This window comes from Polypterus senegalus, chromosome 6, assembly GCF_016835505.1.
Source record: "Polypterus senegalus isolate Bchr_013 chromosome 6, ASM1683550v1, whole genome shotgun sequence".
Classification (NCBI taxonomy): Eukaryota; Metazoa; Chordata; class Cladistia; order Polypteriformes; family Polypteridae; genus Polypterus; species Polypterus senegalus.
In genome coordinates, this window is record NC_053159.1 from 60,072,781 (window position 1) to 60,144,869 (window position 72,089).

The following is a 72,089-nucleotide window of genomic DNA, read 5'->3' on the forward strand; positions in this document are numbered from 1 at the left end:
GGTGTTGTGATCCATCTGCTCTGTCACTCAGCTAATCCTCCTCTCCTCACTTTATTGGCGGTCACTCATTTTGGGAAGGGGTGGTGGGTGCGACTACAAGAATCTGATCTTGGGCCTCCAGCAGTGAGACCACAGCCTAAGGTGAGCTTACAGTAGGCTAAACAGGAATTTGAATTATGCCAATCATCTCAAATGGCCACTGCTAAGCTTTCCTTATTTCTCTCTCCCTTGGCTGACCTCAAGGCTTTAAAACTAAACTTTACGTCCAAGTGTCATATTAATCTTTCAAAATTCTTTTCACAAACACTGCCAATGCTCTGCTGGGCACCATACAGAAGACTGCTCTCTGCTAGCGAGCGGGTGGGCAGCTGCACTCAGTCAAACTCACTTTCACTTGACTCATTCCACTAGTCTGTTTGCATAAAATTAAGCTTTGCTGCCCGCTCCTTCTTTTCCATCTGGCATTATCTTAACTTACTTTAGATTAGATTATCATCATCATTGAGAGACTGGAGAGCCTGAATAACTGCAAAAATACTAAAAGGGTGTACAAAGGTGTGCATAACATAAACACCTTTATGTTATTATGCTTTATTTCTGAACGACATTACACTTGTAAATAGATAGAGCACTCAGAACACAGAAAAGCAAGATAATTCCCACACCCATCCCCACAAGCCATATGGTGGCACTAACAGATCAAGTGTCACTTGAGACATGGCCACACAGGCTGCTGCAATTCTGTTCATGTCTGTCAAGCAAGCACAACTGTGGACAAGGGTGACAGAGTCGGCCAGACCAGTGCACCTTCAGTTTAATCATCCCAGTCCACAAAGTGGCCATAAAGGTTTCGCCCTTTCTAACCTCATTTCATCATTCAAAATTAATCATTTGTTCCACAACCCCCTGTCACCTGCAGCCACTTACTTTTCAGAGAGTAAATTCGAAAATGGTGGTTGCAGAAACTTGATCTCTCAATTAACTTAAACTCAGCAGTGAAACCCACATAGAAGAATAACTTGAATAAATTTGACATCAATGGCTGCAGTCCTGCCCTCGATGGCACAGATTGCACAGAAACAACTCAAAGTTGTAAGATCTTTTGCTAGACAGATCTTTTTGCAGGCTGCACCTCCAAGATGGGGTGTAAGTACTGGCTCCTTGCTAATGCGTGCTGACTCTCACTAGTATCATGGCCAGCACGTCGCTAAGGATAACTCCACACGAATGTGGATACCTTCCAATAGGCCCTTTTCAGATTGTTTTCTAAAAATGCCAGAAACAGGTAGAAATCTCTTATTCAGCATGCAGAATTTGCTAGCCAAGAAGGGAGTTTGTTTCTAAAGCACACTCAAAGTATATGAAAATGTCAAAAGAATGAGGAAAGTACAAACCAGACTTTTTTGTGTGGACAACAAAGTAGAAGTACTTTTAAATCTGAACCAGCAAATCAGCCAAGACGAAGGAGAAGGAAGAGGAGGAGCAGAAGACATTCAATGTAAAGCACTATATTAATTCAGTGGAGGGACCCACTTCAACCATCACCAACATGCAGCACCCACCTGCAATGAGTCAATGCTCACCACACATTAGTTATGAGGAGATGAAGGGGTCAGAGAGACAGTCAGCCAATTAGAGACGACAAGACAGTTAGGGAGCTAGAATGACCATGTTGTGATCGGTAATTTAGCTAGGATATCGGGAAACGCCTTACTCATTACAAAAGATGCCCAGGGTCTTTTATGTCCACATAGAATAAGGACTTCAGTTTTATGTCTCATCCAAAGGACCCTTTCTTACAGCACAGTGTCACACAGTACTGGGATCGGCACACAGACCACCGGATAAGCGCACCCTGCTGGCCTCGCCACCACCTCTTCCAGCAGCAACCCAAGCTTTTCCTAGATGGTCTCCCATCCAAGTACTGGCTGGGCCTGAACAAGCCTAGCTTCAGGTGGATGACCCGTTCTGAAGTTTGGGTGGTATGGTTGCTGTTTGGCTCGCATACGGCTTTTCAAAACTGACCCTAAAATTTGTTTTGTAGAGGTTTGTACAAGAATGCAACATTAAACTCACTAAAGGGATTTATGGGGTTTTGACTTTTCTTTGGTAGAAAACCAGGAGTATTGCTTCCTGAAGCCTTGCTTACGTATCCATATTTACATGAGTTTTTATGCAGCTGCCTAATGCGTGTAACACGTACCACACCAGTAAAATCAGTTCTATTGATGCTTCTCATTCACATCATAGTAAAGCGGTGCAGTACATCTTCCAAAAATGTCATGCTGCATATTTGTCAGATAAAGACGCACCACCACACACCATTTTGCACTTTAACTGCGTTTTCTCCTCAACAAAAATGTCACCACACAGAAAACCGCCCTGCTGTTATCTTGCAACTGCCTCATCCTAGCTTAGGCTAGTCGAGTAAATTCGGTTTTATTTTTTTTTCCATTAGAGGTCTTTAGGGGTGGCGAGGTGGCGCAGTGGGTAGCACGGCTGCTTCTCAGTTAGGAGACCCGGGTTCACTTCCCAGGTCCTCCCTGCGTGGAGTTTGCATGTTCTCCCTGTGTCTGCGTGGGTTAAGTGCATTGGCAATTCTAAATTGTCCCTAGTGTGTGCTTGGTGTGCGCGTGCCCTGCCCAACACCCTGTGTTGGCTGGGATTGGCTCCAGCAGACCCCCTGTGACCCTGTAGTTAGGATATAGCGGGCTGTAAAATGGATGGATGGACAGATAGAGGTCTTTACTTAAATATTAAATGACAAGCATACATATGCAGAATTAGTGCTGAAATGGTTCTAGAAAGGAAATAAACACCTTTCTTCTTGTGTGAATGCCACAATGGAAGTGAAACAATTTATCTCACCTTTTTTTTTTGGGAAGCAGAACAATAAGTTTCACTGGAAATTCAATTTCACAGTTTCCCTCATCACTACTTACAAATGGGCATAAGGCTGGGAAAGCTTTGAAAGATACACACCTAGAGATATGACCAAATAAATAAAGCAAATACTTGCGTGTTTCACAGTGTAGTACTGTCCTTACAGTAAAGATGAGATCACAAAGAGAGCTATCATGACAAAGCTTATCACAAGAAGTATCAGCTTTTTTGAAAAGCTACAGCATACTGCTTCACCAGACTCAGCGTTTTCCAATGTATACACTTTAGAGAGCATTTTCAAAATGAGTCACTTCTGGCCGTCTTAAGCACTGCCTCACTGTAAATGTAAGACCAAAATGAATAAGAGAGATGTGCTTTCAAATTTGTGCTTTTGTGGACTAGGCTTAAGACAGGAAAGAATACATGGAGACTTTCTTGATGTGAATGTTCATTCTGGAGTTCAGCTAAGGCTTCACTTCCTAGTAGATAAGTCCAGGTAGGAGGTTAGGGCTAAGGAGCATGCAAACAAGAATGACCCACAGTGACTGTGGTTTTTATTTCAGCCAATTTATTAAAGGCTACACTCTGCTTATGAATAACGCAGATTTTTAACTTACTGTACAGTTTATACATGCTTTTTCAAGAATTTCATTTTTTCAGTCTGGTTAAGTGATACAGCCTACGGTGTACGTTTTTTTTTTTTTTTTGTTCTTTTCCCACACTAAATTCCGGGGACTCAGGGCATAACAGAACAAGTGGTATGGAAACAGTAATAAGGACTACAGCAGGTAGGCTAATTGTGTTAAAACGCTCATTTCTCATGGCACTGAAGACGGGTGACAATTTTCATCTTGGTCAAGCATGAAAGAACGGATTTCACTGTACTCTGTACACAAGATTACATCAACACGACCAGTGCTGTAACCGGTAGAACTGACAATAGCACTGCTAATACTACTACCACCATACAACTCCTTTTTCACCATTGTGCCATGGGCAATCACTTCAGAGTAACAAGGCAGCTTTTCCATACAAACATGGTCTGAAGTGACTGTCCACAGAAGTTAAGATGCATCTCTCACAAAAGCCTGGTGTGTTTCAGCGCAAAGGACCTCGTTATGTAGAGTGAGTGTACAAATGAAGCATTTTCCAAAGGCACCAATACTCAAAAGGAGTGCAGGGCCTATCGAGACTTTCAAAATACAGTCTGCTTGCATGATGAAGGGTCCTGGGGGGGAATTAAAGGGCACCAACGCAAATGACCAATAGAAAGAGTTTAGCAGGTGTGGCAGAAAGACTCCAAGTACCCTGGGAAGTGGGGCGATGCCACTCACTCACACAGTGAAGGTCAGTGAAGATTGGAGTTCTTCATATGGTTCACTCCAAAGAGAGAAATTGAAAACTGGGAGAGTGGTATAGCCCCCCTAACCAAACAACAATCTCAATAAGGAATGCACACAGTTAAGTAAGGGACATCACAGTAACTGAGGATTTTAATTGCACAAACAGGAAAAACTCAATAAACAAAACAGAAGGACAAAAATTCATTAATGGGTTTTACATGGTGTGTCAAAATACCAAAAAGAACTGAAACCTTGAGGGACTATTTTGTATATCCATTACTTTTTTAAAATCACAAAAATGAATAGCTTACTATTAGGGAGATAAAATTACTATTCACCCCGTGTCTGCAGTCTTCACTCCTCATGTGGTCCTTCTTTATTACTCCCATTACCCTCTCTATTCACCTGCTATTCCGATACTGAACCCCTGAATGCTGAAGGCCCTTGTTTTGCTGCAAATTTAATTCTTATGTTGGTATTCTTTTTGTTCCAATATACTCTAAAGAAGGCAAACACACACCATTATCAGATGACAAGCTGCTAAAATAACCACAATATGTCCAGCAAAAGTTCCACACAGAAGCACAATGAGTATCTGTAAACTCACAGCCTGGGTGGAATTCCCATATTGCCTTGCTATCTGTGTGGACATTGCATGCTCTCCCTGTGTCTGCCTGGGTTTTTCTCCCACATCTTAAAGTGGTGCGTGTTAGCTTATTTAGCACTTCTAAACCGGCCCCATATGTATTAATGCATGCATGAATATAACCCCCATCCAAGGCTGGTTCCTGCCTTGCACCCAGTGCTGCATACAAAGGTTTCAACCCACTGAAAACCTGAATTAGATACACGATAGTCTGATCTGCACATATGACAGTCTTTAGATAGAAAGCATCTTAAATACCTTACCTTACAAAAACTTGTGCTGTATTTATGTTGCGAATATTGTGCTGCTTCATTAGAATAAACACAATGTTCATGCCATGCTTCCAAACGGTTTCTGATTTTCAAATAAATAAATTTCATATACAGAAATTAAAAATGGTCAGGCTAAAATTCTGTTCCTATTCATCCTAAACAATGAATAAATATCAACAATAGAACAACAGGATAATAAAAGTCTGACCCATGGTTACTTGCTGCCACAGTTTTGTTTAATGGGGGTCAAATATCAGTTTAATTTGGGTAAAAGCTCGTAAGAGCCACACTCCACTCTGAGGCACATACTGACCCTTATCAATTTTAGCAGCAGGTAAAAAAGAGCAGAGCTGGACCCCAAATAGCCACTTAACTCTTCGGTCTCTTTGACATCTCCACTGCACATTATAGTGCTCTCATTCTTGGCCCTCTGCAGAATCTGTGCGTTCAATGGGAAGAGTGGTTTAAAAACACAAATGATGTCTAATCGTCTGGAGGTGTTGTGGCTGAAATTTTCAGAAAGGGTTTTTGGACTCTTCAACTGTTGCATGAATAGTTGCTTCACAATAAAACAAGTAAAAATAGTAAAAATTAGAAACTTATTAATTTTTAAAGTAGTCTGTCATCAACATCTTTATGCAGTTGTTCTGTGAAGGAGTGTTAGTCCTGCTCCAGTGTTGTCTCTTGAGAACTTATATTCAAACATGTCAACTTTAACCCAAGAAAGGTGACCTGATGCTATTCTGGGGCATCCTCACCACTAAATGGCATGCTCAACAGTGGAGTTCACAAGGTCAAACATGTCCTCGATGACTTGCCACAGGCAGCTCTCCAGGGGAAAGTCATTGTCCACCAAATTGACCAGATAGTAGTTGTCATGTATATACTGAATAATCATCCTGGAGGGAGACTCCTCCTCATACAACTTGGCCCACTGCTCAATCCAAAGGGCAAATGCTTCATCCTGAAAGAAGAGTGAAGTCAGTCAGTCAGAGGGGTAAAAATATGTGTGGACCATGTGCCATCAGACTACATCTGCAAACACAGCTGCTTCCTCACTCGTCACTGTAGCCACAATCAAAACAATTAGATACTTAAGAAGTATCAATTCAAAAAATAAAAAAAGGGAGCAAAGAGGTTTAGTTACTATGAAATTCTGGGAATTCAGTACCCTGTAAATACTTGAACAAATACTAATTAAATATGAGGGATGATAAAATGTTTTGGATTTTACCTGAAGTAGAAACCAGTAAAACAAAAATAAGGCTATTTTGAACCTATTTCCCATAAGCACTAACACACCTGTTAAATCAAACATTGCATCTTGCTTGTGCAAATAACTCATAGTTAATCTCTATGGTGTCTGCTACCTCATCCACTGTTATTCTTCAGTTCTACATTACGATTTGCATCATAGTAGCAAAATACTCCTCTATCAGTGATGTTGAAGTCCAGCCAATTCTTCTAAATAAGTCATACTCCAATAAAACTCTACAGAGACTGTTTTTTATAGACTGCTCCTGGTACACACTGGCAAGGCAAGAATGAACTTACAAAGTTGTATTGTTTGCTAGGATTAAAAATTCCAAGATAACACAATACTCGATTTTGTGGTTCTCAGCATGTACATTACCTATTCTAAAACAAAAACATATACTATAAACCTTTTAAACCTGTATTTCACATATTTTAATACAAAGAAGCTAGTAATCTAAGGCCACTTAAAAAATAAGCACAGCAGAATAACCTTTTCACAGTTCCGTCACCCATCATACAATAAATATGAATCTACACTACTTGAAAAATTTTCCCTATTTTTTATGCAATATATTGCAGCTATGGACAGCATGGTGGTAGCCCTGCTGTCTCTCATGGTTTCAGATCGCAGTCACTATTGGTGTTGAGATGTTCTTCCTCGTCTACATTGGCTTTTTGAGGGCGTTCTGTTAAGACTCCTACAACCTAAAGATGTGTATGTTAGTTTAACTGTTTTTTCCGCAATGGCTCCATTGGGTATGGGCACATACTGCACCGTAATGGGCTTGTAACATCCTCTGCTAAAATACTTTAAAAAGCAGCAAGATTACACTTACCAATTCTTGGTCTAAAGATGGCTTCACTATTAAACACCCAATGCTGGCTCACTCTTTTATTTATAAGGATGACACCACAGAATAAAGAAAATAAACACTGGAATGTATTACCTTACCAGTGCTTCACAATGATAACAGGAGAGAAATGAAAATCACCCCATATCAGTATTTCAAGCATGCCTCACAAAAACACCGCTGTATAATCAGGACTTCTAACAACGTATATATCACAATACACAACGCACCTCCTTATACTTCACAAAACCTCACAACTTGAGAAACAAACCCTAAACCTTAATGACTCTCTCTCTGTATTACATCAAAAATACAGTTCAATGTGAAACTGCATTTCTTTTTAAACACACTAACCAATTAAATTAGGCTTTGTGGTAGCTTAAATTATACTCTATGGTGGCTTTGACATGAAAAGAAGGATGGAGTTCAATCTTGCAGAGTAAGTAATAGGAACCTTTAAGTCACTAATACCCTACATATTTAATTCAGCAAGTGGTGCAGGGAAAGAAAAATAACACAATACACTTTTAACAAAGTAGGTCTGTAACATACTGATGCTACAACCAAGTTTAATTTTTACTTGGTTGTGCTCCAGTTCCCAGAAAATGTAAATGGGGTTAAAAATAAATGGATGGGTGAAAGTACAAAATATTTTACATGTGGCCTGAAGGCACTCTGCGATTTTATATTGTGTAATTTAAACAGTTACGTTTTATTATGAAAAATTCTGGCTTTGTGCTTTTCTGCGCCACCACCACCTACTCAAAGCATCATGATGCTACAACAGTGATGGACGGATTAAAAGCCAGAAGTCTGCGTGACCATCATCATCAAGTCCTTCCGTGAGAACCCTAAATCCAAAGAGGTCTGTTTCATTTATGTTAGGTAGAATGCCCAGAGGGGAGTGGGCAGTCTAATAGTCTGGAATCCCTACAGATTTTATTTTTTTCTCCAGCCGCCTGGAGTTTTTTTTGTTTTTTCCTGTCCACCCTGGCCATGGGACCTTACTCTTATTCTATGTTAATTAATGTTAACTTATTTTATTTTCTTACTGTGTCTTTTATTTTTCTATTCTTCATTATGTAAAGCACTTTGAGCTACTTTTTGTATGAAAATGTGCTATATAAATAAATGTTGTTTTTGTTTTCTGAAGTACAATTGTGTAATGCATTGGTTTCTTTGTGACCTAACTTGTTTCAACCAAACCATTTTCCAATTTTTTTTTTTAAAAAAAGTGTAGCTAAGTGGAAGTCTGATACACTAAATGGCTTTATCTAACACAATAAATTTTGACCTTGTTCACAGAACAACCTGCACGACAAAAATGTACATCACCACGCTGGAGCTTTCAGTAGTTTATCTGCAGAAACATAAATGTGTGACAAACCTTTTTTATCAGTGTTAAGTTGTGAAATCCCCTTTGAGCACACAGAATTAGTAAAGGTCATCTATACTTGGCACAGAGACACAGGTAAAGTGCTGGATATACTAAACAGAAGAAAACTGCATGCAAACAGAGAGTATCAAAGTCCTATTCTTTAAAAAACATGAATGTAAGATATTGGCTGATGTTTCTAATGTGAGCTTTACCTTCCAGTACATGAAGCTAACAGGATCCACAACAGTTGGCTGAACAATCTCTCTGCCTGGGAAGATGCCCCAGGTAACTGCATTGGGCTGCATGTCAGGAGCATTTGTTATGTTCTTACCCTAAACAAAAAGGAAAGGATGGGAATGAGGTGAGTTTGGGAAAAGAGGCAAAAATAACTCAACTACCCATACTTACCACCAATAGTAAGAAAAACCAAACTAAAGAAATAAATCTAGGCCATTTATTTACTTTCTTAATTATTTCAAAACACAACTATAATTCACACATCTTATATTTATTCTGTATTTTGGAATTTATTGTGCAATATGTGCTTTACACTTAACTATATTATTTCAAAGTCCCTTTCATTTATCATTTTACTGAAAAACCCAAGCTATCTGTCTATACTATCTAGTATCCATTTAAATACTGTAAGTCTTTCAGCCCACTACTTCAACTGAAGTCATCTTCAACCTGAGGGGATAATTTTCACCACAAAGTGCTGGTTCACAATGTGGAGTTTAAGCAGGAGGGCAGTACTGTGTCACAATGGTTAGCACTGCTGCCGACTGAGTGGAATCTCCATATCTCCACCATGACCGCATGTTTTTCCTGCGGCCATTCCAGTGTTCCACCCAACATTCCAAAGACGTGTATCGGTCTCATTGATGCCTCTAAATTAGCTCCATCAATGAACACAAATTAGTAGCATCTGCAATAAATGTTTTAAATTTTGGTTTATAACCAGATTTATACATGGTTTTATGCTTAAACAAAAAGGTATTGTTGGCATGATGTGGAGGGAACTGCCAGAATATTGTTACACATCTCATATACTATAATCACAATCTACTGTCCATGTGAAAATCATTAAAGTAGAGAAAGAGAAGACAACATTTAAATTCACCCTCTGTCAGGTTTCCACATGCCATGCCAGAAAAACTGCATCTTTTACTATTAGGCACAGAAATATAATACAGATTGGTATGAAATTGAAACTTAAGTGCTAAAAAGCACTTAGATTCTGTGGATTTCTACTGTCTTTTTGAAAAAGAAAGGTCTGAGATCATTTATATAAAAGCATTACTAATGTAAAGAACAAAAAAATCTATAGACATATTCACAATGATGTGAGGACCAGCTCCAGGGTTTTCCTAAATCCTCATGTCACTAAATAAAAGGAAATGGCAGACTCCTTCAATGTCTTCTGTATACATAACTCTTACAGATGAATTCTATTGATTCACTAACAGAATGTCTGACTTGTATCTCAGAATGGATGAATAGTAATTTTCTCAAGTTAAATAAAGAGAAAACTGAAATTTTAGTGATCAGCAATAATGGATACAATGAGGCTATTAGAAATAAACTGGATACATCAGGATTAAAAGTCAAGACGGAGGTAAAAAGCTTAGGGGTGATTGTTGACTGTAATCTGAATTTTAAATCACATATTAATCAGATCATTAGGACAGCATTTTTTCACTTAAGAAACATAAGTAAAGTTAGACCGCTTATATCACTGAAAGATGCTGAGAAATTAGTTCACGCGTTTGTTTTCAGTTGACTAGATTACTGTAATGCACTCCTCTCAGGACTACCCAAAAAAGATATAAATCGTTTGCAACTAGTGCAGAATGCAGCTGCTAGAATCCTAACTAGGAAAAGAAAATCTGAACACATTTCTCCAGTTTTAATGTCACTACACTGGTTACCTGTGTCATTCAGGATTGACTTTAAAATTCTGCTTATGGTTTATAAAGCCTTAAATAATCTCGCCCCATCTTATATATCGGAATGTCTGACACCTTATATTCCAAATCGTAACCTCAGATCCTCAAATGAGTGTCTCCTTAGAATTCCAAGAACAAAACTTAAAAGAAGTGGTGAGGCGGCCTTCTGCTGCTATGCACCTAAAATCTGGAATAGCCTGCCAATAGGAATTCGCCAGGCTGATACAGTAGAGCACTTTAAAACACTGCTGAAAACACATTACTTTAACATGGCCTTTTTATAACTTCATTTTAATCTTAATTTAACTTAATCCTGATATTCTATATGTTCAATTTCCTCAAAATAACTATTCATGGTGGCTCTAAAATCGGTACTGACCCCTATTCTCTTTTCTGTTTCTTTTTCCGGTTTCTTTGTGGTGGTGGCGCAGACCACCACCACCTACTCAAAGCTTCATGATGCTCCAACAATGATGGACGGATTAAAAGGCAGAAGTCTACGTGACCATCATCATCATCAAGCCCTTCCGTGAGAATCCTAAATCCAAAGAGGACTGTTTCATTTATGTTAGGTAGAATGCCCAGAGGGGACTGGGCGGTCTCATGGTCTGGAATCCCTACAGATTTTATTTTTTCTCCAGCCGTCTGGAGTTTTTGTTTTTTCTGTCCCCCCTGGCCATTGAACCTTACTCTTATTCGATGTTAATTAATGTTGACTTATTTTGTTTTCTTATTGTGTCTTTCATTTTTCTATTCTTTAATATGTAAAGCACTTTGAGCTACTGTTTGTATGAAAATGTGCTATATAAATAAATGTTGTTGTTGTCAATAACCAAACAGCAGAAGAAAGCAATTTAAAGCAGAAACTGGATGTACATCTTACAGAAGAAATAGCTAGAATCTAGAAATAGCAGGTACTTTATGGCTCTGAACACAGCAGAAATAGTTGTCCAGGAACACATTGAAATTCAAATTCTGGGCCAGTATCAATAATCAACTTTTTCTAGGTTACATCTATCAGTTTTGATATATGCAAATATTTATCATTCCTGATTACTTCTTGTATTTTGTTCAAACACAAATTCCAACCATATTTCATTATATGCACATGACCAGAAAAGCTATAAGAGGTAAACATTCTCCTCTTAAAACTATACCAATTAGCTTATTTCGTAAATCAATCAAATAAACAATTTATACATTAACTGTATGCGATTTTGGGCTTGTATTGGTGTGCTTCAGTCATAAAATGTTAAAGTAATGGATATTGCTTTCAGGCTGATGGAATAAATAGTAATAAAAATCTGAATTCTCAGATGGCAGAACAACTGATAAAGCAGAAGCAGTGAAGACTACGTTAGTTCAACCACTTTAACTTTAAGGTATGCGGCATACTTGTCTGGAAAATTGGCCGAACAAACTTCTATTAAAGTTTTTTTAAATCTTACTTTAGCCAGACAGAACAAGGGGTGCATACTGCTATTTTGTTATAGTTTTACATTTTTTAAGTTAAATTTTATAAGTTGTTTTAATGAATTAGACACAAAACCAAGGGGTACAGAGTCTAAAGCCTATCCAAAAAGCACTGGGTACAAGGCATAAAACAGACCTGGAGAAGGTGCTAGTCACTTGCTGGGTCCACCCACACACAAATGCACAATGACAGACAAACTGGAACATGCAATTAACCTAACCAGCATATCTTTGGAAAAGGGGGGACAAGAAGATGTAAATTCCAAACAAACAACAACTGGGAATAAGATATAAACACAGGATTCTGGATCCACAAGGTGGTGGGCTATCCCCTATGCCACCAACGTATATTGCTCTATCATAGTGGAAATAAACTTGACATTAAATTTGATAAACATTTTAGTCCATTATTGACCAATACTGATATGGATTTTCCATTTCTTATGCATTCATAGAGTTTATTATTACTGGTATTAAATGGAACAAACATCCATGACAGCAGGAAACCACAAGCACCACATTCAGTGCCAGTCTTTGTAAAGATACTAAGAATAGAGAAGCAAGACATTACCTTCACATCAACAATGTGGTAATTAACCCGTGGCTCATATTTTTTAAGCACTTTTAGAAGTGCAGTGACATTCTCATTAGAGGTAAAAAATTCCAAGTAAGCCTATGAAAAGATTGGGAGAAAAAAGGAAAAACATCAAGGGCTAAAAACAGATTTATGTTATAAACCTCTTTGAATAAACAGCTAAGCAGAGCAAACAGATAATCTGAACATCTTCAGTTTTAAATCTAATCCGAGGAGTATCTTGTAGTATTACATTGTATACTACATCACTGCAAATGCAAATCAATATAGCTTTTTGAAAGTACTTTAATGCTTTATTTTTTAAAAAGATTAATTGTGGACTCCAATTCACCTTTTGGAAGACATAGCCGCCAGCTGGTCCCCATCCCACAACAGGGTCAGTAGAGGGCTTCCCATTGATATTAGGCTGGGAATTGATGGTCAGTACTCCACGGCAGTTGACCTTCTCTAGTTGGTCTTTGAGGAGGTTTGTCTCCTGAGCTAGAGGATCATCATTCCATGGCAAGCAAGCCACCTGTAGTAACAAAGATGATCCATTAATACAGGGGAGGAGCTAAACAAAGAATTGTAAGCCTGTTGCAGTAGTATGTAAGGAACACTGAAAAAAAAAGGAACTAGAATTGATGACAGTTATGCCAGCATACATTTTCAATTCTGAAATAACCCCAATTAAACATATGCTTACACAAAGAAAACATCAGGAATCATATATTGGAATTCAAGTTGTATATGTTTGAACCATTCTGAAGGGAAATAGCAAAGGCTGGAGTGAAAAGCATCAATTTTAAAATACATAAAACTAAAAAGACATCTTTAAGATCTTGGATCACAACATCATTCTTTTCATTTGCTTGTTCTCAAACAATCTTCAGGGATACCATAGTCATATATGATGTTTACATGAGACTGATCCAAGCATACTAATGGAACCCCTAGGATCTAGCCCTTAATATTCATTCTGGCAAAACAAAGGACTAATATGTGGCCCATTTTATGGCTGCCACTCATTTATCTTTCAATTTAATAGGGTGAATATGGAATATGCAATATACCCTAGTCTTTGAGAGAGGTAAATGCTAAAAGTAGCTGGGACCTACTGCTGTGAGCATTTCCCACTTGAGAAATCTCTTGTGCTGTTGACTAAAGGTCTGGCTTTAACAGGTGATAGACCATGCATTTCATTTTTAAATACAATTTTGCTCTAAGCAGGCTTATCAATTTTGCTAACAATACTTGCACATATAAGTCAGATAAAAACAAAAAGTGTCTTTAATCAACAGGTCATCAATAAGAATAAGAAAAGAGGCCTGCAGATCTAAATAAGTGCAACTGCTGCCTTAATTTCCTTGCCTTATTTCCAGAAGCATTGGGTTTTGCAGAGATATAGTTGGTAAAAACCTCAAAAACGCTCTGCTCATTCTTCAACTCCTCACCCCACATTTGCAGCAGCGCCTCCCGAGGACACTTGCTCTTCAAGTAGAACAGATAGTAATCATTCAACTCCCCAAAGGCAGGAGAGGAAGAGTTACCCCTTAAAAAAAAAAGCAAGACAAACAAGTAGAATTACATAAATTCTGAAAGCGGATAGAATAAAAGGAGGTTCAAGTAGTATTTAGAATGCTTGAGCAATTTGCAAAGTATGGATAGGGAAATCACCATAATAGACTTCATTTGGCAGTGAAAGACCAAATTGTGTCACACACAACTATAACAATGTATAGTTGCTATAGAAATAGAAGGAAAGAAATTCAATCTTGTGCGTCTTGGGAACTGCAGGTCTATCATTGTGTTCAGCAATACAGGGGCGCCGCAGGGGACTGTACTTTCTCCGGTCCTGTTCAATCTATATACATCAGACTTCCAATATGACTCGGAGTCCTGTCACGTGCAAAAGTTCGCTGGTGACACTGCTATTGTGGGCTGCATCAGGAGTGGGCAGGAGGAGGAGTACAGGAAGCTAATCAAAGACTTTGTTAAATGGTGTGACTCAAACCACTTACATCTTAACACCAGCAAAACCAAGGAGCTGGTGGTAGATTTTAGGAGGCTCAGGCCCCTCATGGACCCTGTGATCATCAGAGGTGACTGTGTGCAGAGGATGCAGACCTATAAATATCTGGGAGTGCAGCTGGATGACAAATTGGACTGGACTGCCAATACTGATGCTCTATGTAAGAAAGGTCAGAGCAGACTATACTTTCTGAGAAGGTTGGCATCCTTCAACATCTGCAATAAGATGCTGCAGATGTTCTACCAGACGGCTGTGGCGAGTGCCCTCTTCTACGCGGTGGTGTGCTGGGGAGGCAGCATAAAGATGAAAGACGCCTCACGCCTGGACAGACTTGTTAAGAAGGCAGGCTCTATTGTAGGATTAAAGTTGGACAGTTTAATATCTGTGGCAGAGCGACGGGCACTAAGCAAACTCCTGTCAATCATGAAGAATCCACTGCATCCACTGAACAGTGTCATATCCAGACAGAGGAGTAGCTTCAGTGACAGACTTTTGTCACTGTCTTGCTCCACTGACAGACTGAAGAGATCGTTCCTCCCCCACACGGAGTAAATGCTAACATTACTGTTAATGTTATTAAGTTATTGTCTGCTTTTTTATTTTTTTCATTTTTATTACTATTTAATTTAATATTGTTTCTTTGTATAAGTATACTGATGCTGGATTATGTGAATTTCCCCTTGGGATTAATAAAGTATCTATCAATGACACTACTGGAAATTACAGGATTCACTGTCTTAATGGTGACAAAATATGGGAGGTATTATCTGCAAAAACAAAATGAAAATTATAAAATGAAAATGCAATCTTTCTTTTGGAATTTTATGTTCAATGTCTGCACACAAAAATGCTGCAAAAATTTAAATTAAAATAAAAAAAACCCATTTGTGATTTCATGTTCAAAGTATACATGCAAGAATGCTGCAAAAATTAAAAAGAAATAACCCCATCTGCAATTTCATTTTCAAAGTCTGCACCCAAGAATGCTGCAAAATTAAAAATAAAAATGAAATAACCCAATTTTCTATTTCATTGTGTCTGAACAGCAAAGAAGATGCAAAAATGTAAAGTAAACTGCATTTCCACTTTTCAAGTTCAAGTGCATTTTCATTTTCAAGTTCGCAACATGCAAATAGTGCAGGTCAATGGGTGGGGCCTTGCACCTCGATTTCCCACAATACTTTGTGCTGTCTAGCTGTAAAGCCACTTCGATCGATAGACTACTTCTCATTTTGACAGTGATAATTCAAATATTTTTGATCTTTTTATCCCTGTACTGCAAGCAGCTCTGCACAGTTGCATGGGATTTTCCAATTAGTGCTGCAAATGGCAAGCAGTTAAGGATAGTGAGCCACTCAAAGAACATGTAAAGAGCAGAGAATCCAGCCATTGTGGCTCTCAGCTTAGACTCTACAATATTACAAAAACGCAAAGCCTCCCTTTCCACTTCAGTGTAAATAAATGTAAATTATGACATAGTAAAGGCTAATTTCTGTCATGTAAGTATTGGAGCATTCTTCTGTGCAGACATTGAAAATGAAATTGCAAAAGATTGCATTTTCTTTTTTGCAGAAAATACCTTCCATAGACAAAACAGATTCATCATGCATTGCATAAGAGAGACCATCTACGTAGGACTCAAAATACATTTTTGAAGGATCCATCATGGAAATCATACTCTTTTCAACCCACAGAAGAACAATTTTCAGTTTTCAACTGGCCATAACACACTTATCAACCCAATTGACCTAATTTCCCAAAAATAAAATCAAGTCAAGTTTTGAAGGTCCCCAAAGCACTATTATTTTACCACGACTTGCTATCTTATTTCATGTGCCTATGGTTCTGTGTAAAGAAATACCTTTTAATATCTTCTATGCGTCTCGCTTCTATGTGTCTCGTTCTTTTGTTGAGGAATTTATTTTAAAGTAACAGCAGGTATATACTTCATGCTAATTGCCCACATAACTTTAAACGATTCAACCATGTCACCTCTTAACCTCAGCTTGCTTAAGTTAAAAAAGTTAAACAATTTCAATCGTTTCTCATATCTCAAACCTTGTAGTCCTAGAATCAGTCTAGCCATTCCGTTCTGCATTTTGTCTAGAACAGCGGTCTTTTTTTGTAAAATGGAGAACAAAATTACACATAGTATTCCAGATGAGACCTTACCAATGTATTATATAGCTCAAGTATAACCTGCCTCCCTTGACTTGTACTTCACACACCAAGCTAAATCTAACATTCCATTAACCTTTTGAATGCTTCTGTACCCTGTTTGGATGTGGATAGTGAAGACTACATGAAGACTCCTGGTTCATTCTCATAAGGTGTACTTTCAAGCTTCACAATGTAAACCATAATTCACACTATAGGTCCTACAGTTCACACAAGATTCTAACAGGAATAACACAGGCTGGAAACCTGAACTACATATTTAATAATCATGCTCAGTAGGGCTACACACCATCATGGATCCAGAAACCTGGTTTTGAGCCTCAAATCTGATCTTTCTTTATATGGAGAGGACATGTTCTTCCCGTGTTTACATTAGTTTTCCTCCCACACCCTAATAGCATGCAAAAATTTCCCAGTATGAACATACATGTAGTTTTTGTAATGTAGCAAAACTCTGCCCCAAAATTGTTTCTACCTTGCATGTATTGTTTCCAGGATAGGCTGTGGCTGCTAACATCTTCAGCCTGGATAAGCACGGTTATGAATGTTAAGCATCCCAAATTTGAGATTCACTCCTCCACAAAGAAATCATCATCACTATGATGTATTTTATTTGCCATTTTGGCTTTCAAATCACTTGCCTTTATGTAGCCAGAAATAAATTATTTTTTATGCACAGTCTGACTGAGCATGTGGCACTGGTTTTATACGCATACATAGGAATAAATCATATACATCAAGTGAAGATTTTTGCTTTGTGGATTTTTGTATATGTAGCCAACACCATGGGCATGCTCAGTTGTGTGATTTGGAGGACCAACAAAAATAAAGATCAAAGTTCACTTGGTGGATTAAATGAGAATTTAATTCTTTGTGTAGCCCACTCCTCCTTTAACTTGAAGGTTGTCTGTATTTGCAAATACAGTGGAACCTCGGTTTATGAGTAAGTTGGTTTACGAGTGTTTTGCAAGATGAGCAAAATTTTTTAATAAATTTTGACTTGATAAACGAGCGATGTCTTGCAATACGAGTAGTATGGATACACTCTGTCTGCTGAGCGTCATGTGATCACAACTGAGCTGATGGTTCTTCCCCCTCTCTCTCTCCTCCTGATGGCAATTGTCTCCTATTCTCCGTCGGAGTCTCTGTTCCTCAATCATATAGTCAACATCCGTATGAGCATATACTGTTTACTACAGCATTGGGACTGTTTGTGTGTGCGCACACGTGTGCGCTGTGAAGTGCGAGTCCCCATCTTGAGCCCCAAAACACGAAGCGAAGTCTCAGTACTTTAACAACACCAGCTTTATTCAGCTTGAAACGGCAACAGCGCTGTTATTTATTGTAGCGGGATCTTCATAATGTTTCTTGTATGACCCATTGACGGCAGGCGCTTACAGCATGTCTGCGATCTTTTTGGAATGCGCTTATACGGCAAACTGCTACAGCGCTGGGAGACCGCGATTGCTTTGGGACACTCTTCCACTTGTCGGGATTCTTTTTAAAAGGTAAAGTGCAGGTTAATTTGTTTTATGTATTTTTACTTAATATTTTGTATTAATCATTTTCATATGAATAGTTTTGGGTTGTGGAACAAATCATCTGAGTTTCCATTATTTCTTATGGGGAAATTCGCTTTGATATACGAGTGCTTTGGGTTGCGAGCACGTTTCCGGAACGAATTATGCTCGCAAACCGAGGTTCCACTGTATAGCTACACGTCAAACTACTTTAATGGGTAAATTTAAACAAGTGTGGGATGGGTATTAAATTCAGATTTGGGCAGGGATGCCAATGATGAAATGGTTGCAATATCTTCTTCTGTATTTATATTCCATTTGGATACTCTAGTTTCTTCCTGTATTTCTAATACTATAATTTAATGTCAAATACAACAGCATTATCTAGCACAAAATGCAAATGTAGTCAAGGTAGAAGGGTGTGTATAAATTTAATGCAACCAACATAGAGGATAGTGGATTAAATCAATTAATCCATGTACTGTATATCTTTGATCATTCTTTCTAGAGTAGGGCTAAAAAAAAAAAAAAAATGTACTGAGCGTAAATCAGGAACAGATTATAAGCACTGCTTCATCAATGTCAATATGCAAGCAATAGCCTTAAAATGGTGGTCTTGGGAAGGCAGGAAAATTTCCACACAAAGATGGGGTAAATATGAGATCTCCATATACACAGAACACCAGATCAAGAATCAAATCTGGGTCTAATGGCTGTAAGAAGTGGCAACCATTACTCCAGTACATGTTCTTATAGATTGATTTGATTGATGAAGCTAGATTACTTTTTTTCATTTTATTTGAAAAAAACAACATTCTATACGATCAAGTCTAACTTATACAACTATGAAGATTACATTACATAAAAAGAAGTCGAACTTAATGAAACAGAACTTGACCCCCAACTCAGAGAAAGAGAGGAGAGCCAACAACAATACCAAATCCCTAAAAACAATAAAAAAGGGACAATGTCCTTTTCCCCCAGTATAAATGTTTATTCAAAAATGTTATTAATTAGATCTTACTATATTTTAAAAAGTTTTGAGCAGATCCTCTTAAGTAAGAACTTGACTTTTCCAATTTCAAATAGTATAGACAATCTGTTATCCAACTTATAACAGTTGGGCTGGGATTCTTCTAGTTGAGCAAGATATCTACATGCTAGTAGTGTGGTATAGGCAATTACAATCAATTTGTCGTTCTCCAATTTAAGTTCATCTGGGAGTACACCAAACACAGCTGTTAATGGGTTAGGAGTGACTGTAATACCAAGGTTGATTGATAAGCATTCAAAAGACTTTTGTCCAAAATCATGTACATTTGGTGCACTTTCAAAACATGGGACCCAGTGGAGCAACATTCACAAGTTGAATCTTGCCCAGGATACATTTTGGAGAAATGTAAACAAGATATATGAAACTGATGGAAGATTTTAAGTTGAATGATTGAATGCTATATTGGAGTTAGAGTATATTCTATGCATGGCCACCTTGCACTCCTTTTCTGAGATAATAAGTGAAAGATCCTTTCTCCACTGTATCATAGGATCTTTGAAAGGAAGAGACTTTAATATGTTTTTAGATGTTATTGAGATGCCGTCTGAGTTTTCAAGACTGACCAGCATGTCTTCTGGAATAGAAATGGATGGGAGGTATGGAAAATTGGGTAGATTCTTTATAGCAAAATTTCTGATTGAAACGTTGTGGAAAAACTGTGCGAAAAGACTGTTACATTCGAGGTATAATTGTTTATAAGATGCAAAGAAATTACCTATATACAATTCTTGAAGTGTTTTAATCCCAGATGTTTTCCAAACATTAAAACACTGCAGGTTTGGGAGGATAGAGAAAGGTGATTATCATGTAGAGGGGCAACAGATTAAAAAAAAAAATTGGACAATTGTTATATTGATGATAATTTGTATTTACTGCAGTACAAAGCAGGGCATGTAATGAAGTACAGTAAGATTTTAAATTCTATTGCAGACCAGGCTTGTGTATATTAATCAGTTTGTGTCAGGTAATGCCATGCCACCTTCTACTTTAGGTCTTTGTAAAGTCACCCTTTGAAAGTGTGGATGTCTTGAATTCCAAATAAATGATGTTATAATTGAGTCTAATTTCTTAAAGAATGATTTGTAAATGTATATGGGGATGTCCTGAAACAGAATCTTGGGAAAGATGTTTATTTGAAAGCATTGATTCTAATGGAAAATGTGAGATGAAGGGTAGATCATCAGTTCACATAATGCTTGTTTTCTTCCATGCCGATAGCAAAGTTTTGTTGAAAAAATATTTTTATATTTATTTGTGTTTACCCCTAAGTATTTAAACTGATCTGACAAAATAAACGTGTAAATGTCCACTTTATTATTGTGCGCTAGAGAGATCACTGGAAAAACACATTATTAAAATTAATTTTGAGGCCAGATAGCTTTTGAAATTCTAATAGTGCATTAAGGACTACTGGTAAGGAAGTTTGGGAGTCTGATATATAAAGTACCACATCATTTGCATATAGTGATGTTTTCTGTTCAAGTTAACATAGACAGAGGCTTCTTGATTGGTATAATGTAATTTTATCCATGCACATATATTTGGGCCAAACCCAAATTTGTACAATAGGTTGAATAGGTAGCTCCATTCAATCATGTCAAATGCTTTTTATGCGTGGAAAGGTAATAAGATATCTGGTGTGTTAGATTATATTGGTGAGTATATTACATTCAAGAAATGAAGATTAGAAGTGAAGCATCTGCCTTTAATAAATCCGGTTTGGTCTTGTGATATTACAGAAGGAAGCACCTTTTCAATCCTTCTAGCTAGAATTTTGGAGAGTATCTTAACATCATTATTCAGAAATGGAACTGGTCTGTATGATGTACAATGTAATAAGCCCTTATTATATTTTGGAACGATGGTAATTAATGCTTGGTGAAAAGTTTCGAGTTAGAATTTTGTTGTCTCTAGCTATTATAAACATTGCTAATAATACTGGAGCTAACTGATTTGAAATTGCTTTATTCATTTCCACTGGGTATCCAAATTACTTTGAAACACATTTAATCAATTTAAAGAAAACTAAGAAGTAATGCAATACCAGGTATAGAACAGTAGAGTAGAATAGAATAATACGCTATTTAATTCTTATCTGTCATTAAAAAAAATATACACTAAGTAGTCAAACAAAAGGAGAACATCTACCATCTTCCATTGGGAAATTCATCCCATTCTTGTGTCCTATAGATGTAACTCTTTGGTCTAGATGCCCAGAAGATAGGTCTTACATCTTCCACTTTCCGTTTAGGATGAGCACTCACAGCCCAAGGTAGAGGTCTCCTGTACAGCATTAGGTGTGTGGGGAGGGGGCAATGAGGATAAAAAAAGAAAAAAAAAAAATGAATTAAACTTATGACTGAAAATCTCTTGGACACAACACTATATGGACACAATATGGTGAATTGCATTTGATTAGGAAAGGCAACTTAACAGAATTTTCTGAAGTTTATACATCCTCTCTGAAAAGAGAAATATCAATTTCACAAAAGTCTAGGAAAACAACATTTCAATCAATGTGGCTCATTAGCGATAAAGAATGCATGCAGGATGTAGTGATAGGGGAAGTGGGGGAATTGGCCATTTGAGATTAAGTAATGGTTGGAGGGGTGAAGAAGATAAGCTCATGAAAGTTTAGCTTTTTTTTGGGTTTACTTGAATATTACCGTGGTTGGGCCTGAGAAAGCGGTTATGTGGCATCCCTACTTTAGTGGCAGAAGTCAATTACAGTCTCTGAATTCCCAAAATATTAAATGAAACAGCCTATAAATAGGGGTAAAAGTGACTGAAGAATGGCAGCGATCTTTAATATCATAATCATCAGTTTTCATTTTGCAGGAGTTAATTGCCCTTATTTGTTAGATGACTATGGCCTTCAACTGATGCATACAATGTTCTCTATTCAGCTTTGTAAACAATGCATGCGGTATTGTAGCTTTTGTCTTTTACAGCCAGACATCCACAGAATTGACATTTAGGCCCAAACGTTGGTCAAATGCAGAAGTTACCAGTGAAGACAGACAATGCAGTATATGGTACCGAGACGTCACCTATTGCCGGAATGGCAAAAACAGTTGCTTTCAAGGAGACAGCTAAGCTTCAAACTCCTGACCAATTGACAATCAGATGGAACCTCAATTTGCTAGCAATACAATTTCCTGATTTGGTAAAGAACATCAATTTGGAACAGATTTAGCTTTTCTCATAAATCAACACACATTTTCTGAATTTCCCCTTGAAGATTAATAAAGTATCTATCGAATAAGAATTAAAAATGAACATAAACATGTTAATGTATGTAAGCAGATAGACTGTCTGGGCTCTTGTCCATTCCTCAGATTACAAGTTGTATAGATCCACATTTTAAGTTGAACTCATTTACATTGCTTCATGCCTCAATTCAGGTTGTCCTGGTATGAGACATTTTCCTTTTCCTTCCTTTTGTTCAGTTTGTTACTGCTTTCAGAAAGGCAGTTTTGTTTCTTGCCGGTACAATACTCTGAAAGATGTCAATGTAGTGTGAGGATTCATTCATTCCCTATAGAACAGAAGACACTGGTGGAAAGTATCTATAACCAACGTAGCTGAGCTACAAAAACAAACAATGGTACATTATTTGCTTAAAAAAAAAAAAAGTTTGACTTAATCAGCCTAAAAAAAACATTATTTTGCTATTTTTGGCCAAATAATTTCAATGGCAAAAAATATGGTATATTCCTAGCTCCTGCACATGAGCACTGTGAGGTAAAGGATATTATAGTCTCTGATAACATTCAATGTTAATATGTGTGTGTAGCTCCTTAATGTCTCAAAGCTCAAACAGTTTAAAAAAAAAATAATAATTACGATAAATTATGTTTCTATCTTTGATGCACTACCAAAAACAATTATGTCCTGTATCAATGCCATTTTAGTGCATTTGAAACATATTTTCACACTGATATCTTCAAACAGTGTAGCAGTATGGATGCTGTAAACTGCACAACATCAAGATCCAGCCCAGCCACATAAACTAACATGCCAAGTACAATACCAAATAAGGGGGAGGGGGATTGATGGAGTGGAACACACACAAAAAAAGTAATATTATTCTGTATAATCTGAATCATTAGAAATGCAAAACAAACCTTGTTCCACTAATGGCATGTCTAACTTATGTCAACGTGTATGTTTTTCAATACCATCAGCTTTGGAAAGTACATAGAACTTTCCATGAAGTGGATCAAGTCTGTAAATCAACAACCATATTATCTACCCAATGTGACTCCCACACATTTCATAGTCCTGGAGGAAACAACCATGGACAGGGTGTCAGTCCATTACAACAACAAAAAAGGTCACACACCCACACCTTTGACAAGGCCCAATAAGACATACAAGTGTAATGTACAAGATCCAAAAGATCCATCCATCCATCCATTTTCCAACCCGCTGAATCCGAACACAGGGTCACAGGGGGTCTGCTGGAGCCAATCCCAGCCAACACAGGGCACATGGCAGGAACCAATCCTGGGCAGGCTGACCCACCGCAGGATCCGAAAGATGTGTATTTTTATTGTAAAAATGTACTATTATCTCATCATCATGTAGGCAGTTCTACCACTATTCCTCGTCAACATATAAAGGTTACAAAATAAGTTTATATTATTAAAAAAAAAAAAAAAAAAGATCCAGGCTAAATTATAACTATTTCATAAACTAGTTTTACATTGTGGCCTGTTATGCACTATTTTTGCAACAGTAGAGGACCATTTGTTTAGATAATTGTTCTCAGTTTGCAAATATTTCATTGTTGCAATAATACGTATAATATACTTACAAATTGACAATACATGCAATGAGCTACAATATTACAAACAAGAATGCTTGTACCCTAATTCTGCGACACTGTGTTAGCTGCACTCATTCTGTTTATTTTAGAAAAAGAATGCTCCAATTATTCAGTTTACTGCAGTCTCTCAAACTCAAGGTTTAGTTTGCACCAGAATATGAAGAAGAAAAAAAAAAAACAAAAAAATAAACCAGTTTATTTCATTAGTTGCCTTTCATCATTCTTACAGACATCTCTCAATGACAACAGATACAGACATTAGATACATAGGATTGCACTCAAGGGAAAATGAAGATAGTTCCAAAGAGTTTTATAAACGCTTTCCACAATTTATATACAGTTCAGCCACAAAAAAGTAAGATCAAGTAATGCCAAAAATCAAGAAACATTAAGGACAAAAACTCTTCACTGAACAGTGTTTGGGTAAACACAACGTGTTTCTTTATGTCCATTAACACCAAGAACCAGAAACACACTGATACTCTAATTTGCATCAAAATTTCTGAAAGGTTCTGTTGCCTATAGAGCAATCTGAAACAGGAAATTACTCTGACAATTGCTCCCGTTGCCCGGTCTGTGTGCCTCACATTTATATTGGTCATTAATACTAGTTCTACAAAATTCTTTGATATTTGCTACATACATTCTCAGTACAGAATGATGTTACCAAGGTGGGAAGAACACTGCTATTAGTCCAAATTAAAAACGACTCCTTGTACTTTATCTGCATTATAGAGAACATATGCACAAAAACTAATGAACAAATTTAACAATTTTCTACAAGAGTAAATGTTTAAAAATGGTTTTCAGATGAACAATGCCTTAAATTCAATGTTGTTGGCAGCAGGATGCTCAGTCACCACAAACTACTGAAAGCTTTGCTCATCATTGTGGATTTCAGATCTAGAAGCAAACAAGTCAAAGTTTTACTAGAGATTTCATGATAAATGTTGGAAGAAAACACTAGGACAAAAAAAAAAAAAAAAGTGAGTCTAAGCCTATAATATTGCTGTGCCTAGTTCCAATCGCTAGTGGGGAAAAAAGAAAAACATTTTGAAAAAGCGGTTGGAATTTAAAAAAACTGCCAGAATTGTGATATTAGTCATTTCTCCCTTTCACTGGTTTCTTTGGTGATTTAGGCTTTTTGTTCTCATGTTATGTACTTATTTTGAATAATCAAAATTATTTAGAATAGGAAAATTAGCAAAGGAGTGCATATCGTTTTCTTTCAGGCTAAAGAGAATGAACTGTAATGTACAGCATTTATAATACTATTTTACTTTAGTTCCTTCCAAGCAGTTTTTCCGTAAAAATTAGGTAGGTCATAACAGGGTGTGAAGGCAAAGATTTCAAACCTTCTAGCATATTAGATAGTTATGAGATGGGGCTCAGGAAAGTTAGGTAGAGTTTACATAGAACTAACCTGTTTAAAACACATATAAATTTGCAAGCAAAACAAAACGCATTTACAAAGACAATCCAGATCACAAAGTACAACTTAAAGAACAATCCTACCAACACGCTGGTTGCAATTCAAATATACAGGCTCTGGATCAATATGTTATGTACTATTTTCTACACCCAACAATGTATTGTGAAAACGTTAGTAAATGAGATGTTAATAATAATTTATTAAAAAACATGATTCTATCTTATCAGGTTTATATGAATGGAAGGGATTGATGGGTGTACTGTGGAGCTCACCTTGGGTCTTCACGCCACATTCCCAGCTTCCTCAACACCTCTATGGTGGCCACCTCTCTGTTTAAGGTGTAAAAGTGAAGTCCGGGCACCTCACCACTGCCCAGCAAAACTTTGCACATATCCACTGCCTGATCAATGCCATAGTTACGGATTGCTGCATCATTGTCTTTGATTGGCTCAATTACTCCCTTGATCTCTTCTGGTACTTCCAGCTTGGAAAGTTTCACCAGCTGTCGTAGAGACTGGTATCCCTAGGTATGAAAGAAATTACAGAAGGTGGAGGCAATTACTCCCAGTTTATACCCATCTGACACTGATGCATCAAGAACCTGTTTTGATTAGGAATTTTTCCCTCATATGCGAATAATGATGCAACTATTTTTACATTAAAAAAGGTATATTAGGAACAACCTATTGTGTTAGGGTCTCAGCAATAGTGGATAGTTTCTAAGGAAACCATTATTACTACGTACCAGGCAGATCATGTAGGAGGCTGCATTTGTCTTTCTTAAAATTACCCTGTAACAAACCTAACACTGATTTTTTTCTTGATTACATTTTTATTTTGCTGACAAATGCAATCAATATTAAAAAAGGCAGAATAATCATTTATATATTACTTCAGTGTAAAATACATTTTTACAGCAATATACTTTCTATACAATACTGTAGATCAATTTTTAAAATTAAACTGTAATCTGTGTCTTGCTTCTTATACTAGAATTTCACATCCAGGAAAGTATAAAGGTGCAAAAATAATGTGAGCTTTTTGGTGTTTTCCCCCAGTGCAAGGAGTATGTTTATTGCAGCCCTTTTGTTTTGTTCCAATACATCAGTGACTGCAAATTAATAGGTTTACCCTTGTAGTCTCTTTCTTTCCCTCTCTCAGTTACATTTAGTCAACTTTCTGTGCAAAATGTGAAGCATGAATACTGAATCTGCAGAAAAATAATTCAAAACATTAATAACTATTGGCAGAAGAGTGGATGTGTACAGGGAAAAGATAGGAATTGCATTGCAAGATCAGGGTGCCACATTTACATTTATTTACCCATTTTTAGGAACATGCTTAAAGCCAGGTTCACAGAAAAGCCTATCCTGGCAGCTTTGGTCACATTAGAGTACTCACTCCTAAATAGAAGACCAGAAACCATGCTGACTCACACTACCATTTTAGAGAAGTCATTAATACCTTTGGAATGTTGAATAGATAAAGAAATTCCAAACGGACAACAAGAGAAACTGTAGATTCCATATGGAAATTTGGTCAGTTTAGAATATAAAACAAAGTTTCTGAAATAAGTGAGGGAGTAGTTATATTTACTGTACTGTGTGTCATTTTGACTTTTGCTAATTGATTGGTAAATGTGCATGCAGAAGTCTTTAATTTCTTTTTTGAAACTTTCAAACATTTCTAAAAGTGTCAAAAAGCAAAGTACTTCCATGTACATAAGGACTTTGTGTACATACCTGAAAGAAAAATAACACTGGAATTACATACAGTATGTATACTACTGTATTACATAAACATGGGAATTATCCATAGTCCAACAATGGAAATATGTTAAGAGAATTGTTTAACATCCGAGATTTGATACTATAGGTCATAAGCCATTCTTTGCTCTGTCATGTATAACACTAAGGAGTTATACATTATGCAACGGGTTTACAGGGACAAAAGTAGCTATGCATGAAAATCAGATGAAGATGATGAAATTAAAATACACACTACCCATTGGCACATTACAAGGCTATTGATAACAGTTAACATATTGAAATTAAACACTGCCTCCACACCCTCCTACCATGAGTGTAAACAATTAGACTAGAATTTCAAAATAATGACACAAAAAGAAACATTCTCTGCCAATTGTCCAAGCAATTATTAGAATAAATATAGTACCTGAATGGGAAATATTCCTGGTAGAATAGGGCAAGAAATCCCAATCGCACGACAATCTTTCAGGAACTTCAAAAAGGTCTCAGGCCTAAAGAACAACTGAGTTATGATGAAGTCCGCACCAGCATCCACCTTCTCTTTGAGATGTTTCAGGTCTTGCTCATAGTTTTCCGCTTCTGGATGTCCAGTTGGATAGCCTAAAAATATGACCAAAATAAGTACAATTGTTGTTTTTTTTTTAAATCAGAAACAAACAGAAGGATACAAAACTTACCAGCAACACAAATATCAAAATAATCTTCAAATTCACAGCGAATGTGCTTTACAAGGTCCGTGGCATAGCTGAAACCTCCCTCTTCTTCTTCCCACTCTTCACCAACAGGGTCTAAAATAAATAAATACATACAGTTGTGCTTGAAAGTTTGTGAACCCTTTAGAATTTTCTATATATCTGCATAAATATTACCTAAAACGGGCGGCACGGTGGAGCAGTGGTAGCGCTGCTGCCTCGCAGTTAGGAGACCCGGGTTGTGTGTGCTTGGTGTGTGGGTGTGTTTGTGTGTGTCCTGCGGTGGGTTGGCACCCTGCCCAGGATAGGTTCCTGCCTTGTGCCTTGTGTTGGCTGCAGCAGACCCCCCGTGACCCCGTGTTCGGATTCAGCGGGTTAGAAAATGGATGGATGGATATGACCTAAAACATCATCAGATTTTCACTCAAGTCCTAAAAGTAGATAAAGAGAAACCAAAAATATTTTACTTGGTTATTTATTTATTGAGGAAAATGATCGAATTTTACATAATTGTGAGTGGCAAAAGTATGTGAACCTCTAGGATTAGCAGTTAGTTTGAAGGTGAAATTCGAGTCAGGTGTTTTCAATCAATGGGATGACAATCAGGTGTGAGTGGGCACCCTGTGTTAAAGAAGAGGGATCTATCAAAGTCTGCTCTTCACAACACATGTTTGTGGAAGTGTATCATGGCACGAACAAAGGAGATTTCCGAGGACCTCAGAAAAAGAGTTGTTGATGCTCAAGCTGGAAAAGGTTACAAAACCATCTGTAAAGAGTTTGGACTCCACCAATCCACAGTCAGACAGATTGTGTACAAATGGAGGAAATTCAAGACCATTGTTACCCTCCCAAGGAGTGGTCAACCAAAAAAGATCACTCCAAGAGCAAGGCGTGTAATAGTCGGCGAGGTCACAAAGGACCCCAGGATAACTTCTAGGCAACTGAAGGCCTCTCTAACATTGACTAATATTCATGTTCATGAGTCCACCATCAGGAGAACACTAAACAACAATGGTGTGCATGGCAGGGTTGCAAGGAGAAAGCCACTGCTCTCCCCAAAAAAAACCCCATTGCTGCTCGTCTGCAGTTTGCTAAAGATCACATGAACAAACCAAAAGGCTATTGGAAGAATGTTTTGTGGACGGATGAGACCAAAATAGAACTTTTTGGTTTAAATGAAAAGCGTTAGTTTGGAGAAAGGAAAACACTGCATTCCAGCATAAGAACCTTATCCCATCTGTAAAACATGGTGGTAGTAGTATCATGGTTTAGGCCTGTTTTGCTGCATCTGGGCCAGGACGGCTTGCCTTCATTGAAGAAACGATGAATTCTGAATTATATCAGAGAATTCTAAAGGAAAATGTCATAACATCTGTCCATGAACTGAATCTCAAGAGAAGGAGGGTTATGCAGCAAGACAACGACCCTAAGCACACAAGTCGTTCTACCAAAGAATGGTTAAAGAATTAAAATAAAGTTCATGTTTTGGAATGGCCAAGTCAAAGTCCTGACCTTAATCCAATTGAAATGTTGTGGAAGGACCTGAAGCCAGCAGTTAATGTGAGGAAACCCACCAACATATTGAGTTGAAGCTGTTCTGTAAGGAGGAATGGGCTAAAATTCCTCCAAGCTGGTGTGCAGGAATGATCAAAAGTTACAGTTGTTACAGTAAGTTAGTTGCAGTTATTGCTGCAAAGGGGGGGAAAATCACACCAGATACTGAAAGCAAAGGTTCACATACTTTAGCCACTCACAAATATGTAATATTCGATCATTTTCCTTAATAAATAAATGACCAAGTAGAATATTTTTGTCTCATTTGTTTAACTGGTTTCTCTTTATCTGCTTTTAGGACTTGAGTGAAAATCTGATAATGTTTTAGGTCATATTTATGCAGAAATATAGAAAGGGTTCACAAACTTTTAAGCACAACTGTAAATAATTCATATAAAATGCCTTAAAATGGATAGACGGTTTATTGCGAGGTTCAAAGAAATGTCAACTCATAAGACTTAAATGAGCTAAGCAATTTACAGTATCCAAAAACAACTAAAAGTGGTAGCTCAACGTTAGCGGGGCACTTACCACCTCGTAATGCCATTAAGTTTTTGAGACCCAGACGTTTAGCCTTTTTTAAGTGTTCAGTGATTCTTTCTTTACTCTGATTGCAACAAGTGATATGAAGTACTGTTTCTAGGCCACAGTAGTTGAGTGCTGTGCTAGCAATCATCATTGAAGAAGTCTCTTTGTCCGATCCAGGATCTCCAGCAGGATGCCAAGTCACATCAATAAACAGTGGACCCCCTGCCCCCATGCGGTCAAATCTATACATAAAAATGTAAAATAGCAACACTTAAGACAGTACCAGAATTACAAATCTAGAGTGACTGATCCAAAATGAAATTTCAGATCAGCAAAAAATATATAATTACCGAAAATTACAACTAATGAAAGTATAGGTAAGCAGAGGAGAAAATGGAAGTAGGAAAACAAAGCACCAAAGAAAAAAAAAGACAGACAAAATTAGGGAAGACTGTAAACATACTTTTAGAAATTATAGATTAATACAGTACAATGCTAACAGAGAAGGAAAGTTGTATGGGAACGATGCAATAACATGTGCAAAATAATTCTCTCAAAGGATCACACTACCTATGTGTCACACCTGGATATTAGGTTAACCGCTCCATTTGCAGTTCGTGGAGGGAAGAACTCCAGTGAAAACCACTTGTCACCAGAGTCAATCCGGCGGCGCATTTTATCTCGTAAACGGTCGGTCCGGTCAGCATCGAGGACTGGAGTGGAAGAGCGTGAACTCTCCTTAGAGCTCTCTCCCCCACTAGAACTGCTTGTACCACTGGAGTCACCCTTGGACAGGTGACCAGCACCATCTGTCAGTTGAACATGGTTTACCATGGTGGAAAGGCAGGACTAACCTGAAGAAAAAACAAGAACACTTGCTGAAATACTGAAGTGAGCCTTTTTGAAAATGAATGTCTTAAGACTAATAATATGGAAAAATAAGTTTACAAAAATTATATAGCAAGTGTATAATGCATGATTTTGTGTGTGTAGAAAAGACTGCATTGGAGGAGGAGCTACTTATAAGAGGTATAATCAATCTTCAGGCATTTTTCAGTCTTTACACAACTGCTTTCTGTAGTTAAATGGCGGGTTAAATGTTCTTTTAAGTAAACAATGAAATCTTTAACTTTTAACATTTAATTTTTATCTTTTAGAACAGTTGGTACACAGGCAGGTTTAAGTTTTTTTAATTAGGGTCACAGAATAAGTAAGAGGGGGAAGACAATCTGTAAACTTAAGAGTCCAGTTCCAGTGTCATTATAGGACAAAGCACATCTTTGCACTTGCCTTTACCATTCCTTAAAATGCAAATTTTGTATTCATCATGCAATTAAAACAACTGTGGTAAACTCTTGTGATAAAAGGTCCCAACAGAATCAATTGTACTATTTAGTAAAAGAAACTTAAAACTTATCATAGACGATAATACTGTAATATTTAAACCACTTAACACAAGCACCTAAAATCTATAAACACGGCTTTGTTTTGCTGTAGGCTCTACACACCACCTTTTTGCCTTCACATTCAGTATAGAAACTATTCCTCCTTGCATTGCAATAGGACCTCAGATGGAGTGGGAGACATAAGCACCACTAGTGACAGATCTTTGTCATAATCCACGCAAACCATGGCTATCGCTCTGCAACACTGCAAAATCTCTACCAATAGGCTGAGAAGCAAACAACTACATCACATAGTCTCCAAGCTGCAAATGCAAAAAACACGTTATTTCACAGGACAGCACACACTTTGTGGGAACACTGCCCACAAAATTACATACAGAAAAAAAAAGTCTGCAAATAAAAACTATTTGATAATACTTAGAATGATGGCATGCTATCTTGGCATTTCAAATCAATAACTGTGCTACATTAATAAGGATATAATAATAAGGATAAGGACTATTTTAGACATGACTGTGGATACCAATATATATTAAAACATAAGCATTTTTGTCTGCACCTTCCTAACGCAAATTAAAAGGTTGATGGGCCAAGGCATTATAGAACTGATATTGTGCATGCCACTTCTGAACATATTACTTTAAGTCGATAATTTTGTCACTGTAGATTTCAATGATGGTAGTTAAATAGAATGCTTCAGTAAGAAACTTGCGTATTTTACCATTTTTATTCATTTAGCATTTTAAAATATTCTCTCTCCTTTTACATGGTACTGTGCTATTAAAGCTTTATAACTGAATACTCTTAAAATAATGTTAATTATTTCTGTTTTTAGTAACTTCTTAGTGAAAAGCACATGAGTAACTTAAAAACACCATATTTTAATCATTCTGCAGGATCAGTATTCATGCATGAACCATTTGACAAATTCACATCTCGGAGCAAGTCAAGTATGGTCTGGAAATATTCTGTGTGGACAGGTGACTGTCACCATGTTTTTATATCATGCCTCATATTTACTTTTTCAAAGAACATGCAGTACACACCATTTAACATATTTTCCAACTGGTTTTGCAGCAATTATGTCTTTTAACAGAACCAAATAAAAAACAAAACAAGTAATTATTAAAAGTGACACATCTAGACCTAGACATCTAGACATTTTTTTGCCTAAAAATGGGTTTTGGATTAGTTTTATATGAAAGCAGTCTCATAAATGGGTTTCCTATATTCAGTGAAAACTCCCATCAGGCTGACTGATAACTCTAAGGTTATATTTTAAATACACAACAAACTCAATCGGACTGAAATGTCTAAATAATACAAATGACTATTGAAAATGTGATTTGACGTAGAAGACGAAAAACTATGGGCACGCTAAACTGAAATAAAACTGAAAAGCAGCATGATTAATAGTAATAAAAAATATGCTGGGATGAATGAAAAGACTGCTAATATATACAGTACACAAAACTGAATGCTATGACAAGAATTGTAATTAAAATTAACTAAAAGCAGCATGATAAACAAAAATAAAGTCATTAACAGAATCGACTAAAATAAATAAATAAATAAAAACACGATGAATCGTACTATAGATGAATTAAAACGCAAATAATAATAAAGTTCACTCTGAAATACTATGACTCGCTTATAAAGAATGATGTTCACAACATTAACATATTGCTAAACAAAGATAAGACATAAATATAAAATGTCCACCATCGCGGTGGTGGGGCATCCCGACCGAATCAAAGCCTCAGAAGCAGACAATAAATCTGCAAGCAAGGGCACGGCTGTGAATAACTGACCCGGGATGAGTTTCCTTTCGTCTCTCTCCGTGAACACAACTGTTCGTTCCTTCCAAAAACTCTGATACACTACTACACCTCTTATGTCGAAAAAGCCGTAACTTTATTTGCTCTACCCACGGCTGCTGGCACGCGGCTCAAACACTCCTGTATCCAAAGCCACACACATACTTCTCTATAGACATCCACATGCGATTGTGGCTTAAGCCCTAAAAGGCCCTGCCTGCTTTTCCCATTGGCCCCGCCTTTTCTTGCACACGTGACCGGGAAGCCGGCGCGAACTGCACGTGTTGAGCGTTTAAAACTAACGTCACGGTTCAGGAGGCTCGGAAGGAATTTGGCTGCGTCAATTTAAACCAAGTTGTCTTTCAAATTCTCGAACATGTTAGCAAGATTAGTGGTTTTATAGTATCCTTCGCCCGAACGCGTATTACATGAAATGCATATTTTGATGGCCTTAAACAGACAGCCCAGTTTTGAAAAGGCTAGCTCCCATTATTCTCATTCATTACAGGGCATAGTTTTCATTTTTGCTGTTCATACTGCGTTATATTTTACCCCTCTTCATCTGAAGTGTTTAGTGATATATGTGTTTGCGCATATGTGCCATATTTAAATAATAAAGGTTTCTTTGATTGTTATGATGAACAGTAAATACAGTATGCGCAGTTTCACCATTTGTTTGGTTCAAGAGAAATTAGACACATGGATTTCACTGGCCTGAAGCATATTAATGACATAAAGGTGAAAGATATTTTAAGGTATACATGGTCATCATTGTCACATGCGCAGAGCACAGGGAAATTCTTACTTGCATGTGCTAATAAGCAACAATGCCATGATTAACAAATACAACTACCTGTCATGCTTACCTTAAAATACCTTGCGATGAAACTTCGGTTTTCCCTATCTGAAAAACACAAGAGGACATATTCAGAGTAGTTCCATTTATTTTCATAGTTTACTTGCAAGCCCAGAACACTGTAAACATTTACAAATATTTTACTCAAAATAAGAGAAAATAAGATGTAATTAAACAAACTTGCATAATAATGTGTAGCACCATGTAACATATACATATACTGTGTAATGCACATACTCATGTCAGGTATGGTTGGGTAACATGCACTGGTACAACTCGTTGCTGCACCCACCACACAACAAAACAGCTCGGGATCATGGTTGGCAATCCCACAGGCAGACACGTGGTCCAGTTCCTACTTCCAGAAATGACCATCTATCTGCCACAGCCAGGTGTTATGTGGATGTCCCTTTGGCCTGGCCCAGCCACTCGGGTCCTCAGCAATGTGGATCTTGCGAGCCAGATCTCCCTCGGGGAATCACACCACATGGCTGTAGTGCCATAACTGACACTCCATCACAATGCAGGTAATCTGCCTCATTTGGGACTCCATGAGCAAACACTTATTCGGCACAAAGCCAAACCAGTGGCACCCAAGGATTCTCAGAAGAGACACAGTACTGAAGGAGTCCAGTCTTTGTCTCAGGTCACTGGATACCGTCCATCTCTCGCAACCATATAGCAAGACAGGAAGCACCAGGACTCTAAAGACTTGGACCTTCATCCTTTTACAAAGATATTGGGAGCGCCAAACACCCCTTTCCAGCAACTTCATGACCTCCCCATGTTCTCCCAATCTGTCTACTGACTCCATAGTAAGATTCACCAAAGACATGAATGTTGCTGCTGAGATAAATAAACCTCTCAACAAGTTCGACACTCTCTTGGCAGACAGACACACTGCTGATGGCTGTGCCCAGGAGGTCATTAAAGGCCTGGATCTTGGTTTTTATCCTAGACACTCTCAAGCCCAGACACTCAGTCTCTCAAGAGTACCGATCAGAGCCTCCATTGACACTGTGAACATCACAGCATCATCGGCAAAGTCAAAGGCATAAAACCAGACTTCTCTGGTCGCTACTAGGTGAGCAAGTGATCGCGGATCCTATTGAGGATGACCCAAGCAAGAACCTTACCTGGCACCGAGAGCAGTGTTATCCCCATGTAGTTGCTACAATCCAAGTGATCACCCTTCCGTTTCCAGATATGGCTGACAAGTCCTGTTTTCCAGTCAGATGGGATGACACCCATCTCCAAAATGGAAGCAAAGATTGCTTGCAATGCCAGGAGGACAGACTTTCCACCAGCCTGGATAAGTTCACCCCAGATACCACAGATCCCTGCAGCCTTCCCTACCCTCAGCTGGTTCACCACCGGTACAATGTCACAAGTTTTTATTTAGGTTCTTAAATTGTTGTTCTATTTTTGATGACATTATTTTGAGATTTAATTCGAAGGTTGGAGCAAATAGACCAAAAGCCACAAGAGAAAGCGAATAGAAATGAGAAACAGTTAATTAATACAATGTAATGAATGATGTAATCCTTTTGTTTCACACTCCTTGCTTCTTATGGCACCTTTAATATTTAGGTTAACCACATGTTTTCAGATATCCTGATGATTTGCTTTTTATTCCATGACATGATACATCTTCCTTATCTTTTGATTGCCAAGCATGAGATGTTACCTGTGGTCTCGTTCATACCTGACAAATTTTGCTCTGATGGAGTCACAAATGAAAAGAGAAAATACGTAATGTTACAGAAGCCACTGTATCATATACTATAAACCTGTTACAGAAACTTCATTTTACTGACTGGTAATATAAACATGCAATCCCCAGTTCCTAGTACAGAATAGCTGCTAAGATCTTTGCTTAACCAGATGGAGAATTTATTAGAAGTTATGAAGGGATGCATCAGCTTACAACTGCAAAAGGGAAAAATAGTGAAAGGTTATTCCCATTCTAAAAACAGAGGAAATATACAGAATCTATATATATAAGTTATTGTATGTGTGTGTGTATGTGTGTTCCACCATCACTTCTGAAAGGGCTGTAGCGATTTTCATGAAACTTGGGTCACATGTTTCTCCTTGGTCGCCTAAAAATACTGTAGGGTGAAATCAACCTTAACCCAGCCCCTTACGTTTAGGGTGGGGGATATTGCTGTCTTGTATGAATGTTATTATCCAGTTGACACTCGGAACGACCACCAGAGGGCAAACTGGAGGTGACTGCCAGCATTCTTTATGTTTGAGCACCACTGCACCCCTGTTGCTTTTGAAATTAAATAGAGTTGGCCGGTTCCGAGCATCAACTGGATGATAACATACATACAAGACCGCCAAGACAAGCACATTAGTGAGTCTTCATTGTTTGTTAATTTATTTTTATTTTTAAAGTTCTGTTTTTTTAATTATATTTTTCTCAAACAATTAAAAAAAAAACAGTTTATTTTCCCCCCGGGTAACGCAGAGTGTTTCATTTCAGCTAGTATATATATATATATATATATATATATATATATATATATATATATATATATATATATATATATATATATATATATATATATATATACACATACAGTTAGGTCCATAAATATTTGGACAGAGACAACGTTTTTCTAATTTTGGTTCTGTACATTACCACAATGAATTTTAAATGAAACAACTCAGATGCAGTTGAAGTGCAGACTTTCAGCTTTAATTCAGTGGGTTGAACAAAAACATTGCATAAAAATGTAACACTAACACTAACATGTTTTTTTAACACAATCCCTTCATTTCAGGGGCTCAAAAGTAATTGAACAAATTAAATAACTGGAAATAAAATGTTAATTTCTAATACTTGGTTGAAAACCCATTGCAGGCAATGACAGCCTGAAGTCTTGAACTCATGGACATCACCAGATGCTGGGTTTCCTCCTTTTTAATGCTCTGCCAGGCCTTTACTGCAGGGGCTTTCAGTTGCTGTTTGTTTGTGGGCCTTTCTGTCCGAAGTTTAGTCTTCAACAAGTGAAATGCATGCTCAATTGGTTTAAGATCAGGTGACTGACTTGGCCATTCAAGAATTTTCCACTTCTTTGCTTAAATAAACTCCTGGGTTGCTTTGGCTGTATGTTTTGGGTCATTGTCTATCTGTATCATGAAACGCCGGCCAATCAATTTGACTGGATTTAGCTGGATTTGAGCAGACAGTATGTCTCTGAACACTTCAGAATTCATTCGGCTGCTTCTGTCCTGTGTCACATCATCAATAAACACTAGTGTCCCAGTGCCACTGGCAGCCATGCACGCCCAAGTCATCACACTGCCTCCACCGTGTTTTACAGATGATGTGGTATGCTTTGGATAATGAGCTGTTCCACGCCTTCTCCATACTTTTTTCTTGCCATCATTCTGGTAGAGGTTGATCTTGGTTTCATCTGTCTAAAGAATGTTTTTCCAGAACTGTGCTGGCTTTTTAGATGTCCTTTAGCAAAGTCCAATCTAGCTTTTCTATTCTTGAGGCTTATGAGTGGCTTGAACCTTGCAGTGCACCCTCTGTATTTACTTTCATGCAGTCTTCTCTTTATGGTAGACTTGGATATCGATACACCTACCCCTTGGAGAGTGTTGTTCACTTGGTTGTTGGCTGTTGTGAAGGGGTTTCTCTTCACCATGGAAATGATTCTGCAATCATCCACCACTGTTGTTTTCCATGGACGTCCAGGGGCCTCATGTATAACGCCGTGCGTAGAACTCGCACTATAACATGGCGTAAGCACAAAATCCGAAATGTGTTTACGCACAGAAAAATCCAGATGCAGGAATCTGCGCGTACTCCAACTTCCACGTTCTTCCGCTACATAAATCCTGATCAGCGTGAAAACTACGCCGTGCACGCATTATGTAACGCCCCAAATCCTCCCAGAATTACGCCTATTTGAATATGCAAATCAATATAAATCGCCCTTAAGCGCAGCCTTCTGTGAAATGACAATGGGAAAAGCACGGGGGAAAATATAAGAATTTCAGCGAATACCAAGTGGAGGCAAATGAAAAACATACTATTTGTTCAAATAAACCGTGGTATAATCAACAAAAGGAAGTTGATCGAGTGACATAGCGTGTTGGAGAAACTTGAAAGCTCACATTCACAAATCGCACAGTGCCGGAAATAAAAAAGAAGTCACATATCAAAGTCGCCGTGAAAAGCCGAGTTGTAAGCCCACTGTCTGAGCGTCATATGAAAGCTTATTAGGGTACAGAGAAAAAAGGCACACAGTCAGGAAAAAGCACGAAATGTCAACTTCAATCTCAAAATTTCCACTTTAATCACATAGTTTATTTTGTCATTAAAGTAGAACATCATAAACTTCATCTTAAAATCGTTTAATTAACCAGTTTCTCAAATCACATCGTAATTAAAGTAGCACGTTAAATGCTTTGTTTTGTATTTGATCTTCTATGTGCTCTATGTGTGTGAATCACTACTTGCTTCTTAAACCGGCTCTCTTCCTCCAACTGGACACAGAATCAATTACATTCGTAATATTACAGTTCTCTGAATAACTAAAATACTGAGATGTATACGTGATATCATTTTCATGATGATTGGAGTTAAAGCACGTTATTAAACATGTGTTTCACTTCGATGAAATAATTTATTGCAGCAGTACAATCAGGGGCGGCTCTAGGCCTGTGGTGGCACTGGGCAGAGGAAGAATCGGTGGCTCCTTCACCCGCCCGTCAGTAAGGTAGCTTATGCACAGTGGATGGCTACGTCTGTTGCGGACACTGCATAGCCGCCTCGTACTCATGACACAAGCATTTAACTTTTGCCGAAATTTGTCGCTGTGTTTTTAGCTGTGTTGTTATTTTCTCTTTCTGTTTTATATTAAATATATATTGGCGTAGCCGTCACTGCAGTCAGTGCTTTTCTTTCCCCAAGTAACCAATCGCCATACAATCAGCTCTGTAATAGACGTTAAGCCATCTGTAAGCTTAGCGCCGATTCTTCAAAACATTTAAAGAACATTGAAATATCTTCGTAGTAAATGTTTAATTATTCTATCCTTCACGACACTCCCAGTGAAGAATATAGATTATTTAAATCAAGTTAAAGTTTTATCTGTATAATTTAATAAACATATTTTGCTGAATTTCACCTTATAAATGATATTGTTTCTGTTTCTGAACCGCGAGGTCCGTACAGGAAAGGCTTTAAAACATTTTGCAGTGGCTGAGACAGCGTGTCCTTGAAGCTGTATACCGATAATTCCCTTTCCGATCAGCTGCTGCTGTGATTCACACTCAGATACAGTGATATAAATACTCTGAGTGGTGCAGTGAGAGAAATATTGAAAAAGATGATCCGCTGTGGCAACTCCTAACAAGAGGAGCTGAAAGAAGAAGAAGAAGAAGAAGAAGTGAGAGTAACAACGCTAAAGCAGTTATGGTATTTGGAATACTATGGCTATTCCCTGGACCATTATATTGTTACAAGTTAAGTACAATCAGATGCATTACACTAATAAACAATATGCGGTTAGTTTCGGTGTATTTATAAAGCCGCGTCAGGAAAATAAGATGTAACCACACAGGAACAGTAGCACTGCTTTGACGCTGGGTGCCACCAGTCTGCAAAACCGAGCGGAAAACTTGCGTACGACAAGGTATGAGGTACCGTGGAAAAGTGCGTGGATTTACGCCAAGTGTAGGTTTTATACATCGCGATTTGAACATGGAAAAGTTCTTACACAAAGTTTCTGTGCGTACGCACCGTTTATACATGAGGCCCCAGGTCTTTTTGCATTGCTGAGTTCACCAGTGCTTGCTTTCTTTCTCAGGATGTACCAAACTGTAAATTTTGCCACTCGGAATATTGTAGCAATTTCTCGGATGGGTTTTTTCTTTGTTCGCAGCTTAAGGATGGCTTCTTTCACCTGCATGGAGAGATCCTTTGACCGTGTGTTGTCTGTTCACAGCAAAATCTTCCACATGCAAGCACCACACCTCAAATCAACTCCAGGCCTTTTATCTGCTTAATTGATAATGACATAACAACGGACTTGAACACACCTCCCCATAAAATAGCCTTTGAGTCAATTGTCCAATTACTTTTGAGCCCCTGAAATGAAGGGATTGTGTTAAAAAAAATGCTTTAGTTGCCTCACATTTTTATGCAATCTTTTTGTTTAACCCACTGAATTAAAGCTGAAAGTCTGCACTTCAACTGCATCTGAGTTGTTTCATTTAAAATTCCTTGTGGTAAAGTACAGAACCAAAATTAGAAAAAAGTTGTCTCTGTCCAAATATTTATGGACCTAACTGTATATATATGTCCTGAACTGTCAACTGTGGGACCTTATATAGACAGGTATGTGCCTTTCCAAATCATGTCCAATCAACTGAATTTACTACAGGTGGAGTCCAATTAAGCTGCAGAAACATCTCAAGGATGATCAGGGGAAACAGTGTTCTGTGTAGAATTCTGAGGAAAAAAATGAATTTAATCCAATTTGGAATAAGGCTGTAACATAACAAAATGTGGAAAAAGTGATGCGCTGTGAAATCTTTCCGGATACACTGTATATATATATATATATATATATATATATATATATATATATATATATATATATATATATATATCTATACTAATAAAAGGCAAAGCCCTCACTCACTCACTCACTCACTCACTCACTGACTCACTCACTCACTGACTCATCACTAATTCTCCAACTTCCCGTGTGGGTGGAAGGCTGAAATTTGGCAGGTTCATTCCTTACAGCTTCCTTACAAAAGTTGGGCAGGTTTTATATCGAAATTCTACGCGTAATGGTCATAACTGGAAGCAGTTTTTCTCCATTTACTGTAATGGAGATGAGCTTGAACGCCGTGGGGAGTTTCGTGTGACATCATCACGCCTCCCGTAATCACGCAGTACATAGAAAACCAGGAAGACCTCAAAAAGCGCTGAAGAAAACATGCATTATATAATTGAGAAGGCAGCGAAACAATAAGAAGCGGCAAGTGACATATACAACCATATTCATGAGTTCTGCTACTTGGAAACAAAGCACGATGTAAACCTACACTTTAAATTAAGTTCATAGACAGGCTGCGCTGGCGTTTGTAATTTAGTGCCTGCCCATATAAGGCCGTCCGTCAGCGGCAATCCAATAGCAAACTGCCACGGGTAAATATTCACGGGTGAAGGACTGTGCTTATGGAGAGGAAGATGAGATGGTCAGGGTGGTGTTTGACACAAACTCAGCGAAACTGCGAGAGAAAGTTTTAAGTGCCAGGACTAAGGTAACATTAAATACAGCCATGGACATAGCACGAGATGGCACCAGCACAGCTGGGAACCTTCGATGCATGTACACCGAGTGGCTCACGTGAACTGGCGCAGTGCACAGATAAAAGGCAACAGTTCCAAAGAGCTGAACAAAACCGAATTACACAATTGAAAAGGCAGCAAAAAATATGAAGCGTCTCATACATACAAGCATATTCATAAATCCAACTACTGCGGAAACAAAGCACACGTTGGAAAAAGTCAATGTCCGCTAAAGGAAGACAGTGTAAAAAACCCGTGCATGCAGTGTGTCAGGTCTCAGATAAAGAAGAAGACGAGCTGTTTATTGATGCAGTAAGAAACGAATCGATGAATGAAACCTGTCATCTTTACAGCGATTGACAAACACGGAATGTAACTTGAACACAACACATCCTACAAATACGAACCTGATTGAAAGAAATAATGATAATCAAATCCTTGATGACAGCAACACTCAGTAACACTCACAAAACAAATACTGTATATTGACAGTCATGTTACGTTATTTTTAAAATGTTCCCTTTTCTTTTCTAGCTTTTTAACACACTACTTCTCGCTGCGATACGGGTATATATATATGTATATATATATATAACCCGATCTACATACTCGAATAATGGATACTTTATTAGCCATCAATGATTGTTTTGGTAAAGCCATACTCAGTGTATTCATTAGATGAGCGGTAAAAAGTAAGGCAGGGAGGATGACTTATTGAGGCATGCAGGCTGTAGTCTTGCGTCAACTCTATCTGAATTGCGCGATCACATTTGAAAAAATATATCTTTTCAAGTTCTATTTAGTCCATATGTGTCAAACTCAAGGGCGCGGGCCACATCCGCCCGGTGTAATTATATCCGCCCGAGATCATTTTATATACTGTATTATTGTTATTAAAGCCGGGTATATGAAGCGCTGGTAACACAATAAACTACAGATCCCATAATGCAGCGCTTCAGCCGCCTTGCCGAACAAGTTATTGCGAAGCTAGCTCACACGATGCTGAAGAGAAAAGTTGATTCTGAAAATAGAGCCTTTAAAAACCGATGGGAGGCTGAGTATATGTTTACTGAACCCGTGTGTCTCATTTGTGGAGCTAATGTGGCTGTAATTACAGAATTTAATCTAAGACGGCACTATAAAACAAAACATCAGGGTAACCTGAAAGACCTGAATGCAATGCAGAAGATACAGAAAGCAGAAAATTAAATAAGAATCTGACACTTCAGCGGACGTTTTACCGTGCACAATCACAAAGTGATTTCAATTGAGGCTGCTTTTATGGGAGACACAACCACTTGCCCCACTTTCCCTGTTACCAAGTAATGTTAAACCAAGTCGTCACTACGGTGTTCCCAAATCGCACTTTGCTGATAAACTGAGCGCACTGAGTTTGCACGGCGCTTTGGTGACTTTGAAGAACAAAAAGTCCGTCTACATGCGGCTCGAACCTTGTGCATGTTTGGTAGCACATATCTGTGTGAGAAGCTCTTCTCAGTGATAAAGACTAACAAAACAGCACACAGGAGTCGCCTCACTGATGAGCACCTGCAATCCATCCTGAGAATCTCCACAACACAGAACCTCACACCAAACAGAAACGAACCTGTGGCCAAAAAAAGATGCCAGGCGTCCAGCTCTAAAATGACATATGAGCAAAGACAACTGAATGATTTGATTTGTTATTGCTGAAAGGAACACATTTTATTTATATTTCTAGGTTTTGTTATGCAGCATGTTCATATTTGAATTTGTATAATTTTGACAGGATATATTTTTATGGAGAGCAAAATCTTTTGGGATATTTAAAATCTAAGTTTATTTTTTATAAAATATAAAATTACATAAGAGTAAAGAAATTTGAATGTTTGTTCTTTTAACGTTTACTTTATTTCTAACTTGTATAATTTAGACAGGATATATTTTTATGGAGAGCAAAATATTATAAGTTGTTTAAGGTTTGAGTTGATTTATTCAGGAATAATATTCCTGTCTGTTTTTACCATTCCTACCAAAGATATTTCTGTCGACTAAATAAAAATTCCTTCTATTTAAAATTTAAATAGAACTTGAACAAATCGATAGTTCATAATATCCACGCAGACTTGCACGTAAGAGCGGGTGTCATCCGTTTTAACAAACAGCGTATTGCACTGATCTGAAATAGCTGTGTGTGTATATATGTAGATATGTATGTATATGTATATATATGTTTATATATGTGTGTGTGTATGTATATATATATATATGTATTTGTGTGTATATATATGTGTGTATGTATGTGTGTATGTATATGTATGTGTATATGTATAGATATGTATATATATATGTTTGTGTGTGTGTGTATATATATATATATATTTATATTTATATATATATATATATATATATATATATGACAACAACACTCATCACTCACAACAGTGACAAAACAATAACACTGACAATCATGTTACGTTATTTTCAAAATGTTTCCTTTTCTTTTTCATTGCTTCTTTAACACACTACTTCTCCGCTGCAAAGCTCGGGTTTTTTTGCTATATATATATATATATATATATATATATATATATATATATATGACAACAACACTCATCACTCACAACAGTGACAAAACAATTACATTGACAATCAGGTTACGTTATTTTCAAATTGTTTCCTTTTCTTTTCATTGCTTCTTTAACACACTACTTCTCCGTTGCGAAGCGCGGGTATTTTGCTAGTATATGTATATATATATATATATATATACTAATAAAAGGCAACGCCCTCACTGACTGACTGACTGACTCATCACTAATTCTCCAACTTTCCGTGTAGGTAGAAGGCTGAAATTTGGCAGGTTTATTCCTTACAGCTTATTTACAAAAGTTAAGCACGTTTTATTTCTAAATGCTACACGTAACGGTCATAACGGTTGATAATGGTCGACAACGTCCGCCATGTTGAATTTTCTTATTTATGGCCCCATCTTCACGAAATTTGGTAGGTGGCTTCCCTGCGCTAACCGAAACCAATGTACGTATTTTATTTCGATGGTATGACGCCACTGTCGGCCGCCATATTGAACTTTCCAATGTCACTAATTTTCCAACTTCCCGTGTAGGTAGAAGGCTGAAATTTGGAAGGCTCATTTCTTACGGCTTACTTACAAAAGTTAAGCAGGTTTCATTTCGAAATTCTACACATAACGGTCATAATGGTCAACAACGTCCGCCATGTTGAACTTTCTTATTCATGGGCCCATCTTCACGAAATTTGGTAGGTGGCTTCCCTGCGCTAACCAAAACCAATGTACATACTTATTTCGGTGGTATGACTCGGTTCACGACCAAAAAGTTTGCCAAACTTTTGCCTCGGTTCACGACCACACACTGGGTATACGAACAAGCCAGTTTCCCTTTTGGTTTGGCGCGCCAATGATTTCCGCACGTGTTGCATTGTTCTCGGTCAGACATGCCTGCACATGCGTGCCTGCTTTTGCTGTGAACTCTTTATGCTCTATTCCATTTCCCTACTGGTTCATACGCGCTGATTACTGTATTTAAGCACGTGTTGAGCCACTCCCTGTTCATTGTTCTCAGTCAGACGTGCATGCTTTACCTGTGATCTCTTTGTGTTCTACAGTATTTTGTGTGCTTTTGCAGTTAACCATGGCTTCTAAGCAAGTGAAGAGTGGTGAGAAGAAAGTTTTGAAGAAAATTGAAATCGAAATAAAGAAATTATTGAAAAGTTTGAACATGGTGTTCATGTTACTGATCTTGCCGCCGAGTACAAGAAGTCAAAATCTACGATTTCGACTATTCTAAAGCAAATAGAATCTATTAAAGCAGCTGATGTTGTAAAAGGAGTTACAGCGTTAACCAGGCAGAGACCTCAAGTGCTGGAAGAGGTGAAAAAACTGTTGCTAGTGTGGCTGAACGAGAAGCAACTTGCAGGGGATAGCGTAAGTGAGGTGATGTTATGTGAGATAGCCAGGAAGATTCATGGCAATTTGCTGCAAAACTATCCACCCTGACAAAGTGGTTACGAACAGAGTGATAAACATGATGAACGACAATGTTGTCTCGCATTTCCGAAAAATTTTAATGCGTAGGAAAAGGCAAGTCACATTAGACCGCTATTTCACTAAGTCTGATCCACCAGCTAAACAGCTAAAAACACCAGAAACCCAAGAAATCACAACAGAGAAAACACCTGAAGGAAAACATCCCTCCATCGCGGAGCCAGACTCTCCCTCAAAACTGTAACCTCTTCTCCACCCAGTTCCTCCTCACTTCATGCCAGAACCCGACTCATGCAAGGTTAGTTTTCTTGGTGGTTTATGGTTTTTGTATTACGGATTTTTCAAAGTTAATTTTTCAGTTCGTAGCGTGAATTGTTGCAATGTTACTTTTCTCTTTTTTCAAATGTTCGTTTTTTTCCCTGTGCTTAAAACTCATTAAAAAAAAAAGTGTTTACTGTACAGTACAGCAATCAGGTTGTAATGCTATTAGCTTGAACTCCTGCAATGTTACTTTATTTCTTTTGTTGTGGTTGGTTTTTAAATAAATTTCAGATTCGTTCAAATGTTCCTTTTTTTTCCCCTGTGCTTAAAACTCATTAAAATAAAGTGTTTATAGCGATCGGGTCATAAGGCTATATCGCGAACTCTTGCAATGTTAGTTTTTTTTTGATGTTCAAGGTTTTCTCGGTGTTATTCAATGTTTTTACATTTAGTTTACTATTAGATGTGCATTCTATCGTATAATTAACTATATTTGTGCTTAAAAATCTTAAAAAAATCTATTTACATACAGTTTGTACAGTCTGGAACGGATTCATTGTATTTACATACAATCCTATGGGGGAAATTGCTTCGGTTCACGACCAACTTGGTTTACGGGCCCGCGTCACTCTGTGTCCCCTTATTCTGTACGGTACCGGTAAAACTCACCTGTACCGCCAAATCAATCATAATGGGAGACTCCTGACCAAATCGCCGTAGGAATTCATCCACCCTCCTTAAAGGCGCTTCGGCCGCTGCTCCCAGATCCCCAGTGATCTTCTTTATTGTCTCCACCACCTGTAAAAATTTGTGCACGGGCTGAAGCAACTTTTCCAGCTCGTGCACGTCCAAAAAGTTACTTAATTCACCCGGAGGCATGCTCGAGCCATCATTAGCCTTACCCTCGGGTGGGAGCCAATAAACACGGCCGCTCCTGGCACGTGCTCAGACAGGTCCCGCAAGGGAGCCTGGGATTTGGAGTTCTTTTCGGAGGACCGCGGTGCCGCTTTTGGCTGACTGTGATCCGTCTGTATCAATTTATCGACGGACCGATCAATCATTTCCCGGACCTCCTTACCTTTTTGTAGGGAGAGCGGTACTGATCGCCTCCCCTTTCCCCTTCGAAAAACTCAAGTCCGTCTTTTCTTGGGCGAAGCCACAAACAGCTGGATACGGAACGTCACCTTCCTGGAATCCCTTGTGGTAGGTCACGTGTCCCTCGCCGGTACCCGTAATGCGGAAATGCTTCGGGTTACTCGTTTGCCTGAATGAGAGCGCGCGCCATCGCCTTCGGGTCGGTCTTCTGCCTCCCGCAGAGCCTTCGGATGGACATCTGGGAGGTATGTACATGGGACATCATGTGTTAATTTAAAAAGATTATTCAGTACATTCCCCGTACATACCTCGTCGGTGACGTCCTCCTCCGGAAATCTCTCCCGAAATGCGTAGCCGCTCCATAGCTCCTCTTGAGCGCAGGCCATGCCGAGCGCTAGACCTCCGCTGTTGCTGGCGCCTGCTTTGTCTTCTTCTTCCCATGACGGACTTGATAAAGATGAGGTTTCTGGCGATTTTTCTGTGTGTGTCGTGACGCTGTCTTCCCGGGATATTCTGTCCACAATAAATTTTTTAAATTCAGGTCCTCTGCCAAACTGACGGCCAGAGAATCCTGCCGACTACGCCAATTGTAACAGAATATGACGCTTCTCGCACCCTTGTACCCTCAGACTATACGTCAGACACCAGGTAAAAGTCCAAAGATGATATTTATTATAATAATAAGTGCACAAAGCACGCTCCTCTCCACAATTCACAATAACAATAAACCACAATAATAAACAATCCTCCACTCCCAGACGCTTAGCCACCCTGCCTCCCAACTCAGCTCATCGTCTGGGAGCTCCCACAGTCCTTTTATATTCCCTGACCCGAGGTGTTCCTTCCCAACAGTCCACAAGTCCTTATTCCTTCCGGTCAGGGTAAATAATGTTTTTTCTCACCCCGGAAGCCCGTCGCTCTTCCTATGACGAACTTCCGGGTCATAGGGCATGAAGAACTCTTCGTCCTCCCTGCAGCTCCCTCGTGGCCCCATGGCATCCAGCAGGGCGGTGCATAAAAACTACATGGTCCATAATGCCCTGCTGGTCTTCTGGGGACCTCCATGCTGCAAGGAGGGCTCCACCTGGCGGCTTGGGGTATTGGCCGGGGTACATGGCCGGCCATATCTTACAATATATATATCTATATATGTATCTATATATATATATATATATATATATATATATATATATATATATATATACATGTATATATATAAAAATGAAGAACAGAAGCATAACATTAAGGCTTTGTAACTTCATTAGAGTTATGAGCATATTAAAATTACTAAGTACCAGAGAATACTGAAATATGCAATATGATAAATAAAAAATTTCATATGTTACCTCAAAACTGAATGAAGCCTAACTATACCTGGCTCAGTCATATGTTCATTGTGTAGATTAAAAAATGTCTAATAAGAAAATCCTGTTTTTCCTGCTTTAATGGACTCAGTTTCTTGTGACTGCTTGGTTCCACTATTCTTTGCTGCCAGTTCTGTTTGTCACATGTTTATGTTTCCTAATTTTGTTTCTTTTCTGTGTTACTCTAAGTAGTGTCAGTTTGTTGGTAACCACTACACGACTGGCAGTGATGCCTGTGTTCCTGTCTTTAAAGTGTTTAAACATTGCCTGACACTGCTAGCACCCATGAAGGTGTCACCGTGTGTGTTCTGAAACCATGTAACAATGTCAGCTAAAGTCATTTTCTCCTTCACTTGAAATTTAGCTACTACATATTGTTGAAACAACATGTATTGTAAGATGTTGTTTGGCAGTGAACTGTAAATGTTTAACTCTATATGTGCAAGCATATGTGTTTAATGCAACATGGAATGTATATTTATTTTATATATACAGTACACACAGACACTCAATATACACAGCCTATATGTATATATATATCTACTGTACATATGTACAGTATGTGCAACAAAGGTGACAATGATGTAGAATGTACAGACACAAATAAGAATCTGACATTGGATACTATGGAGTCGTGCATCCATTACTTTTAATCAAATGATTTTTTTCCTCAACACATTTTGTAAAATCATACCTTAAGTTCTGCTGTTTACAATAAAGTATCATTGATTGAAAATCAGCATTTTTACATTATAAGTATTAAGTTATAAGTACTTCATTGTGAGAGATGTAATTAAAATATTCAATGGTAAGTCTTTTCCTTGAATTTTGCTTTTGGGTAGGTCTTGTTGAAGAAGCAATTATCATAAAAACCTGTGTAGGTTAGAGCTGTACACTAATTTAAACATATGTATTTAACAGTGAAATGATATTGTACATATCATATCTGAAAAAGTAATATTTACAATAGTTGAAAAGGATCAAGTTGGAGAATTCCATGCATAGCACATACTACAAAGTAGTAAGCACTTTGAATAGATAACATGCAGTTTGAGAAACCCTAAATACAGTAATTAACCTTATTACTACTTTAATTTAAAAATGTACATACAAATAAGCTGTTAAATTAAATATGAGTACATTAAATGGCCAAACATACTGGTCTCTGACATAAAAAATGGTTGAGCAGATAAGCCTGTTTCTCTTGTAAAGAAGCCACAGATTTTTGAAGAATACTCAGCTATAGTGAGTACAATTTATGGACTATCACAACCTGTTACTTTGATAAAATTATTTATACACTTCTCCATTGCTGAAAATACATGTTACTCCGCTATTATAATTATTGATTTAGCTCATTCTCATTCCACTTGTGACAAAATCAACATACTACATATATTAATTATCTGTGTGTTGGTATACATTTTAACAGCTGTGCAATTTATTATTTATGGACAAGTGAGACTCAAACCAGTATGTGCCACTAAAAAAGTCCATCCAGTCAGAAAGCAAAAATAGGCTGATAAATATACACTCACCTAAAGGATTATTAGGAATACCTGTTCAATTTCTCATTAATGCAATTATCTAATCAACCAATCACATGGCAGTTGCTTAAATGCATTTAGGGGTGTGGTCCTGGTCAAGACAATCTCCTGAACTCCAAACTGAATGTCAGAATGGGAAAGAAAGGTGATTTAAGCAATTTTGAGCGTGGCATTGTTGTTGGTGCCGGTCTGAGTATTTCACAATCTGCTCAGTTACTGTGATTTTCATGCACAACCATTTCTAGGGTTTACAAAGAATGGTGTGAAAAGGGAAAAACATCCAGTTTGCGGCAGTCCTGTGGGCGAAAATGCCTTCTTGATGCTAGAGGTCAGAGGAGAATGGGCCGGCTGATTCAAGCTGATAGAAGAGCAACTTTGACTGAAATAACCACTCGTTACAACCGAGGTATGCAGCAAAGCATTTGTGAAGCCACAACACGCACAACCTTGAGGCGGATGGGCTACAACAGCAGAAGACCCCACCGGGTACCACTCATCTCCACTACAAATAGGAAAAAGAGGCTACAATTTGCACAAGCTCACCAAAATTGGACAGTTAAAGACTGGAAAAATGTTGCCTGGTCTGATGAGTCTCGATTTCTGTTGAGACATTCAAATGGTAGAGTCAGAATTTGGCGTAAACAGAATGAGAACATGGATCCATCATGCCTTGTTACCACTGTGCAGGCTGGTGGTGGTGGTGTAATGGTGTGGGGGATGTTTTCTTGGCACACTTTAGGCCCCTTAGTGCCAATTGGGCATCGTTTAAATGCCACGGGCTACCTGAGCATTGTTTCTGACCATGTCCATCCCTTCATGACCACCATGTACCCATCCTCTGATGGCTACTTCCAGCAGGATAATGCACCATTTCACAAAGCTCGAATCATTTCAAATTGGTTTCTTGAACACGACAATGAGTTCACTGTACTAAAATGGCCCCCACAGTCACCAGATCTCAACCCAATAGAGCATCTTTGGGATGTGGTGGAACGGGAGCTTCGTGCCCTGGATGTGCATCCTACAAATCTTCATCAACTGCAAGATGCTATCCTATCAATATGGGCCAACATTTCTAAAGAATGCTTTCAGCACCTTGTTGAATCAATGCCACGTAGAATTAAGGCAGTTCTGAAGGCAAAAGGGGGTCAAACACCATATTAGTATGGTGTTCCTAATAATCCTTTAGGTGAGTGAACATATTAGTAGTAGTTATTGTTTATTTTTATCCTGAACAACAACAACATTTATTTATATAGCACATTTTCATACAAATTATGCAGCTCAAAGTGCTTTACATGATGAAGAAAGAGAAAAAAAGACAAAATAAAGAAAAATTACAATAAGGGAACATTAATTAACATAGAAAAAAAAAGGAAGGTCCGATGGCTAGGTAGGACAGAAAAAAAAAACAAAAAAAAAATACTCCAGCCGGCTGGAGAAAAAAATAAAATCTGCAGGGGTTCCAGGCCACGAGACCGCCCAGCCCCCTCTAGGCATTCTACCTAACATAAACGATCTCAATCAGTCCTCATGGTATTCAGGGTTCTCATGAAATACTGTAACTTGATGATAATGGTCATGTGAACTTCTGGCCTTTAATCCATCAATGTAGGGACATCACAGTGCTTTGATCAGATGGTGGTGGTGCAGGTCGCCACCCCAGAAAACCAGAAAAAGATCAGAAGAGAAAGTAGGGGTTAGTACGGATTTTGGAACCACCATGAGTAATCATGATAATTAATTGAATATACAGAGCATCAGGATTAAACTAAGATGAAGCTATGAGAAAGCCATGTTAAAGTAATGTGTTTTCAGCAGTGTTTTAAAGTGCTCCACTGTATTAGCCTGGAAAATTCCTATTGGTAAGCTGTTCCAGATTTTAGGTGCATAACAGCAGTAAGGCCGCCTCACCATTTCTTTTAAGTTTAGCACTTGGAATTCTAAGCAGACACTCATTTGAAGAGCTAAGGTTACGATTTGGAGTGTAAGGTATAAGATATCTATACTAATAAAAAGCAAAGCCCTCACTGACTCACTCACTCACTCACTCACTCACTCACTCACTCACTCACTCACTCACTCACTCATCACTAATTCTCCAACTTCCCATGTAGGTAGAAGGCTGAAATTTGGCAGGCTCATTCCTTACAGCTTACTTACAAAAGTTGGACAGGTTTCATTTCAAAATTCTACACGTAATGGTCATAACTGGAACCTATTTTTCTCCATATACTGTAATGGATGTTAGCTCGATGACTGTGGGGGCGGAGCTGCGTGTGACATCATCACGCCTCCCACGTAATCATGTGAACTGACTGTGACCGCAGTACGTAGAAAAGAAGGAAGAGCTCCCAAAGAGCGCTGAAGAAAAACGCCGAATACTTTATTTGCGAGATACAAGTTTAATGAGAAGACACGAGGTATAAACGGAGTTAAAATTGCTGTAGCAAGAAACTTAACATTAAATAAAGCCGTGGACATCGTGAGATCCCACGAGATAGCACAGGCACAGCTCAGAAGCTTCGATGCATGTACTCCGAGCGGCTCACGTGAACTGACTATGAATGCAGTATGTAGAGAAAGCAAGAGCTCTAAAGAGCGCGGAGACTTTTGATCACATGAATGTGTCTGCAAAAAGTGGCGTTTCCTGCACTGCAAAAATACTACAAAAGTCAGGCAGCCGGCGCGCACGCGCGTAGCTGTACCGGCCTTTGAGACGCTGACTGCGCTTCTGCCTTAAGTGAAAGTAAACACTCAAAATTTTTTTCCTCCTTCCCATGAGCTATAGCCCAGACAACTGTAAACAAGGGATCCCATTTCTAGACCGCAGCAAACTAATATTAAGGCGCTTCGCACTTTCTTTTACACGTATATGATTATGAGGTTGTCAGGTCGGATTATGAAGACACGCACATGAGTGAAGGACCGACAGTGCCATCCCGGCCAGTTAATGGCAGGGCCATCTCTCCAGTCTACACGAGACCCACCGCGATGCTCATATCATCAGCGAAGACCTCTCTCTACACTATATAAAAGAAAAAGGCAAGTTTCCTTTCTTTACACCTTTTTTCCTTTTATTCCAAACCAAAGCCTTTCTCTCTTAACACTGCAGAGGACACAAAAATGATTTTCTTTTAATTGCTGGTAATGCCAGTAAGGCACATTACCACAGGCAGAAATTTGGACGTTTACATAGAAAATGTAATTTCTGTACCACAGCCGTCGTGTAGCGCCTTCAAAAGGGATCAACTACCAAGAGATGATCCATATACATTTTAGCTGCTGTTAGTACTACTTACCTGTTATGTTATACCGGCTTTAAAATGTAGCTTACCCGAAACCACTCCAGTGGTGCTCAATGTATCTTTATTTCTTAAAACATTAATGTTTTACTGTTTAATAACTTATAGACTACATTTTATTTTTTTCCCTTGCACTCAGTGAGCAAAGCTATACAGACACACATATAGACACATACATACTGTATATACACATATATATACCTGTGTGTATGTATGTATATGTGTATATATATTGTGGACTGGGACCCAGACACAGGCAGATGGACAACATGGTTCCACCACACACCGTTTATTTACAAGACTTATTTACAATTTTAACGTGCACTACAAATCCCAGTGGCTCCAGCACTGATTCCCCCAATGTCCAGGCCACACAGTTTCTCTGCCTTTCTCCTGGCCGCCTCTAGTCCTCCCTCCAGCTTCGTCCTCTTCCACCCGACTTCTGCCGATGACTGGAGGGAGGCGGCCCCTTAAGTAGGAACTCGGATGGGTTCCAGCTGCTTCCCGGCACTCCCCTTTGGACACACCCCTGTGTGGCGGAAGTGCACCCGGAAGCCGTGCGGGTGTCTCCTGTCTTCTTCCCCCCCAGCACTTCCAAGCCCTCTACCCGTGGCCCCCAATACAACCAGGGCGATCGAGGAGGCACCGCTAGCAAAGACACGTGGGTCCGAGCAACACTCCCCGAAAGGGCAGCACGTCCCCAGAGAGGGTCCTACTACGTTCCCAGGGTCCAACACGGCCCCCTGGGACACCCTTTTTCGGCACCCCCAACGTGCCCCTCCGTTCTGTGCCGCTCTCGCCTCCACGGTCCCCGCCGTGAGACGCCCCTTCCTATCGGAGGAACCGGTATTCACCCCTCGGTTCCTCCCTCTTCTTGGACGCCTTGACGGTCTGGGTCTGAGCATGGCAACAGCTCAAGTCCAGCCCCGTCTGTGTCCCTGCAGAGCGACGGGAGACTGCCGCGGGCTTGGAGCGCAGGGCGCTAGGACCCAGGGCACTCATCAGCCCCTGTCCTGCCAGGCCCTGCGTACTCACTCTCCTCGCTCCGTCGGCCGTCTGTACCACCGTGTCCGCTGTTGGGGAATTGCCTACTCGAAGCCGGTCTTCGTTTAAACAGTCACGGCCGTGTTCGTTGAATCCCCCCTCATGCTTTACAGGGACCGCATCACCTACCCTCTCCGCAGTACTCTGCTGGCCACAGGCTCCAGCGTCGCGCCGATCTTCCGTCTCATACGGTGTCTCCTCTGACGCGACCACCTTCCCCTGCAGCTTCTCCAGCTGGACAGCGAGAGCACTTAGCATCTGTAAAAGAGGCGACTCGGCGGGCCGAAGGGATCCCTCCGGCTCGCGCCGAGCCACTAGCAAAAACAGAGAGACAGACGCCGGTAGGCTTACCTGTCAATCAGCTCCACTCGTCGCCTGCCTCCTGTGGGCCACTCCCTCTGGCCCAATGGGGTTTCTCTGAGAGGAGAGCGTTACTGTAATCTAGTCGACTGAAAACAAAAGTGTGGATTAATTTCTCAGCATCTTGCAATGTTATAAGGGGTCTAACTTTTGCTATATTTCTTAAGTGGAAAAATGTTGTCCAAGTAATCTAATTAATATGTGATTTAAAATTCAGGTCAGAGTCAGTAGTTACCCCTAAATTCCTTACCTCCGTTTTGACTTTTAATCCTAATACAGTAATCCCTCCTCGATCGCGGGATTTGCGTTCCAGAACCCCCCCGCGATAGACGAAAATCCGCGAAGTAGAAACCATATGTTTGTATGGTTATTTTTATATATTTTAAGCCCTCCCACACTGTTAACATTATTAGAGCCCTCTAGACATTAAATAACACCCTTTAGTCAAACGTTTAAACTGTCCTCCATGACAAGACAGAGATGACAGTTCTTTCTCACAATTAAAAGAATGCAAATAGATCTTCTCTTCAGGAGCAGAGAATTTCAGAGGGAGAGAGAGAGAGAGCGCTCGCAAAGAAAAGCAAACAATCAAAAAATCAATACATGTGCTTTTAAGTTTGCCGCGGCATTTTTAGAGGAGCGTTAGTATCTTCTAAGCAAACAGCCTCTGTGCAAACAGCACTTCTGCTCACATCTCCTCCGTCAGGCGCAGAGAACGTCAGAGAGAGAGAGAGCAAGATTAAAGCAACAATCAAAAAATCAATACGTGTGCTTTTAAATATGCAGAGCACCGCAATAAAGCTGCATTTTTTTAGAGGAGCGTCAGTATCTTTTAAGCAAACAGCCTCTGTGCAAACAGCCCCTCCGTCAGGCGCAGAGAATGTCAGAGAGGGTGAGAGAGAGGCAGAGACAAGCAAACAATCAAGCTCCGCGCGGGATGCATATCTTATAGCATTGAGGAGTTTTAGTTAATATGTAATACATGCTCTGATTGGGTAGCTTCTAAGCCATCCGCCAATAGCGTCCCTTGTATGAAATCAACAGGGCAAACAAACTGAGGAAGCGTGTAGCATAAATTAAAAAGACCCACTGTCTGCAGAAATCCGCGAACCAGCGAAAAATCTGTGATATATATTTAGATGTGCTTACATTTAAAATCCACGATAGAGTGAAACCGCAAAATTCGAAGCGTGATATAGCGAGGGATTACTGTACATCAAGTTTATTTCTAATAACCTCATTATATCCATTATTGCCAATCACTAAAATTTCTGTTTTTTCTTTATTTGGTTTGTGAAAATTACTACTCATCCATTCAGAAACATAAGTAAGACATTGTGTCAGTGAATCAAGACGGTCGGAGTCATCAGGCACTATTGATAAGTGCAGTTGTGTGTCATCAGCATAGCTATGCCCTGAGATAATCTGACCTAACAGAAGTATGTAAATCGAAAAGAGCAGCGGACCCAGGATAGAGCCTTGTGGAACACCATATAGAATATCATGTGTCTTTGAAGTATAATTACCACAACTAACAAAGAATTTTCTACCTGCCAGGTAGGATTCAAACAAATTTAAGATACTGCCAGACTGGCCCACCCATTGACTAAGTTGATTTCTAAGAATATTGTGATCAATGGTGTCGACTGCAGCACTCAGATCTAAGAGGATGAGAACAGATAAATGGCCTCTGTCTGCATTTACCTGAAAGTCATTTACTACTTTAACGAGTGCTGTTTCTCTACTGTGATTTGTTCTGAAACCCGACTGAAATTTATCAAGAATGGCATGTTTATTGAGGTGGTCATTAAGCTGCATAATGACTGCCTTCTCTAGAATTTTACTTAAGAAAGGCAGGTTAGAAATTGGTCCAAAATTTTCAAAAGCAGAGGAGTCAAGATTATTTTTCTTGAGCAGGGGTTTAATTACAGTAGTCTTAAGATAGTCTGGGAAGACCCCCGTATCTAATGACGAGTTTACTATATCAAGAATACTATCAATTAGCATGCCCGATACTTCTTTGAAAAAACTTGTTAGTATTGGGTCGAAGATGCAGGCGGAAGGTCTCAGTTGAAAAATTATTTTATATAAATCATGTAAATCTATCCTGGTGAAAGAATTTAGTTTGTTTAAAATGGAGTACCAGGGTTTAAGTGGTTCAGTATTGGGGAGATGTACTATATTTTTTCTAATATCATTAATTTTTTGATTAAAAATACAGCAAAAACCTCACAAGTTTCACTGGAAGTATTTTGGAAGCATTCCATTGAGTGACCTGGATTTTGCAGATGATCAATCGTAGAGTATAAGACTCTGGGATTACTAGCATTGCTATTTATAATTCTAGAGAAATAACACTGCCTCTCAAGATGGACTATGTTGTAGTATTCTGTTATTTTAACCTTCAAAATTTCATAATGAAAAATCAGTTTAGTTTTTCTCCATGTACGCTCAGCTCTCCGGCATGCTCTCTTAAGATCAGACACTCTTTGGGTCTTCCACAGTATAACAGTACTAGAAGATTTTTTAACTATCTTTTCAGGTGTGACTATGTCAGCAGCAGCTCTCATCTTAATATTAAAATTTTCCACCTTACTATTTGCATTATTCTCACTATTGTAGTAAGCACTACAAATGGACTGGTTGCTTAAAATGTTTGTAAATTTTGAAGCTGCTGATGAATCAGAGAACCTTTTTTAACAATATGCTTCTCGTGAATATTTTCTATCATTATTTCTATATTAAATAGTATCAGAAAATGGTCTGATAGACCAATATCAATGATCTGCTTCATATCAACTTTTAGTTCTTTGGTAATTACTAAGTCTAACGTATGACCTGCTTTATGTGTAGGCTGACTAATGTGCTGGTTCAAATCAAAAGAGTCCAGGAGGATCATGAATTCTTTTACTTTCGGGTCACAATGATTATCAATATGGAAGTTAAAGTCACCGACTATTAGGAGCGGCGGCCATCAACTCACATGCAGAAGCATAGGTGAAGGGCTTAAGCATTTCACTCTTATAGTGCTCCTGTGTAGTATAATTATCTCCTGTACCGTCATCAGTCCACACCATGAACCTGTCCCAGTAAATCAATACATAAGACACAATGTTCCTCCGAATATCAAGATGGAGCCTGATATGGCCGTGCAATATGTAACATAGAGAATGTAAAAGGCAGGCGGCATCTCTGTGCATGGAAACCACTCGGTAAGTGACAGTTCTTTGATCGATGGTGATCACCTCGATAGACATCTCACCACCCAAATCGCTACTCATGAATCTAAGATGTTTAACAGGCATTCCCGGTAAAAACTTGTGGATTTGCCTGCGAATATTTAGCGGCAGCGTGTTTATGAACTTGTGGAATTGCCAGCGAGTATTTAGCAGCAGCATCTCTATGAACTTGTGGATTTGCCTGCGAGTATTTAACGACAGCATGTCTATTAACTTGTGGATTTTTCTGCGAACATTTGGTGGCAGCGTCATAAAGTTGTTTCCGTCTAGCTGCATCAGAAAATGTACCACAACGTCTGACACACCTACTTTTAACTGTTTTCTCACAGCTTGGATTGCTGCTGACGGACAGCCTTATATGGGCAGGCAGTCAATTACATGGGAGGCATGGGGATGGGGGACGCAATATAGGCAGGCAGCCAACTACGTGGGAGGCGTGGTGATGGAGGACACAACTCCGCCTCACATCGCCAACCAAGATGCAGGCTATGGACGTATATATGTACGTAAGTAGAATTCAGTTATTACCGTTATGTATAGAATTTCGAAATGAAACCCACTTAACTTTTGTAAGTAACCTGTAAGGAATGAGCCTGCCAAATTTCAGCCTTCTGCCTACACGGGAAGTTGGAGAATTAGTAATGAGTGAGTGAGTGAGTGAGTCAGTCAGTCAGTCAGTCAGTGAGGGCTTTGCCTTTTATTAGTATAGATACTGGAAGTATCCAGTAGATTAAATATTTACTCAGGCTGGTAAATGTGGGATGTATACAGCACTATAATAACTAAGTGAACTAGGTGTAGTTTATGAGGCAAGTAAACTTATTAATGTAAGGAACTAGTGATAATACTTAGCTCTTCTTCACTGGCTAGTAATAGTAGCAGTAGTAGTAGTAGCAGTAGTAATAGTAGTAGTAGTAGTGGTAGAGTATGACTGTCATGTATACAGAATACAATGAAATTCTTGAATATCCAATCAATATGCAACAGGTTACCATTCTTTGGTACCAATATTAGCAAAAATGAATGAAATACAGTACATGACTTAAACTTATTTAAAATACAACCATCTTACATGATGTACTCCTTACCCCTGTTTATAAACCACTTGCTACTGTATGACTGTATACTCTATCTAGAGTGAAGTGTTCCATTGCTTCTGATAGTCTGGATATTGTCCAAAAAGCCAAGCTGTTGAGAATATTGATGAGGCCACCACAGTGGTTGAATGCCATTTGAAAATGTAGCTTTACATTAGCAGAGGGTTATGATCGACAGGCACTGGAAGTGCCCTCTGCTTTTTGATTTCAGTCCTCATTGCTGAAAATGAGCCTCAGTGTACCTTTGAAAAAGATCAGAAAGAGTCCTGGTGTTTATCTCCTCCAGTCTATTTGGCTGTCTGCAATAAGAGTAAAATAAGCACACTGTCTTTATATTTGTAGGATTCTGATCCTCAATGCATTTACTATTTATTCTGCACTCAAGCTTATATTTAATAACCTTATTGAATCAATCATTTATAATGCTGGCTTTTTTAAGTGATGGTTAAAGTGATTGACTTATACAGGTTTGATTGGCACTTGTGCCCTTATTTATATCTTTTGAAGTCACTTAATTATATAATAGGATATGATATGTTTTAGCCTTGTATGTTTTTAATGCAGTGTAGTGATAGTGCAGTGATAAGCTATCATTCTCATTTGTAGATAGATACAATTACAATCATATATAGAAAAGTATGTTTTTAGAATATTTCACAGATATCCTTCATATCTAGTTTTAATGTTTATATACAGTAGTTGTAATGTTTAATCATGCTTAAGTTTTTATTTCACAAGATGAGACACGTCTAACAAAAATTGCATGTTTATGCCCTCTAGCTGCAGAGAAAAAAAATATCCAAATAAATTGCATGTTTATGCCCTCTAGCAGTAGAGAAGAAAAATATCTGAAGTACATTTCAAGTGAATTTTATTGTGCTCTCAAAGAAACATATACTTAATTTTTTTCTCCAAATTCAGGTTTCTCATGTTCTTTATGCTGTATTGGCCTTTATTGTGTGTAGGATGGCTGGGGCTCTTGCTTGGCCGGGATGCCCCTGTGATGGAAGGGCCAGGGGAGAGGACATATTCACGGTAATACCTCCCCTGGAACACGAGAGGGCAACCCCCCTGGATTACATCAGGACCATGGCTTTGGAGCTTAGAAGCTCAATCCAAATGGGCCCCATGGCCCACGCCACAACTGGAAGTGCTGCCAGAAGAGGATCCGGGGCACCTACAGCACTTCCAGGTGGCCTTACAGCACTTCTGCCCCACACCCTGAAGTGCTGCATGAAGAGGACCAGAGAGCACCAGGAGCACTTCCGGGTGCATTATAAAAGAGGCTGCCTCACTCTGTTTGAGGAGCCAGAGTCGAGAGGTGGAGGACAAAGCTTGCTGGGAGAGGAGTGGAGGCTGCAGAGAAGAGAGAGAGAGAGAGAAAGAAAGAAAGAAGAAAAAGAGAAGGGACTGAGCAGTGTTGTGCTGGTTAATTGTGTATTGTGCTCTGAAGTGGGGGGTGGAAAATAGAGCTGTCCCAGGGAGAAATAAACTGTGTGGTGCTTTGCACTTGTATGTCCCTGTGCCAGTCTGTGTCCGGGTTTGGGAAGCTGTACATCTCCGTGGCTTTCACACTTGCTATAGTGACTGTAATGGCAAGCACATGTTTCAACTCAAATTCAGTTCTAGTTTTCATTGTGGAATGTTCCACCTTTGGTTCGGATCCTGCTGGCTGATCCATAATCATAATTCTAGCTAGCAGCATAAAATCCTGTTTACAACCACTGCTACTTTGCTGCTGTAATCTCCTTAGCCAACCTAATACTCAGCATAAGGTAATACAAACTGTATAATGACTGAGCAAAGTTTACCTTTCTTCAGAATTCTGCATATCTATCAACTATTTTATGGAAATGGCCACAACTCTGTCTGCAATTTGAAAAGTTAACAGTAGTGTAGGTTTTACTTATTTGTATTCATAAAGGTGATACTAACTCACCCACATTTCCAGAACATTCTGTTTATTGTAACAAATGCCATTTATTATGAGACTCAATAAATCTAAATGTGAAGCACCCATAAATACAATAAACCATGGATGTCATATTTAGTTTTTTTCATAAGGCACTGTATCTTGCAGTTTATTCTATGAATAAAATGTTGTAAGTATTATACAAAGATACTTAAAAATACATACATTTAATATAAAGGCAAAAAGATTCATACAGTATCATACCAGCAACTTTTATGAAGCCAGGCTTCATAATTATATAAAGCTAAAAGAGGTGGATTTTAGGTCCTTCTCAAACACTGGAAGTGGAGTCAGCACATCTAAGTACACGAGTTTAGTATTAATGGTACTGTAATATAGCTATTTCATCTACACTGAAAGACTTATTGGCATTTGTCTCCTTTTTTAAAAAGGTGCTGTTAAATTGAATATATGTGGCATTGAAAAGGGGAATTTATATTCATCAAGTAATAATTTCATTTTCCATTATAAAATTCTATGTAAAAAAGAACAAAGAATTATTAAACTTTATATACTTTACAGAAATTAGCACATTGCCACTTTTCTGCAGTTCTGATCACCAGAGGTTTGCAAAGCCAGCATATAATATACTTTCCATTTTTATGTAGCCCACTGCATCACACAACATTTGAGGATCCAAAGCTGCTCACTCTCTCCAAATGAAAGACGAGTTGTAGCGGATTTGCAACTCTTCATCACTGATATCATCAGCTGACCACTGGATGCTGACTACAAAGATCTGTCTGTTACAAATGCTGAGAGCCCCAGTATGCATGACCATATCTTCTAGTTTCCCATCAAACCAATACGCGCAAATTAAAAATGTTGCTGGAAATAAATTTTATTCAGTGGAGGGAAATTACTTACGCTGCATAAGAATATATTGGACAGTTATAAATGACTGCATTTCTTTCATAATGGTAAAATAAAAACTGGTTAATTAGCAACTCTGTTCTTTTTCAGATTTTCTTTTTCCAGTTAGGCTTTTGGACACTGTGAAATTCATATCTGCACTTGAATCTCATGCAATATTGATTTTGTAAAATTAAATTAAATTATGTTTCTGGGACTTTGTGCAGATGCATTATTCTCATTAGGACCTTTTTTTTTTAAGGTTGTTTTTACACAATTGTAATTTCTTATTACCTTGCCATAAAAAATGAAGTCCACAAACATCCCTTACAAAAATCAAAAAGAAAAGAAAAAGACTGGCACATACAAGAGAAGGATATATACCAAATATACAGTCAAAAATGATAATGAAAAATGACAAGAGAGTCTATAGGGATAAAGTAACTACTGTAGTTTGTACTGAATAGTGCAGGGAAATCATTCTGTCCAACAACATCAGCAAAACCATAGAGTTAAATATAGACATCAAGAAATCTGGAGAAGGTTATAAGCTTACTGAAGTTAATGGGGTAGATGTGAAAGAATGAGAGTCAATTCATTTTCTTAGGGGTTGGCATCACCAAGTATCTTTCATGGTCTCTCAGCACTACATGCCTTGTTAAAAAGGCTTATCCATGACTTTAACTTTTGAGAAATCTAAAGACAGTCAGCCTGTTTTTCCTTGATTCTCATAAACTTCTACAGATAAACCATGAACAGTAAACTAACTAGCAACATCTCTTACTGGCATAACAACTATACATTGGCAGTCTACGAAACCCTGTAATATGTGCTTAAAGTGGTCAAGCTTTTCATTAGAGCTAAGCTACATTCATATAAGACATGTACCAAGAGAAATAAATGTTAGAAGAAACCATTTTCCATCATCACAGGCCTAACTCACCCCAGCAATAAACTGTTTGCACTCCATCAACCAGCATGTTATATAATAGAATTCAATTCTGTGTCACAAGACTGTTAAACTGTTAACTTTCATACAGTCATCTCCTTGAAATGTGACCAAGACCCCATTGCACATGCATCTGGCCAATTTAGTTTTTACTTCTGACTCAGCATCACTGATCATTCTGAGGCTCAGCTATTTGTATTGTGTGAATATTGTGTTTTCTGCCTGATATATGTTTATATCTAAAATGTATTTATGCATTTATTTGGTAATACTGAGTCAGCAGTGCTGACATTTGTTTACTAATTTCTCTTTGTTGTGGCATTGTAACAGGCCCTGTACTGTTGCTACATTCTTTGTCCAACACAAGCCCGTAAAATGCTCCCCAGACTCACGTGTCTGAAGATAGTTTCCTACAGATATAAAAATTAAAAGTTTTGACTTTTATACTTTAATGATATTACAAAAAGCACAAAATATTTTTCTAGTCAAGGGACAAAAGCACCAATCTTATTGACATACTATTTAGAAGATGATATTGACTGCACACTACATTGTTTCTATGTGATATGGGAGGAAGGGGGAGTACTGTCATAAGTTTTCACCCCAGAATTCTAGAGCTATAAGGCAGCAGCTGTAAGCACTGTGCCACCATGTCTCCTGAAAGATGAATAGAAGCTTTGTTTCTTAAAACATCCTTTTCTTCTAGTAACATGTGTATACATAAATATTGTATATATAAACACCTCAAAATAACCCATATTCATTAATATTAAAATTTAAAATTTTGCTTTAAAAGCTGTCACACACGTGCGAGTAGGAGGCAGCTAAAGGGTCTGCGTAATTGTAATAAAACATCCGACCAGGGGGAGGCGGAGTGCGCTGACTGTCTTTCTCAGTTCCCTACAGACCTTTCCCGGGAAATCCTGCAAGGTTCCGGCGCCTCAGAAGAAATCACTTCCGGAGCTGGCTGATGTCACTTTCGAAGTCAGTCCCTTTGCTGATGTCACTTGCAAAGCCGGCTCCTTTGCTGATGTCACTTCTGGTTCCGGCCCTTTTGATGACATCATTTCCTCTACAGGCCTTTAAAGCCTCTATTTTGGGCTATTGTAATCAGTTCTGTTGTGGACTCTGTTCTATGCACATTGTGCTTAAAAAACTTAAACCTTTGTCCCAATGATGATGTCTTTATTGTATTATTATCACAAAGCTTAGAAGAAAAGAGAAAAGGAAATATTAACAAGGTATACTGGGTATAAAATATTTGGATAATTTCCAAAATATAAATGAGAACAAGGAAAATCAGAGTGTTTTCACAAGTTTAAATTATGACTTTGAATTTATTAGAATGATCCACAGCATGCTATAAGCATATTTTTAAACTATGACAGGTTAGTCTCATGTAGCCAGGATAGTAAACAAAATATTTCATGCTGAGAGAAAATAAAATCTAACATTGCTGTTATCCATTCAGTAGTTCAGTAGCACAAGACAAGTGAAGCAAAATTTTTAATTTACATGTTGTAAAGAGCACTGTGACAGTGGAAACAGACAGACAGACAAACAGACCACTGCAGCTACTGATTTCTACATGTTTAAGAAATGCTGCAATATCTTTCTGTCATATTAACAATTCCATCACTATATGGCATAACAACAGCAAATAGAGCCAAGGTAAACTTTGTGGTCCCCATAGATATACAACTTGATAAAATGCTGCAGCTATTTTGTCATTGCATGTTTGCATTTCCATCTAGACAGTAATGCTAAATTTCTTCAGTTACTCATTTAGGTGTGCAGTCAGAAAGCAGATGTTTTATTTTAAGCTCATATTTTCATGAACATAGTTTCCAGGGGCCTCATGTATAAACGGTGCGTATGCACAGAAATGTTGCGTAAGAACGTTTCCACGTTCAAATCGCGATGTATACAACCTAAACTTGGCGTAAAGCCACGCACATTTCCACGGTACCTCATACCTTGTTGTACGCAAGTTCTCCGCTCGGTTTTGCAGATTGGTGGCACCCAGTGTCAAAGCAGTGCTACTGTTTCTGTGTGGTTATCCTTTCTTTTCCTGACGCGGCTTTATAAATACACTGAAATTAGCCGCATATTGTTTATTAGTTTAATGCATCTGATTGTAATTAACCAGTAACAATATAATGGTCCACGGAATGGTCAAACTATTTCAAATATCATAGCTGCTTTAGCGTTGTTACTCTCACTACACCTTATTTTACTTCTTTCAGCTGCTCCCGTTAGGAGTTGCCACAGCAGATCATCTTTTTCCATATTACTCTCACTACACCACTCGGAGCAGCTGATCGGAAAGAGAATTATCGGTATATAGCATCAAGCACACGCTGTCTCAGCCATGCTTCCTATTTGAACTGTTTCTCACACTGAAAACGCTTCAGACCTTTCCTGTAAGGACCTTGCGGTTCAGAAAGAGTTTCATCCCAAGAGCTCTAAACGCACTCAATCAAGTGCTCCTTGTAGAATTATCTGTACTTATAAGTAGCATTACCTCACTGTAAACTTGCACTGCAGTTATAATATTGCACAACCTGAGCCACTTTATAAAGCGTGTATTTACATATGATGACGGTATAATTTTTAAGATGAAATGCAGCAAAATATGTTTATACATATATTATACAGATAAAACTTTAACTTCATTTAAATAATCTAAATTGTTAATATATTAAAGGTTATTCCTGCCTTGCACTGTATGCTTCACTGGGATTGGCGTGAAGGATAGAATAATTAAACATGTACTACAAAGATATTTCAACTTTCCTTAAAAGTTTTGAAGAATCGGCACTCTAAGCTTACAGATGGCTTAACATCTATTACAGAGCTGATTGTGTGGTGATCGGTTACTTGGAGAAAGAAAAGTAAGGACAGGAATTGGAGATTAGTACGTTTGAAAGAGACAGTACTGCAGGGGCGGCCCTGTGCAGGTTTGATATGTGACAACTTCTTTTTTATTTTGGGCACTGTGTGACTTTGTGAACTTGAGCTTTCTAGTTTCTTTGACAGCTTCCTTTTGTTGTTTATACCACTGTTTAAAACAACAAATAGTACGTTTTTCCTTCCCTCCACTTGGTATTCGCTCAGATTCTTCTATTTTCCCACTTGCTTTTCCCATTGTCCTGTTCACAGAACGCTGAGCTTAAGGGCTATTTATATTGATTTGCGTTTTCAAAGAGGTGCAATTCTGGGAGGAGTTGGGGCAGGACAGCAGGCGCGTGCATGAGTGTTACTTTTCATGCTGACCGGGATTTATGTAGCGGAAGAACGCGGAAGTTAGCGAACGCACAGATTCCTGCATCTGGATTTTTCTGTGCGTAAGCACATTTCGGCTTTTGTGCTTACATCATGTTATAGCTTACATTGACTTCCACACTATCATCATAACGCTGAACTACACGGAGCACACACAGCACATGTAACAATATATCATTCAGTTTTACTATTCATCTATTAATGCTGTGAATAAAAATTTATAATCTGATGCTACTGAGAGGCTTTTCTCTAGCATCAGGTTATGTTTATCTTTAAAATGTGCTCTCTGCACATGCAACACATTTATATGTCTAATAGGGTTTTTTTAGAAGACTTTTCAACTGAGATTTTTCTTCGTAAACATAAGTTTGCTCCAACAAGGGCATCTCTGATCATTGCAGTTCAAATCATCACCTCTACTTTAAGTGCTGCCTTCATGAGATGTTGGATTGGATTAGATACTCAGTGAGCATCTTATTATTCTCACCCAGTTTTAAGCAAAATTCACTCATGGTTGTCTCCAAATATATATATATATATATATTATATTGTTTTTCTGGCTTCAGCAAGACTACTGTTAGGTAAATTCTTTTGAATGTAACTTTCTCCCATCTGAGATACCTAGTATGTTTCTGCATAGCTTTTGGGAATGCTTCTAGGTGGTGGAATTGTGGAATCTTGTTGCTAGTTCCTTGGCCTCAATTTTAGATATTCAAATACCAGTACCACCACTATTATTGATTTTTTAAAATTTCTCTATTTGCCTTTCGTTATCTCAGCTACATGAATGGATTATTTCCATTGATTCTGTTTCTTTAAAACATTTGTTAGTATATTGATGGAGAGATCAAAATAATGTATCTTTTGGAAACTGACAGTTTTCATTTTACAATTTGACACCTTTGGAAGGCTCGGCTTCCAGAATTAATGGGGCAGAAGAAAACAGCATTAAGGATAATTATTAACAGCAAGAGAGGGAGGCTACTGCTAAAAAATCAATGGCTAGCTGTGCAGTGTTTAGGGTTTTCCTTTTCTGATTTGCATGTTATGGATGATTGGTGGTTTTGTGGCCCCAGGTGAGTGGGCATCTTGGGGTTGTGGCCATGGATTCTTCTTGGATTCTTTTTTTACATTACTATGTATCACATCGTAATCTCAATAAGTGATTGATCACAAAGAAAAAATAATTTTTAAAAGGTAAACAGGTGATGGACAGATTACAAGATAGTGACATTTTCTCCCTGTGATCACCAGAGCCAATAGTCTGGAAAAATTGAAATCTACTAAGCCATTTCTAGATTATATCTTTAATGTGCCTTACTCTATACTTTACGTTTATGTTTTTTATTTGAATTTGAAATACACATAATATTTTGTATTTTTTTTACTTTTTACTACTATTTATGTACTAATCTGTAGTAATAATTTTATAATAAAATTGTGTATATTTTTTGTATATATCTTTATTTGCTGAGGCAAATACAAAAATGCAAATTTTTTTCTGACATATGGAAATAAAGTAACAAATTAAACTAGTTTTGCAGGTCTTCTATACATTTCTTTGTTACTAAAAGAATGTCTTAAACTTAATGTATGACTAAATGATACCACAGCTGCTTTTTTCTTATTACTGTATTTGAAAAAGTTATGCTTAAAATCAGATGTAAACTTATTTCAATGCAAATTAAAAAATATATTTTAAAAATCAATATATTATAATAAATAGTCAAGTGATTGTGCACACATTTCATGTTTCAAAAAGGTAAAGAATTTTTTCCCCAGTACACAGGCTACAAATAATTAGGTGGAATCCGTGTCTATACACATATACTATACTGTATCAAAAGGCGCTATAAGGGCGCTTGACCCGACACAGACAGACACGGGAGGCACACTGATAAAACAAATAAATGTTTTATTTCTTTTTCTTCACCTGTGGGCAAAGCCTTCCCCATTCCCTCAGGCACAATACAGTCCCACAAACACAGCACAAAAACACAATTCTTTTTCCTTCTTTGTCTCCTCCACTCCTCTCCAGCAAGCTTTGTCTCCCTCCTCCCGACTCTGGCACCTGGAGTGGTGGTTGCTGGCTCCTTTTGTAGCTCACCCGGAAATGCTCCAGGTATTCAGATTCAGATAATCTCAAGGCACTATAACTACATGAGAAATTTGTAACCTGGAAAATACATGGGAAAGGCTGGAAGCAATAACCAAAGTTACATGTAACTTTCATTGACCTCATGAATATCTAGGGCTGAATCAATTGAGAACCCTCTGAAAGATCCTGTCTTAATCTGGATCCCCTAGTAAATGAATTACTGTCTTGAGGGTAATATGCTAACAGATTTCAGCAAATATTCTTTGCAATGGGAAAAACTGATCCTTTCAGAAGGCTATTCAGGGTCAAGCTGGACTCTCTCATCATGCTGACCACTTTCACCTTTTACCTACACATTATTCTGCTTCTGAATTCTGACTGTTCTTCCTGTTGTTTCCATATTGTATATTAGGTTCAGAAAGATCTTCAACATAAATTGCCTTAAGGATAAAACAAAAGTAATAAAGATAGTAAAAATCAGCTTCTAATATGCAGGTGACTGTGCCTATTTCTCCACTTCTCAAGAGGTCTGTAAACTACTTTGGAGGCTTTTGCCAAGACCTGTCCCTCAATATTAGCCAAAGCAATAATCCCTAATAAGATTGGGGTACACAGGTGATTGTGCCCCCAGCAATCACTATATCTTTGGAAGTTCTGAAAGTTATTGATTCATTTCTATACATTAGCAACCAAATCTGGAAAAGCAGCCATTAAGAAGAATGCTTAGCATAACATCAGATTTTTTGTATGAGCAATACATTTCAGATGGTATGTCATGGGGTTTTCAGGCCTACCATCCAGCTATCCATCTACCTCTTTTTCCTTTTCTAACATTTGTTATTGATTTTAATTAGAAACAGCAGCTATCCATATTCCTAATCCACTTATCCAAGGCTGGGTCGCAGGGCAGCTTTAAGCTATCCCATCAATCAAGGCAGGAACACTTCCTGGACAGGGCACCAGTCCATTGTAGGGTGAACACATGCACACACACACACAACATATACACACTAGAGCACAGTAACAGATATTTTAAGCAAGTGTGCCCAAACATTTACATGCCGTTGTAGATTAGAGCATTCTCCATACCTCTATGTGTCTAAAGAGGATCCAGATGTTCTGAAACCAGGGGTTGTATCTGTTTTAGGACCATCCATCCATTTTCTAACCCGCTGAATCTGAACACAGGGTTACGGGGGTCTGCTGGAGCCAATCCCAGCCAACACAGGGCACAAGGCAGGAACCAATCCCGGGCAGGGTGCCAACCCACTGCAGGACACACACAAACACACCCACACACCAAACACACACTAGGACCAATTTAGAATCGCCATTCCACCTAACCTGCACGTCTTTGGACTGTGGGAGGAAACCGGAGTGCCCGGAAGAAACCCACGCAGACACGGGGAGAACATGCAAACTCCACGCAGAGAGGACCCAGGAAGCAAACCCGGGTCTCCTAACTGTGAGGCAGCAACGCTACCACTGCGCCACCGTGCCACCTGTTTTAGGACCAGCCTCTCAAAAATCTTCATGATGTATGAAGTAGGGAGGAACTACTCTGAGGTCCTTGTCTTTGACACTGGGACCACACATGACGTTTTCCATAGCTGGGGAATATTCTGCAAATTCAGAGAAAGGGAGAAAAGTTGCTGAAGGACACTGCAGAGCTGGCTGGCACATGTTGTAGCATCCTGGGACTAAATCCAGCCAGCCCTGGAGCCTTTTTTATGCAGAGTTTCCCAGCTTTCTACTCACTTGATCAGCAGACACAGACAGTCCAGAAAGTGGAGAGAGACTGGAGACCACAGGTGTGATGTCTTTACTAGGGAAAGTCGTGCAGGGTGCAATGGAAGTTTAGATTTTACAATCTCCTCAGCTTGCACACAGAGGTTAGCAGTGTTGGGGGAGGGCTATATTGACAAAAATGAGTCAAACCTGTTGAAGAACTGGTTCAGTTCATTAACTCTGTTCTTGTTCCTTTCCTCTGTGTGTTTTATAGCCTGCTTGTAGCCAGTGATAGTCCTCATTCTGTTCCTCACTTCATTCACGTTGTTCTTTTTTCATACTCAGATTTATCTGAGAAGTGGGCATTGGCATCATGGAGCAGCTTCTTCAGTTCTGACTGCACCCACTTGATTTCTTCCTTATCTCTAGACCTGGAGGGTCTCTTCTTATTATTCAGTAGGGCTGTCAGGTCTTTCGTGACCCATGGCTTGTTGTTGGGAAAATAGTGCATTGGCTTTGTGGAGACTGTGTTATTTACACAAATTTTGATTTAGTCTGTGATAAAGTGTCTGAGTCCCTCAATATCTTCACAGTGTGAATAACAAAGCAGTGCTCTCAAAGGCATCCTTCAGAGCTGGGCCGGTTCTAGACAGGCATATTTAAGGGGGCAGACAGAAATGTGAAGGGGGCACATGGTGGCGACGGAGGTGGGAAAGGGGTGGGGTGGTGGAGGGGGTGCTCTGGATAACTGTTTTTGTCATGTCATTGGATTGCACTTTGTCAGGCCTCTACCCTAAGACCTGTCCAACTTGGGTGTCCCACCTGAAGGCTAAGCTTCTGCTGGTGTAGCTCTTAGGGTCACTGAGGCACGCAAACCTCCTGACTACGATAAGGTGGCAATCCCTCAGGAGGAAAACTGAAAAATAAAACAACAAAAAATAAAATAAAATATTCCTCATCAGATTATAACAACTAAAAACATGACATTTGCCTTAATTTTATGGCCTATATCAAATATATTCAAACCCAACAATAACACAACTCACTATTGCCAATATTAACAAAACTAAAAAGGGTAGGCCAAGTTATAAAAAAAAGTATAAAAAGTCTTGAAAAATAAAACTGAAAAATAGAATAAAAAAATAAATAAATAATGAATAAAATAAAATATCCATCCAGATCTTTACAACCAACAATATAAATTTTATCTTAATTGGATGGCCTAATTCTCAAATAAATTTGCAAAATAAAGTAAGAATAAAATAAGACCTCTCAATATATCCAATATTTACAAAACTAAAAAGGGTTGTCATAGTAATTAAAAAAAAACAATTCATCGTGTCTTTTCCTACAATTCTCAAACTAATTTGTAGAACACAACAGATTTAGAACTGAACATTTGAACTGTTTTCTTCTTTTTTTGTCTTGTTTGTTTTACAAGCCACTGAACTCTCCGTTTGTAACTGAGCAGCTCCGCTCTCCTTTCTCCTCAATCCACTCTACAACAACAGTCTCCTGTCTCCCTTTGCAAAAACTCTTACAAATTCATCATATCCAAGTTATTTGTTATGGACTTCTCATGGGCCAAGATCACCAAATTCCTCTTTCTTTTATGTAACATGGTGTGACTATAGGGGTTAGGACCCGTGACAAAGTGGAGAAGGAACTCTCACACGATGCTGAAGACACACCAATGACCAGGGCTGTTACTCACAATTTATGCAACTCAGGAAAGGCTTCCTTGTGCTCCTGCAGGAGTTTGCACACAGTGGACAGGTCTGTTTCCTTTAAACATTTTTTGAGCAGCATCTGTTTTGCCACAAGAACTTCATTTTCCAGACTTACAACATCTGCTACAGTGCCAGCCATCACAGCCAGAGGGTGCAACAGGGTGGGATCTAGAAATGCGCTAGATTTGGGTGCAAGACTAGATGTGGCTCTCATCAGGTCAATATTCTTGTGTGAAAATCTAGTTTCCATTTCTGAAATGGCCCTGTCAAGGATGTTAAGCAGGGATCTTTTCAGAGACTGATGGGGGGAAATGGTAGGGTCACCAGAGTCTGTATGGCCCAAAGTTGAGAGCACAACACTTTGACCCCGGTGTTTGCTCATTGTTCTCCTTCTCTTTGTTGGATCTGACTCATCCTCAGCAGGAGATGACACTCCCCAACAGTCATCCTCATGGATGTTTTTTAAAGAGTCCAGTGCTGCACTAACAACCTCAGAAGCACTGCACAGATCAACTGACTGAGACTGTAGAATAGC

At 38.5% G+C, this 72,089-nt stretch overlaps 1 protein-coding gene across 3 annotated transcripts; it reads right to left on the reverse strand.

The window, feature by feature from the left end:
• Positions 1 to 4,349: 4,349 nt before the first annotated feature.
• On the reverse strand, positions 4,350 to 33,668 carry mthfr (methylenetetrahydrofolate reductase (NAD(P)H)). Of its 3 annotated transcripts, none has more exons than XM_039756071.1 (12): positions 33,602 to 33,668; positions 30,797 to 31,067; positions 30,217 to 30,455; positions 28,117 to 28,227; positions 27,846 to 28,039; positions 25,943 to 26,193; positions 21,556 to 21,690; positions 13,995 to 14,175; positions 12,976 to 13,158; positions 12,621 to 12,722; positions 8,843 to 8,962; positions 4,350 to 6,108 (listed from the first exon to the last, which is right to left on the reverse strand). In XM_039756071.1, exons 2-12 carry the CDS (start codon positions 31,045 to 31,047, stop codon positions 5,905 to 5,907), a joined length of 1,971 nt encoding a protein of 656 aa, XP_039612005.1. In that variant the 5' UTR covers positions 31,048 to 31,067; positions 33,602 to 33,668; the 3' UTR covers positions 4,350 to 5,904. The 3 variants fall into 3 exon arrangements, with proteins under 3 accessions (XP_039612005.1, XP_039612004.1, XP_039612006.1); XM_039756070.1 differs by having other exon boundaries at positions 33,431 to 33,657; XM_039756072.1 differs by lacking the exon at positions 33,602 to 33,668 and having other exon boundaries at positions 30,784 to 30,863.
• Positions 33,669 to 72,089: the final 38,421 nt, after the last annotated feature.

Coding starts and splice junctions, on each gene's coding strand:
- mthfr (XM_039756071.1), bottom strand. CDS start 31,047: ATGGTAAACCATGTTCAACTGACAGATGGTGCTGGTCACCTGTCCAAG. Junction 28,228..30,216: donor CTTAATGGCATTACGAGGTG/GTAAGTGCCCCG, acceptor TATTTATTTTAG/ACCCTGTTGGTGAAGAGTGG. Junction 21,691..25,942: donor ATGTGGCGTGAAGACCCAAG/GTGAGCTCCACA, acceptor AATGCTGTACAG/GAGACCTCTACCTTGGGCTG.